The sequence below is a fragment of the Eucalyptus grandis genome, chromosome 2 (assembly GCF_016545825.1).
Source record: "Eucalyptus grandis isolate ANBG69807.140 chromosome 2, ASM1654582v1, whole genome shotgun sequence".
Classification (NCBI taxonomy): domain Eukaryota; kingdom Viridiplantae; phylum Streptophyta; class Magnoliopsida; order Myrtales; family Myrtaceae; genus Eucalyptus; species Eucalyptus grandis.
The window spans coordinates 51,282,356-51,351,272 of NC_052613.1; the positions used below are offsets into that span (position 1 = coordinate 51,282,356).

The following is a 68,917-nucleotide window of genomic DNA, read 5'->3' on the forward strand; positions in this document are numbered from 1 at the left end:
ATCCTCAATGATATGTACGAGCATTCTAATATAGTTTAAAAATTAGATAATCGATGCAGATCTTCACTTGTCACATCACTTTACCCAAGTAATAAAAAACAGCAGATGGGGAAAAAGAGGGGATTGGCACACCGTCTAAATCCAAAACGCGAAGGCACATTATTTAGAAGAGAAAAAGCGTCCCAAACGAAGAAATTTAGTGTTAGGGAGGTCCCATTGCTATGCCTATTGCCCAGGCATACACTTGAGTACCATATAATTTCAGGTAGATCATATTGGCAGTTAGCATGTGAATATTGGATGACTTTGCCGCAAATGAAACACGTATGGATTGTTCAAAAAATTAGCGCATAGCTTCTATATATTAAGTCAACAACTCTATTGACTCGCTTTTTATTCATTTCAAAACCACCCCTCATGCAGTAAGAAGAAAAAAAAGGAACAATTACATTCTATCCACACGAGCCAAACATCCACTTACTCCACTCAAACAAAAAATACCCTCCCTCACTCTTCTCCTCCATTCGGAAATAGCTAATATCTTCTTTTTCGAGACAATCTTCGATTCATTAATTTTTTACTTTCTACATCTACATTCAATATTTCACACGTGCATAGCGCGTGCTCGACTCTAATATGGATGCCGCGGTGCTTCTGTTGCCTTTTTCGCGTTTGTCAAATTTGGCATTCTCAAAAGCTGAAAGTAGAGAAAACTATCTAGTTGATTCTTAAATTATCAGCTTGAGTATAAAGTGGGATAATATGGCTAAATTAATCAATCAACCAACCAACCAACCAACCAACCAACGAAGAGCACCATAATCTAATATCCCTTTAATCTTAACAGCCTCACCTCGTTTATTGATTTATTTCACACGTTAGGATACCGAAATAATAATGCTTTATGAGTACCACGCCTACTTGGGATTCTCTCCACCTAAAGCAAGAATCGAATTTTGATTAAACTTCAAAGGCAAGAAAAAGGGAGTGGGAATAGATGAGCTTGAGAGAGATCTATTGGAGGAGGATATGTCCACCTAGAAAGATATGGATAGAGACAATAGAAAAACATAGCGGAATCTAAGCTCTTGGTTTCTTAATTATATGTTCCTAAAGTTACACAAGGTGGGGTCCAAACCTAGGCCAAATGTCGTGTAACAAAGCATTATTTATCGATAATGATGTTAGTTGAGGATAGTTTAATCCGAGAAAAACATGGTTTTAGGGCATAGAATATAGGGTTCGTCCGCTTTCGGAAGATTTGCAAGATCTCATGAAGACCTTTAGCAGCATATATGCTTGCATCATGCCCCAATACTTACTTTAATTTGTTCGTGAATTCATTTTTTAATCATTAAATTTGGGCATCCTAAGAGCAACTCCTAAAATGGTCAACACAGGAAAATTCTTTTGCGCCAATTTAAAAATGTTTTTCGACGGGAATCGCTGCCAAAAAAATCATATTTGAATTGAATACGAGAATTCGACCCAATTTCGTGATTTTCGTACCCATTAGCTAAAGTGGACCAGATGGAAATGTGCACCCACGTGCACCAAAACAAATTTTTTTTTTTTTTTAAATATATATTATTTTTCATAATTTTTTAATATAAGTTTAGGAAGAGGACAAACGAGACCACCGAGAGAATAACTCAAGCTAATCTTTTTTCTTGGGTTCGAATTTATTAGTCAATTAAACTGTTGGATGTCAATTTAGTCACTATTAGGTTTGTTGCAAAAGTTAGATCCTCTTTACTTTAGGGTGATTACGTTCCCATCTTCTTTGACTTTTATTCTGGACTATATAAATATTATAACATATGCCTTTTTTTTTGTCTTATCGCACATGGAATATTTGTTTCAAATGTCCAACTGCCAATTTGAGAAAATAAATAAATAAATAAATAATTCCAACTTTAAGTAATTAAAAATTACACATCACATATCGTTTAAGTGCATATGCAGCACCGCAAATTTTCTTCATTACGATCCACCAGCTAAGGGTACCGCCGATTTTTTAACATATTAGTAAATAGCCGACAACAACTGTTTATAATGTAAAATTGGTCTTCCTATAATCATTCTCCGGCAAAAACATTCTCAAATAGAAAATACTGCTTGTTGGATCTATTTTAAATTCACAGTCCATGATCCGAATCTATCATCATCGATTTAAATAGTTAATCAATTTTTGAAACTATAACTGCTCGCATCCATGGCGATTGATAAGAATTATGTAACAAATGGGTCACACAAATAACAATCCTTATTTGTTAACTCAAATTATGCGGTGGCCATTTAATTGGAATCTCAATCGATACTACTAGTGATCTCGATCCATTCGAAGTTTTCTTATTAGGAAATATAATTTAACTTTAAGTCCACATAACACCGGCTTTAGTATGGCATGCATTAGACTCATGTGAGTAGTTAACTTACGCACATTATGTGAAGGTTCGAACGTATTGGACTCACTCGAAGGGGGTTTATGCAAAAAAAAATTAGGGATAATATTCTAAAAGACCCCCCAAACCGATACATCTAGAATAAATTTACCTTAAATTAATTTTTTTATCATGAAAAATCCCAAACCGTATACACATGACAAGTTTACATCGACTGATCATAAAAAACCCTAAACTTGTATATTTGTGATAAATTTACTCCAAACTAATTTATTCAACCTCTACAAACCTTAAATCGGTACATTTGTGACAAATATACATTATGTTAAATTAAATTAATACCACAAAAAATAGAGAATAAAATCCTAAATTCGTACACCAGTCAAACTGTTACATATCATTCAACTTAGTAATTTGATAATAAAATTTAATGAAAATTAATATAAGGTAAAATTTGTCACAAGTATACCAATTTGGGGTAAATTTATCAAAAGTGCACAAGTTTGAGATTTTTGATGATAAAAAAAATAATTTATGATAAATTTGTTAAATGTATCAATTTGAAATTTTTAAAGCATTAACCCAAAAAATTACTCATTTCCATGTGAAAGGCCCTTCTTTGAAAAATCATTTCCTGTTGTCCCTTCCTACTTTTCATCTGCCTTGACCAAAGGGTACGGTTCCTGTATCCACGAATAAAATAGGGTGCTCGCAGGGAATGCACCACTCATTCCTCGAATTTGTTTATTCCTCCTAGTCTTAATTATTAAAAGGTTGGAAGTTGAGGGTTATGCTATAAAAAGGAAGTGATGAAGCTACAAACACACAGGCCGAAGCGCAAATTAAACCTACCTACACACTAGCCTCCTGCAAACCCGCTATTTTTTTCTGCTCCTTTCGATTTTCATCATGTCAAGCAAGTCATTCTCCAGTCTAATTCCTCCTACATGGGACATCGATATTGGACTCGACAGTGGCTCTATTCGCGATGACGATTCGTCTTCTTGCATTCAGAAGCAGCAGAAGAAGAAGGTCAAGCTGTTCGGGTTTGACCTAACGACGATCGCCGCCTGCGAGAACCGAGACGAAGAAGAGGGCACCCCGAAATCGGATCTTGTGGAGAGAGATGATCACGAGAGCGTGAACTCGTCCAACACAGACCCGTCTTCATCAAGAGACGACAAGTACAAGACACTTCTGGCCAACAGCAACATCAGAGAGGGATCATCGTCGGTCTTGACCTCCAACACGCACCGATCGAAGAAGCTCTTCGAGTGCCAGTACTGTGCCAAGACGTTTGCGAATTCACAGGCCTTGGGGGGTCACCAGAACGCCCACAAGAAGGAGAGGTTGAGGAAGAAGAAGTTGCAGCTCCAAGCCAGGAGAGCGAGCCTCCAGAGTTACCTCCAAGCGTATCGAAATTATTACTACCGTAGTTCTAATGGGGTTCTTGATTTCAGAGGGTCCAATGATGATCAGTGGTATATAGACCCTTCCTCGTGCTATCTCTCTGCACCTGGTGATCAGCTTGCGCTCTGCGATCAGGAGCCCCAGATTAGCTTCGCCGACGTCTCGGATCATCGAGAAGGTCTGCCTTTTGGCAGATCCACTCGAGTTCAAAATTGGCATGCTCCTGATGTACTACCGGCTAATACCGGATATTATCAGCATAAGAAATGAATGTCTGCTGTAAAATGTAACGACGTTGCGAGTTATTTATACAGAATATTTTGGTCTCTAACTTCAGCTGCAGTAGATAACTTTCAAACATTCACAGGTTAGAAAATTGTGTTTGAGTCTTAGACGTGTGAAACACGTGTTTCTACGCTAAATTGAATGGTTCAGATGCATCAGGATGCATGCAATAATTTCTTTTTGTATAAAAAAAACCCAGGTTTCACTCGGATCAGGGAAGAGACCGTGTCGAATTTTATCTAAGCAAGCAATGGGCACCTAAAAAGATTGGAGAAGTAATTTACTTATCACGACGAACCGGTTGGCGGATCCCTCAAATATGAAGTTAGCTGATTTTTGAGTTTGAATTTGGAAATAGACGTTTGTCTTCAATTGGGTCCCCTTTTCGCAGGTATAATTAAAGCACAAATACCTAGAAGATGACCACTTGATTAGGCATTTCTTTTTGGCATAATGGTCAATGCAGAAATATCCTGTTCGCTGAGCATCAACTCTCTAGTTGTGGTAGTGATAATTCTATTACGATTTACGTTTCAAATTCGAATTATTAATTGGTGCCAATAATGTTATAAAAAATATTTTGTTTTTGCTAAACATATATCTACCAAGAGATAAATTTATTTTTAATCCGTGTTAATTGTGCCATTTGAGTCCACTTGCAAATTACTTTTTTGTGTGGCTTTAACTATTAAAGGTACGTTCAGGACAGCTTTTGAAAAATATCATTAAATATTTGCAAATCACTTCCTATTAGAGTCCTTTGTTGAAAAGCAAAAAAGTGTTATTTGCTTTATGTTAAAGTCCTTTGTGTGATCCCTAGTTACCGCCGCAAATCATCAGAGGCAAGATTTGGCGGTGGGCTGCTGAGACAAAGCAGATCTCAAACATGCAAGCCTAGACCTTGGCGACTCTCGATCTCAACGGGCCTCACTGACCCTCGACTTGCTTGATCTCGCTCGAGTCATGACCCTTCAGATTTCGCCCAACGAACCCAGGACCGTCGACCACCCTCATCCAGCCTCAATAACCAGGCAAGCCTTGACGCGCGACACTTGCGCGACCGTCGACAAGTCTTGACTACCCTTGATTCTCCAGATCTCGCTTCAACCCTCCAGACCTGCAAGCGACGGTTGTCCCTCGACGACCAAAATCAATTCACGCAATGCCCTTGGTTCATGGTTCAGAGAGCGAGAGAGACGATGGACAATGGGAGAGAGATGAACTAGGGTAAAAGAGGAATACGAAAAATTGGTGAGGGCAAAATTGAAACAAAAAATTTATTAATAATGGGGCTCCAGGTTTCCGAAAATATTGGATACCCAATGCTGGTGAGTAGTGGTCTTATAGAGAAATGATTTTGAAAATGCAATGCATATTTCTAGTAAGTCTCCAAAATTTTTTACCAAGCACTTTAGCATTTGCACAAGGACCTTTAGGAACCAGAAAGGCCCAAATGACTTTACCAATGTGTTCTCAAACGCATCGGTTTGTAAAAAACCAATAACCCCTCTCTTACGGATTATATATGGCCTCCCATGTTTACAAAGGTTTTATGCGTAAAAAAGCAGAAAACAGAGGCACAAGGGCCTAGAAAACCTCATCTCCCACGAGAAGTAAGAGACAATGCCGAAAGAGATGCTTGTTATGTCAAATCAACTCAAGATCAAGACTTGGATTACTTTTTGTCTAGGCTTTGACGTTGTCGATTAGGTTTGGGGTTGTTACGTATGGATGCAATCAAGTTGAAGCGAATCAATATACTGATACTATTAAATTTGAACTCAACTCATTTTGAATACTTGAAACTTAAAACTCGACTTAAACTTGATTGAATACCTTTACCAATATGCATACCCAACTTGATATAGAACTTGGCATACTTGAGCTCAACTAGCCCGACTCAATTTAAGTATGTAGAACTCAACATACTCTGTTTTTTTTCTTGCTCAGACTCAAAATAGTGTCACTCGCCTTTTATGTTTGTGTTTAAAGACAAAGTAAAGGAGGGAGGGTAAGTACATTGTAAAAAGTAATATATATATATAATACTATAATACAATTGGTGACCAAAATAAAGGAAAAATGACTAATAAAAAAAATGAAATACTCGATTAAGTTTGAGATTTGATCGAGTAAAGTATCTTTAGACTCAAACTCAACTTGAAAAGCCACTTGAGCTTTAAACCAAAAAATAAAAAATAAAAACCAAGCCAATCTTGAGGAAGCAATGAGCCGAGCATAGGGTTGTCTAATGGACGGTTTGGGTCAAGTGGGGTTTGGATTGAGTTGAAAATTGTTTGACTCAAATTAACCTATTTAACTTGTTTTGGTCTATTTATATGCAATACAAATTTAACAACACATACTCAACCCATATTACTTAAATACTTCCATATTTAATCTAACTTATGAGAATCCATATCCATCTAGTTAATTCACTTTAAGCACTCCATGTGTATATGATAATTGGATTAAATTGCCATTTCAACTATAAAACGCTAAAGACTTGGCTTACAACATTACATAGAATTTTCAATTTTGTATTGACTTATAATGAAAAATAAGAAAAATTTAGTACTTGGTATTGAACTTATAAAATCATAGCTACAAATAACATGAAGGAATTGAAATTTTAATTAAATAGAATTAAGATATTAAATAAGATAATTTATGCAGACCATAGATTGTACTGACAAGAACTAAGATTATTAAAATTACGTAAAAATGACAATGTCAAATGCAACCAAGGAAAGACATACTACAATAATTAACCAATAACTAACACATGAACCTTATAGGATTAATAAAAATAAAAATAAAATGATGGAGGAAAAAAAAAGTCATCTTGATATTTTTAATAAGTGTGAAGTCGAGCTCATCTGATCAGCCATCAAGATTTGTTTGAACTTGAAACAATTCAAGGACTCCATCATTTTCTTACATAGGATTTGAATAAACTACGAACTATTTTTTTTTGTCAAAAAGAAATTTCCATTCATTACCGAATTTATACATGAAAGGAAATCACGAAAGTCACAATGACAAAATAAATTCATAGATCATCAAAATAAACAAAAAATAGAAATCAAGGCATTTCATTGGAGTATGGTTGGCAATGATTAGCTCATCCTTCAATATTTTAAGATTTTGTCATTTTAAACTCATTTAGTAAATTTAAGTAACTCATATAATGACTCAACCTATCATATATGAGTCAATAAATGGATGTATAATCCATTTTAATATATCAAGTCGAGCACAAGCGATGCTTTAACCGCTACCATTATATAATGATGCGCGTTGCCTATGTTCGATTTGACCTAGGTTCTATGGTACCATCTGCTTTTCGATTTGAAAATTACTTATTTCCATGTGAAGGGGCGTTTTCTTAAAAAACCATTTCCTATTCTCCCTTCCTACTTTCATCTGCCTTGACCGTAAGGTACGGTTCCTGTGTCCATGAATAAAATAGGGTGTCGCGTGGAATGAACAACTCGTTCATCGGTTTTGTTTATTCATCACGGTCTTATTTATTAATGGCTGGAAGTTGTGGATTATGCTATAAAAAAGGAAGCGATGAAGCTACGAACACACAAGCCGAAGCGCATTACCTACCTACATACTGATTTTCTTTGTTCTGTTCTAGGATCATCATGTCAGGCCCGTCGGTCTCTAATCTCATTCCTCCTAAATGGGACGTCGGTGTTGGACTAAACAGTGGCTCTTTTGGTACTGATGATTCATCTTCTTGCGTTCAGAAGCAGCAGAAGAAGAAGGTCAAGCTGTTCGGGTTTGACCTAACAACGATCGCCCCCCGCAACAACCGAGATGAAGAAGAGGACACCCCGAAATCAGATCTTATGGAGAGAGACGATCGCGAGAGCGTGAACTCGTCAAACACAGTCCCATCTTCGTCAATATTCGACAACAAGACACCTCTGGCCAACAGCAGCAACGACAACAAGAGATCATCGCCGGTTTTGACCTCTGACCCGCACCACGATGGTCAAGCAAAGAAGCTCTTCGAGTGCCGGTACTGTGCCAAGATGTTCGCGAACTCACAGGCCCTGGGGGGTCACCAGAACGCCCACAAGAAGGAGAGGATGAGGAAGAAGAAGTTGCAGCTCCAAGCCAGGAGGAGAGCGAGCCTCAACAGTTACCTTCAAGCGTATCACAGTCATTACTATTGCGATTCTACTGGGGTGGTTGATTTCCGAGGGTCCAGTGATGATCAGTGGTATTTGGACTCTTCATCTAGTTATGTGTACGATCTCGATGATCAGTTTGCGCTCTCGCATCAGGAGCCCCAGATTAGCTTCGGCAACATGACGGACCATCGAGAAGGCCTTTCTTGCGGTGGATCGACTCGAGTTCAAAACTGGCATGCTCCTGCTGTGCTTCCGGCTGATACCGGTTATTATCAGCGGGAGAAATGAAAGTTCATTGTAACATAAACATCTTTTAACACTTGTAAAAATAATTCAGTGGCTTCGAGATTCATTTATTAAAAATAACTTTGGTCTCTAACGTCAGCTGCAATAAATATCTTTGCACGCGTGTTCGAACATTCAAATCGCGTTGGCGTCCCAGGTGTATAAAGCAGGCGTATCTACACCAAATCGAATGTTTCGGGTGGATACGATTCTCTCGTTCTAGCGGGGAAGCTCCCGCTTCCGCTCGGACCAAAAGAAAAAACCCATGTGAACTGATATGTAAGCTAAGCAACAGCCCCCGAAAAGACAGAAGGGACAAAAACTTTTAAAACAGACCTTTGCCTTTAATTGCGTTTGTCCTTTACAGGTATAGTTAATTGCACGAATTTCTAAAAGATGACCGACCACTTTGATTGAGCATTTTCTTTTGGGATCATTGGTCAGTGTTTTCGGAGAGCATCGGGAACCCTCGCAATGTAGACTAGAGAGACATACGTAGCATATCCAACGTTCGCCAAGGACGGAATCTGACTGGGGCAAGCAATTTGCACGTTTGCGATTACTTTGTCAACCCCAAGTGATTAAACCCAGTCAATACGGTTCTTGAAAAAACACGAATTCCCTCTAGTGATGAAATCAAGATCTCCGAAACTCAACTTCCTCTCATGAATCTTACTCCGTTTTTGCCAAACCCAACTCGTCATTCTCACCTATCCACTCTATTCGCCAACTTATTCATCAAACCCCAAAGCAAGTAAAGGAGTACGTTTAGTTCTCTAAATTCGACTAGCACCCCATTCCTGCTACTAAAAATGAGTATTTTGTTACTCTTCAGATCCCTCCATAATCCCTCAAACAATGGGCTCAATAGGGCTACACTCATGTCCACTATGGCGCTGTTCGTCTTACTCTTACCTTTCATGAGCGTAAAGGTTTGCCAGTTGTGGTAAGAATTGTGTTGTTGGATACTAAGTTTTTACAATACCAACATGCTTGCATCGGTACTATTCAAACTACTTTGAATGTCGGAACAGTCTTTGTGACTTTGTATTCAAACTTCAACATCGCTCTTTCAAAACCCCAACTACTTTCTTTCTTAAAAGTTCAAGCACAGCTCACTGGAGCCCCTAAAACTGCGGACTTTGTAGCTGCAACCCTACATTACCAAATGATTTATCGAGTGCAAAATCATGCTCTTGATCTCAACTTCAACAATGGTAATGAAGATGCCTTGTTTATCTCCATGCAGAATGATCAGGCATCATGCATCCATGTTCCCAGACAAATCCCGAAGGATACGTTGGCCAAGCTCCTTCCAGAGACTTGGATCACCAACTATGAAAAGCTACACCAACACAACAAGCCTTTCCAGTCTACGGACTCTGAGTTCGTCAGGAAAAAAGATGGAACCGTTTCCATCAAATTTGGTAAGGAAAAGGAAGAAAGTCCTTCTATCTTCCAAACCCTCTTCATGATTGAACCATGTGTTCCTGAATCAATTTCCGAACCAGATCCAAAAAAGCTTGTTCGACACTTCAACAGTGATGGACATCCCGTCCATTACTACAAAGACAACTATAGTCATTATTTTTGGGATCCTTTTTGCCAATGTTCCTATTGTACAAATTCTCCTGACGAGGTTGATCCTTTTGCTAAGTCTCCACCTCAAGGAAAATGCCAAAAGATAAGGTATACCAAAGGTACTTAGACGGAGATTCCTCTGTTGATACTTTTGGTGAGTGTGGAAAATACCAGTTCATGGTTTCTTATGCATCTCCTCCACCACCAGAGTCCAGTACTACATCCCAAGCTTTACCAGAGCCACCAAAATCACCTCCACCATCTCCTCCTAAAAAAAAACAAGCTCTCTCTCCGTTTTATAAGCCAATCCTCAAATGGGCTAAGAAGAATTTTTACCCACTCGAAACTCCAGCAGAAACATCACCCACTTCCTCTATCGCCATGTTCCATGAAACTGACTTTCCCCCTCTTGCTAGAGAAAGTTCTAAACTCTCGTTTCCTGCTTCGGAAGAGTTTATTGATCCTCATGGCAGATACCGCCATGTTCCTAAGATTCCTACGCCCACTGATGTGGATGAACATGGGAGACAGAGAAAGACTCCTGCTGCTGAAGCTGTTCTAAATTGGCAATCAGAGACTCTATTAACACAAAACAATGCTTTCAAAGCAATTGATTTCAAGATTGGAAATGTGCAACAAGATCTCCGAAAGTATAATGAGACCACCGAGAAAATGATTTCTGAATTCCAGAAGAGGCTAAATGCCTTGGAATCAGGACAACATCTAGGGTATCATCATCTAGAGAGCCCAAAGCCAGAGATAGAGAAACTCAAGTGGCAAATTCAACTCCTTGAAGAAGGAAGGTTCAGACCTTTCGATCCCTTCGCAACTACTGTCAAAACTGGGTATTTGCCTCCACCACCCCAGACATCCATTTTTGCTACCATCCCAGAAGATTCCTTCAGAAAAGAACCAAATATGGCAGAATTACGAGATCGTATCAAAAAGTTGCAAAAAGACAAAGGAAAAGAAAAGATGCCTCCAGAATCAAGTTCGATTGTTATAAAAGAAATGCCATATCGGATGATGTTATCCAATCCATTAGAATCTTTTCTAAATGATTTGGGTACTCAGGAACCTGACCCTGTTATCCAACAGCCTAATCTTGCCATTCCAGAAAATCAGATTCTGTTCCCAGCTGAACAAACTTCTCCTAGCATCTTTGATACTGAATTAGATTCAGTATCCCTTTCGTCATCTTCATCCTTCTCGATTCCTACTATTGATTCCCTCCCTATTGAGCCAATCACTTCATCAATATTCATGGCTGATCCTCCAGATCATGAGATAGAATCAAACTATTCTGAGCCAGAAAATGTTCAGACAGACAATCCCGGACGGCATGTGTCCATGGCATCAAAACAGTTTTTCACCATTGATGATATTCCTTATCACAAATGGCCAGAAAGACTTGAAGAATTTCATACTTGGTTGAACACCCAGTCCATCACCAACCATGATATGAATGATGTCCTTTACAACTTTGTTACGAGGTTCTCAGGAAGCCTCAAGCTTTGGTGGAAATCAGTTTCAGAACAAGACTAAATTCATTTTATGATGTCACCTGATTTCAGCCATGCCATCACTATCTTATATCATGTCTTTGTGGGAAAACCCACTGACCTCATAGAAATGAAAATGAGAGAATTTTTTGAAAGGAAATGTTGCTCTCTCTAGAAGAAATATCTTGATAAGCATTATCGAATAATGCTTCAGCTTTTCTATCATATTGGAGTTGATCCAAATCTGAAACATGTTCTCCTGACTTCCATCCCTAAAGAATTATTCCAGATGATTAAAAGATCTTTCTTTGGAAGACAAAGGAGAATACAAGATATTCCCTTGGGAGAAATACAACAAGAAATCCATCTATGCCTCGAAGAACTATGCTTGAAGCACTAGATGGTTCGTACCTACATCACAGATGACAAAGGTCTCGAGACAGCCTACTCTCGCTAGAAGTTAAAGATCAAATGTTCAAAACCAGACTGTGATGGTACTTCCGGTAAGTTTTCTCAGAAAAAGAAACACTTCAAGAAGTTCTGGATGAAGAAATCCAAACATGGCCCCAAGAACTTCCGTAAAAAGAAGAAATGGCGATACCTACGCAAAAGAAAGGATCACACAGGCCATAAGAAATCAAACCGTTGCTTCATCTGCAATCAGAAGGCACATTTTGCCAAAAATTGTCCACAAGCGAGAAAATGTCAGAATTGTCTAATTCATCACATTAGGAATGAAACAGGTATTTCTCTTGAAAATGATGATATTGAATCATTATTCTCTGCTGATGAAGAGCCATCTGAACAAACTCTTTGTGTCATTCCCTCTTACTAAACTTCCAGTGAGATTGAGTCAAACTCAGAGTCTAAAGACATCTTTCACATATCTCTCACATCTTCAGAACCAAGCCTTGACATATTTTCAAGTCAAACTCACTGTCCCCATTTCCCTGTAAAAATCCTCACCTCGAAGTTTGCCAAACCTATCACTATTATTGCTCTCATAGAAACAGGAGCAAGTTGTTCAATTCTGGACACTAAAGTTATTCTTGAAGAATATTGGACTCCTTATGTCCGATATTTCAATTCTGCTTCGGGAGACATTTTCTTCACAAATGTCAGGACCACTCTCGTAATTGTCCAGTTCTTTCCTCAGTGTTCCATAACCACAAAGATTTTTGGATCAAGTCTCCCCAATAAAGATCTGATAATTGGGTGGGACATCATGACTCAAATCTCTCAGCTTCGTATCATTCTTGGAAAAGGTCTTAGGTATAAAGACCAATTCTCTGAATTTGTCAATATTCAAAGACTCTTTTCCATTCAGATGAGTCTATTAGATCCAATCATGCAAAGGTTGCTAGAATCTTGTTCGGAATCCCATTCGGAATTTGCTCAAAAGTGTTTCCATCCTTTATGGGAAAATCCAGAGTTCTTTATTCGCCTTCATTTCAAGAAAAATGAAAATATAAATCCAACCAAGGCGAGTCATATGGGAATGAAGCCAGAACATCTGGCTTTAGCTCAAAGGGAATGCTTAGAACTATTGCAACAAGGCTTTATTGAAATCTCTAATTCTCTTGCGAAACCTTTTATGTCAATAAGTGTGCCGAGCAAAACAGGGGAAAAATGAGACTGGTAATTAACTATCAACCTCTCAATATTTTTCTCCAAAACGATAAATTCCCTTTACCATCTAGAGACTCTCTCTTTACTGGTCTAACCAAAGCCCATATCTATTACAAATTCAACCTCAAAGCCGGATTTTGGCAATTGAGCATCCATCCTAAAGATAGATCCAAAATAGGATTCTATATCCCGAACCAGCACTTCCAGTGGAAAGTTCTTCCTTTTGGTCTAAAGGTAGCATCATCCATTTTCTAAAATGCCATGTGTCGTATTTTCCAACCAATCTTGTCAAGTGCAGCCGTATACATTGACGACACTCTGCTCTACAGTCCTGACGAGCAATCACACTGTCAACTCCTTGAGCAATTTGCATAAATCGTGAAAAAACATGGCATTATGCTTTCACAAAGGAAAATGAATATTGCCTAGACAGAAATTGAATTTCTGGGTATGCACCTTAAGAAATGTACATATTATCTAGAGCCACATATTGCTCAAGAATTATTGAAGTTTCCTGAAGATAACTTCACGACGAAACAGGTTCAGCAATTTCTTGGGATAATCAATTATCTTAGGGATTTTGTCCCAAACATTGCAAAGCTCCTAATTCTTTTGCAATCTATGCTAAAGAAGAATCCCCTACCTTAGGAAAAAATTCAAACTAAAGCAGTCGCTGAGCTTAAGGAGATTATGCAAAATCTCCCACCATTGTAAATACCATCAACGGGTAAAAGAATCCTTCAAACTAACGCCGGTGATGAATACTGGGCAGCCATCCTGTTTGAAGAAATCGATGGTAAAAGACACTTTTGTGCTCACAAAAGTGGAAAGTTTTCTCAAGCTGAAATGCACTACCATTCCACTTTTAAAGAAATCTTGGCAATAAAAAACGGAATAAAAAAGTTTGAATTTCATCTCATCAGCCATCATTTCTTGGTAGAATTAGACATGGCATATTTCCCCCATATGACCAAGTTTAAACAAAAGTAGATTCCTAACTCTCAACTGCTTCGATGGGCTGAATGGTTTTCAAAATACTCTTTTGAAACCAAACATATTCTTGGAAAGAAGAATGTGCTTGTTGACTTCCTGTCAAGGCCAAAAGCACTTGCTGAAATCAACATGTACATCAAGAGGCCTGCATTTCATATGCTCAATCATGGCGTAAAATACAAGATTGAGAAAATCAAAGATTTGCCAAGTTGGAAATATCCCCAGGAGATTATTCAACAAATCTAGAATGACAGTCTCGCTGAAACCTAGAGAACTTTATGTGGCAATGCCACACAGATCTGTTCAGATTTAATGGAGGTTCGATTCTTTATCCTTTTGGATTAAATTCAGATTATCCATTCATTCATCCTCTTATTTGGAATGAAGAAGATTTCCCTGACCAACTCAAGACATTATCATGGTCTTAACCAATAAGTACTTGATAGCTATTGAAATTCCAACCAGAAGATTCATTGCCAACCTTACCAAGATTTTCTTACTTGGGAGAAATGTCAAGAAAGAAAGTGATCGAAATCTTTTAGACTTTCTCAACTGATTCTATCATCCTACTCACTAGAAACATCTCTTGGAGAAAGAACTAAGAACCATGACACCAAATTCTGAAGTCCATACCATCTTGTTTTTCCAACGTCCATGGCATTTTTTCCAGAAATAATGGAAGCATCATTAATGCCCCTCAGGAAATAGGAACCACATCCTATAAACCTCACTTGGACAACAGAGAAGCTTGGATTCACAAATCTTATCCAAAATCTGTTAGATCTTGTGAACACCAGTACCGAGAACTCCAGAGAATCTTGTGCCAGGAAAATAAAACAATTCCCAAAGATATATGGAATAATGTATTCACTACATGGGATCATTATGACCTAGCACCAGAAGCTAATGAAGCACTCAGACAATACAGACAGAGAAGCTCGGATTCACAAATCTTATCCAAAATCTGTTAGATCTTATGAACACCAGTACCGAGAACTCTAGAGAATCTTGTGCCAGGAAAATAAAACCATTCCCAAAGATATATGGAATAATGTACCAATTACGTGGGATCATTATGACCTAGCACCAGAAGCTAATGAAGCACTCAGGCAATACAGACAAGCTATATCATCTCAAGATTATGAAATGACAAGAGTAGATGACATTGTCCAATCCACTCAGGACCCCTATGCATGCTTTAGAGGTCCTCTGTCCCAGGATCCCTACGAACAAGGATCTTCATCCTTATCCCAAAGCATTGACACATCATTTTATGCACAGCCATCCAATTGACCTCAACCAAGCATTCCTATCGACACTGAAGAAAATGATAACACAAACTTGGCAGAAGAAGAAGCATCCCATTGGGCTTACGAAGCCTCCGCATCTACATCTCGCCAGCTCAACCAGATTCTTTCACCAGAAGACCTTGAAGCACTTGAACAAAAATATGATGAACATTGCTTAGCAACAGTACACAGCTCAGATGACTCCGACTATGACTACAATGCTCGTGATGGATGAGACCGCTGAGTCCATACAATTTCACTGTAGTAAGTTACTGTTCACTTTTACTATAGCACTAGGCTAAGGAAGGTATTGTTCACAATACGATCACTGTTCATAGTATGCAAATAATTCCCTCCCGGAAGTTTTCGGTGCCTCTGTTTGTATCCAGACCCGTGAGCTTGGTCCTTGTGCATGTCTTTGTGACCTCTTATCATCTATAAAAAAAAAATGAGGAGGGTGTAATGTGTTGGGCAGAGTTCCTTGAAGTAAAGTGCGTGCTTTGTGAAAAACCTCTCCATGGCTTTCTAAATTCCTCTTCTCCTCCAGCCTGGTAAGATCCTCCAAGAAATGCAGCCTGGGTAGATTAGAAACGTTTCCATCCTGGTATCTTTGGATGTCTCTAGGCTCTTAACTAAAGGGCTGAGTGGTTTTCTGCTAAAAGGCTATCTTTGAAAGGCTTGAATGGGAGTTGTTTGCCCACTGTGGGATGCATGCCTACAGGAAATTTACTCACCTTCCCCGATTCTAAGTCTAGGTCCATTCATAGATTTATAGATTAAATAATTAATTTATTGTTGATCCATGCTAATTTGTGCCATTTTCGAATCACTAGTGTTGATCTCATCCCTCACATGAAGAGGGGTACATTGAATATCAAATTATCTCAAGATGAACACATGACTACTCTGTATCTAAACTTTATACATGTAGATGGGTCTGGAGTTGTGACATGCTATGCAATCAAGTTGAGTTGAATCGAATGGATACTATATGAAGATCAAGCTTGATTCAACTTGGGAACTCACTCAAAACTTATTTTCAACTTGATCGAGAGTTCTTTCTTTTTATGATAAAACTTGATTGGATACAAAACTTAACATACTTGAGCTCGACTAGGTCGACCGATTTTAAGCATATAGAATTCAATATACTCTATCTTTTTCTTGCTAAGCTCAAAATACTCGCATTCATCCTTTTTGTTTATGTTTTAAAATAACAAAGGAGAAATTGGATATGCACTATAAAAAGGTAATACTGCAAATATCCAATATCATATGCAATCAAAAAAAGGAAAAAAAAAGAAACTGAATAAAAATAAAATACTCAATCGGCTTTATCAAGTAAAGTATCTTTAGACTCGAAATTGAGCAGAGCTTGAGTAGGCAATTGGTCGAGCACTAATAACTCATTGAGTAGCTTGACTCGCTTGTACTCTTATGAGTACATAACGATCCACAATGCCTACACTTAATGTTCCTATGTTCTAATAAACAACCTTGGTATCATCTGCTATTCTACCAAACGGGCGGAAAAAGCACTGATGGGCTGCTCACTAGGAGGGGCTTAATCCAAGCCCAAGTTAAATTGGGCTCTAAGTCTAGATTCCGTTTTGTCTCACTTTCTGTTAATATTGAAATTATTATTGCACCAAAAGGTAAGACTATCAATCACTCTCTCTTACCGACCAAAAAAAAAATCACTCTCTCATTCGTCGACTCAATTACATAATTATTCAATTTTTTAAAAAAGAAAAGCAATTTCTTTCTCTTTATTCGTAACGTTCAACATTAGTAAAATTATAGTTGGATTCAATCGAGGAATTAATATTGTGCCTTGCTTGGAATTAAATTCTCTAAAGCCTAGGACGATTAGGAGATTCAATTAGCGTGCGCTAAATCCCTAAAAAAAAGCACTTGGCCGATGGCTTTTCGGGGGTCTTAGCTGTCATTAGCACGCGACAGCCTCGCCCCTAAGTTAGACTGGTCATAAATCACCGAAAATATTATTATTCTTATAAGACACGTTATGTTATTTCATTATTCATATTGCTTATGTCCTGTTGGTAGATTTAATTATTCGAAATAGTGAAGGAAGACAAAAACCACCGTTAGTCAGGTTAGAGGCGGGCTTTATTTGGAATGTATCCGGACTTCCTTCGAATTCTCAGACTTTTCTCGAATTAAAAAAATATTCAGGATTAATGTTCAAATTTGAAATAGGAGCTTTTAATGTCCATACTAAAAATTGTAATGTTAGGTATACCAAAATTAATTTACTAAGTCAACATTTAAAAAAGTCAACTCTAATCGACATCCAAGGACAACCTAAAAACCACTTAGTGTATAATAATCTCCGCGCATCATGCTATTGTTTTTATTTTGTGTTAAATTATAATAATCTTGATGCTTTGTATGCCCCCGTGCAAAATGACAACTCGTTAGTTGTGACACCACTTGTTACTTTTGATAATGGACTGTGTGAGCTGAAATCACTCTTTCTTTTCTTTTCCAGTTTAAAAGCTTGCATAAGAAAATTGTTTGTCATTTTCCTGACGTCAATTATTGGATTAGACCTAGTAAAGATAGACCATACACCATTCATGGCAAGCGTGTAAAGGAAATTCTACGCACGCCCCATCCATTATCGATTTGAAGATTATAACTAATGTTTCGTAGAGAATTTATTGATGAAAATTCTTGCAAACTGTGGATTGATATGGAAATTGAAGCAGGATGGGAAGGGATGCTTTGTCGATACTTAAACAGGAAACATGATTTGATGGAAGCATTAAAAGTATCGAGATAGGAGGCAATCGCTTATAGGCATGTAAAAGGCACACCTTATGGTGACTCCTAAAATTCAATAACGTGCAATTACAATCAGTTACCAAACAAACCCACTACTTTTGACATTGTGCACATCACCAACAGCTACTTCAGCAGAGACCCATATTTCTTAGCCGCTATAGCTTGTCGCTTTTGAGATCAACAGCTCCATGATGTGATGATTGTGTTGGTACCATATCGATCTTCACAGCTAATCTTGAGATTGTCGGCTTCACAACTTGGATAGCTGCTTTGTTTCTATTCTATTGCAAATTACTTCAATCTCAACTCTCTCGTCGACTAAATTGAGCCTCATTCATCGGTGCATGTGCCTCATAATTTTACTAACTTTCTTTCGCCGTTGTTGTTGGCAATTACTTAAATGTCCTATCCACTATCTATATATATACAGATTAATACCTTCCAGCCCTTAATTTTACTCATGCTATGTAATGCTCGGCCTCCCCTAGTCCTAGTCGTCGGTTGGTAACTTGGGCATTTTTTTTGGTATCAACAACTACCACCATCTTAAATCAATGGTGTGCAAAGCCGTTCTTGCAAGTTCTTTTACATTGAAGGAGCACACTATGATTAGACTTAAATTTAAGTAGTCCTTTTGACGTGGGTTTAGCTTAAAGTCTCCAGCACCTTGGGTAGATTGGACATCTATTGTCGGATGAAGTTGAGCAGATTCCATGATTGCATCAGCTTCAACGCTCCCATAAGTCCTACTTTTTTGTTATTAAATTATGCATTCTAATTAAGGGTGACCATCGAAATGCGTGTAAAGTTGATGTTTCATAAAAACAAAAAAAAAAAAAAAAAGCTCTTGGAAACACCGTTCTTTGTTTTCCTAGGTGGAGGGGGAAATTTTAAAATTAATAAATCTAAATATCCGATGGTTAAGTGCTTAATTTAAATGCGTCTAATCCTATATTTGATAATGATGACATCCACTTCGGACACATGCAAGCACTTTATGAATGAAGTCTTATTCAATATACGTGTGAATATTATATATACACACACACAAATACATAGATTTGTCAAATCAAATAACACGAATTTTTGTGTCAACAAAAAAAAAGTGATACTTAAACTCTATTTATTTTGCTAAAGAAATTGTTTGAAAAACTATTTTCTTAAAAATGATCGTTTGTATCAATCAAAATAATTAGTCAATAAACAATATTTTTATCATCAATAACGGTTTGTTTTTAAATAATTTATAGGTCAATACAAATATTTTTCATTTATTCTTTTTTTGTAAATGATATGAATGGTCATTTTTTAGAAAACGTTTTTCAAATTGTTTGGTTTTCGCAAAATAAAGGGAGTCTTAATATTGTCATGAATGATGTGATTGATCAATCACAACGATAAGAGGCAATTACAATATAATCATCACACCGAGATCATCTTTTTTTAAGTATGTTTTGTAGAGTATCTTGCCACGTAATTATTATAAGAAAATATGATAAAGTTAGTACATATATACGTGTATTAGCATCTAGATGCTTTTAAACTTAAAACGCGCTAGGAGGTTCTTGGAAATAGTAAATGCGGATAATTAATGCATGAGACGTGTAATTACTTGTTTAGCAGGAGTCAAGGCATTAGGTAGGTATGTTTAGGGGCGGTTGTAAATTCAAGCAACAATCAAACTCAAATGAGGCGGTATAAATAAAAAAATTGGGTCGTTGCAATTCACTTCGAGCTTCATCCTTATTAATGCACCTTGTTTTTTTATACCTAATTCTGATGTGGTATGTAGTTTAGTCCCTAGTTTATGTAATTTGACCAATACATTCATTGGCAATGCCATTCTATATTGTTCTATGGAGTGGAGATAAAAATAAATAAATAAATAAATATTTTTGAAAAACTTACACAGATCACGGTATCTACTCTATTACGCCTTTAAATGAAATTCCGAAACTATAATAAATCAAGCAAGTCGTGTCATGCGATCAGATCAATGCCATCTTGGCCCTTAACCTCGATTCTATGTTTAGTTCTTTTTTCTGTCATGTACTTCGAATGATGAATGCATGTCATATGTTTGTTATATAAGCGTCTCTTTCTATTAATTAGTCTAAGCTTTTCGGTTTAAATTTTTTAACATGACGTCGAAGTCAATTTTGCGACAATATTTTACATGCAAAATTTCTCGTGTCGATTTTAATTTGACTAGCAAGCCGACAACGGAAACATCTCATGGAAAAAGAGAAGGACTCGATCAAAATTCATTATCTTCTCGATTCGGCTCAACCCAACCCAACAAGATCTTGGGTAAGAGGATGAAACGTCCCATTCATGGGAGCTCAATCCACGAAGCTTTTGTGTCACCCCGCCACTAAATTAACATGAGTTGGGTAAGCGCATGCGAAAGGAAACGTCACAAAAGCAATTTCAATTCGCCCCAATAAAAATTATTGCGTCATCATTGATCGACATATATATATATATATATATATGTATGTATACATAGAGAGAGGGAGAGAGAGAAAGGGAAGGGGGGGGATGAGGTAATGATGGTTTGATGATAACCAGGGTCGAGATCAAATGGCGTTGCGTTGTTACGGGTGAGGGATCTTCGTCAGTCCACCGCATTGATTGCGATTTCGCCTTTGGAGCCTTTTGATTGTAAGATCCACGTCCAATCCCGACCCAATCAACCTCTCTGACGTCTTGTTATTGCGATTTCCCGATTTTACCCCTCGCCCCCTCCCCCGGGGGCCAGGGCCCGGGGGGAATTTGAACTGCTGTATTTACCTCGGTTGGGCCCCGCCGCGCCGCGCCGCGCCCCTGGTGCCTTAGGCTGTCCGTGCGTGCGCACTGCGCACCTCCGCGATGAGGCTGGCGGGAGCGCCGCACAATAGGAAATGAAACTTCGAAAGAAAAAATAAAAAAAAGTACCGCCTAAAAAGCCGAGACTAAATTCGCTCGGACAGATCTAACCGAGTGTTTTTTGATGATGTAAAAAATATCAAAATATGTATGTTGTAATATATTCATCTTAAATTTGTTATATTATGATGTCAAAAATTACATATTTGTATTTGTGCGACACATTTACTTTTATCTAAATTAAAATAATTTTTTAACAAAGTTTGCTTAAATCATGTAAGCGTTATGTCAACGTTATTTGTAATGAAATTTTTAACGGTAAATATGTCTTATAAAGGTAAATATGTTTGAGATTTTTTTTTATGTCATAAGAATTATTAAAGTAAATATGTTGCAATTGACATAATTTGAGGATTTTTTGTGACTTTTTCCTTTATTTTTTTTGTAAAGAAGATGTTGTTTGATTATGTTCTCATAATTTTTTTTTTTTGGTTTTTGAAGCTTGAGAACAAATTTTCACATGAAGCTACTATATTGCATATAAAATTTGTTGTTCTGAAAAAAAAAACTTGACATAGTTTATTATCCGTAAAGCAATTTCTTTTTTGTTGTAATAAAAAAAATGACTCAGTTTATCTTTGATTTTAGTCCAATGAAGGGAAATTTTGATATCAAAAGGGCAATAATGTTTTCAATTTGAGAATAACCTGCATTTTCTCGTTCTTTGTAACAAAATCGTTTAGGGAGAAAAAAAAATTATCTCAAAGGTGGTGCCCTTGAGAAAAGGCAATATCGAAAGTGCCTATTTTAAGCTCATCTTGTAAGTGATAGATTTAACTAAAAGTTAACCAGAGTAAAGGATTTCATCTAATTTTGATATGTATTGCTGAGCATCACAGCATAATAATACTGTATTGAAATTTCTCCTTTTAATCTTGTCCTTTAGCTATATGCTAAAATGAAAAATGTGTTGTATATTGTAGCACCTTTTCATATTTAACTATTTATATTATTGTTTAAGTGTTGATGATTATTTTGCAGATTATAATCCACATCTACAACAATTTAATTTGCGTTCACTATATTGCCAATTAAGGAAGATAACGGAAATATCATAGTTTACTAGTGCAAAAAATCGAGGCACCAAAAAAAGAAAAGTATAAGGACAAACATGTTTAATAAGATGGTGTTAAAATAAATGTTTATTATTAATATAAATAAACATTGTTTTTATCTACATATGGTTAAATACGCAAGAAACAAGTTAAATGATTTTATCATTTCATAGGAGTAAAAAAAATAAACGTAGCAAAATGGCTTCCGAATAAACAAAAAATGTTTAGAATGTTTTGTTTCTAAAGACGTTAACTATTTCAAATTATAATTTACAATTCTCAAAACCCCTCATTTATTTTCCATGGAACATTAAAAACCTTCCCAAATTGATAATTAAGGTCATGGGTATTCTCATAGTATTTTTAATTTAGAGATAAAATGCAATAAAAAATTTTATCCATAAAAAGAAAAACACAGACGAGATGTGAATTGATATTCTTACTAATACTAAGATTATTTCAAGATATGTATCATGATAGAAAAAGGTAATTGATGATTAAAATGTCTTTTTTAGGCTGCCATTCACGTTCAAAATTCGAGTGGAAAAATTGCATTCCGTGTAACTAAAAAAATATAATCTCACATTAATTATATGAAAAAGATTTTATTTCATAGGGGATTTTGCCGTCAAAGTTTCTTTATCACGCAAAAGATCGCGCCACGTGCGAGGCGCATGGTGGTGCAGTGCGCACCGGGCGTAACGTAAACGTCCCCCAACCACCACGCACGCCCCTCTCCGCTCCAGGAGAATTTGAAAGATAAAATTGACAAAACCAAAAAAAAAAAAAAAACAAACAAACAAACAGACAATTTTCACACCTAATTTCCCCTCCAAATTCTCGCTCCCCTCTGTCTCTTTCTCTCTCTCTCCTGCGAGCTCTTGCTGGGAGAGATCTTCTCGCTGTTCCGCTCTCTTTCTCTCTCTATCTCTACCTCCGTCCCCTCCGCCGCCGCGGTTTCCCCCGTTCCGTCCGCCGTCCCGCCCGGAGCGGCGGCGCGCTCCTTCGCGACCGGGGAGGAGGGGGGGGGGGGAGACTGGGAATGGGGGCGACCGGCGGATGCCGCGCCGATTCTGGACCCGCCGGAGCGATTTCTAGGGTTTACCGGAGGCCGCCCCGCTAGAAATGCCTGCTCACAAGTCGAAGTCGGAGAAGCGCGATGCGGCGCGGCAGATCCGGCGGGACCCGTACGAGGTCCTCGGCGTCGCCAGGAACTCCACGGATCAGGAAATCAAGAGCGCGTACCGCAGGATGGCTCTCAAGTGCGTTCAACGCCCTTCTCCGTCGCGTTTTCCCCTCTTTTCCCTTTCTTGTTCTTTAGATGCGTGTCGCTCCGGGGGGGTTTGTGCGTTTGGAGAGTTGAATTCTCGTGGTTGTGGTTAGATTTGCCTTCCTTTGTGACGACTGAATGCGTCACTGTTCGAGGCTTGGCGATTGACAGCTATGCCTGCTTGTAGATGCCGACGCGCCGTTAGCGGGCCTTTCGTTGTTTTCTGGAGCCAGTTCTGCTAACACCCGAGACTATCAAATGCTAGAACTGGTCTAATTTGTAGTGACCATGAGGTTTTTTCATTTGAGTTGTGTGTAAGCCAGTGCAGAAGAGTAACCTTATTCCCCCGCGTACATACCATGCGCGGTAAATTCTAAGGGGGCAGATCTTGTCTAGTTCTATAGTAGGATGAGTTTGCATCGAAAAGCCGAGTTTGATTTATTTTGGAAAGAGGTGAGCTTCAGGAAGATATAGTGAAACTGGTGTGGAACATCTATCAGAGAGCATTCCTGGCTTTATTGGCTATGGGTCAGCAGTTGTGCTTCACTCAGCAGTTGTGCTTCACTCGTACAGTTTTTGTATTAGCTTAGCTTGTTTTCTGTTTGTCCTGCAAATAGAAGAATGTCAAGGGGTGCTGTTCAGGTAGTTTGTTTGATGTTGAAGAGGAAGTACCATGAGATGAAGTTTGCTACGGTCTGTATCAGGATGAAGAATTTGACCAAAACTTAGTGCAGCTCTGTATCTTGTTTTTCTGGGTTTATACCTGATCAGAGCAACTTCACGATGATTGTCTGCTAAGGACTTGATGCTTTCATTGATGCATCAGACAGATGATATTCCTCGAGTCTAATAGCCTAATAGCCTGACGCTTTATCACTTGATTTTTCCATCCACTTGCCGTAAACTGGGTTCTATTTAGAGTTCTGAGTCGTTTCACTTGGCTACTTTATATCTGGAGATATTTTAGTCTACTACAGGGATTGATTTGGTGAATTGAGTCCTTGATTGAGCTACTTTGAAAGTGTTCTATTTTTTTTTTCGATGACAAGGAAATTCACCTGGGTTGGTAGACCCTGTGCTCATGAGATGCCTGTTAATATCAGCAATTACGTAAGTCATGAGCCAAAGTTCAGACGTTTGCATTTGGTGGTGTGGAGAATGAAACCTGTATTTCGTGCTTAATTGCACACAAGTACATCACTGTACCAATAAGCCCATCCCAGAGGGTTATACTATTTGTTCATTACGAGAAGAAAAGAAAAGATGGGTATCGTATTTAGGAGATGTCCATTTGGATCAGTGGACTCAAGCTTGTATGATCTCTGAAGCTTAATCAATCATCTTGAGCAGAATGTTCACTATGTTATAAAGGTGGAAGTAAGTTATGATCATTTGGTCTCACGAAATAAATGAAGACATGAGAATGGGATGTGATGGACGTAAAATAATCTCAGAATCTACATCTTGACGGTATAAGAAATTTGGTTGATATTGGTTGCTAGTGGCCGGAGTATTTTGTGTTGGGATATTGGCTGCTTCTTGAATTAAATATCTTTGAAATCCCATACTTTCTTATGTTGCTTGTTTCATTATGAAATGGTTTTGACTAGCTCTGTTGTAGTGTGAAAGCTCCTACTATGCGATGGAGCTGCTTTGAACATTTTTGTGAGAAATATATTTCTGATGGGAAGAGCATGCTGAAGAAGTTTCTGTTCCCTTTTCCATTTTGTCTTGAGATGATTCTTCAATATTTTCTCGATGTTGGTGACAGTGCTTAATATGAATAGATGATTGAAAATTTAGGTATCATCCTGACAAGAATGCAAATGATCCTGAAGCTGCTGATATGTTTAAAGAGGTTACATTTTCGTATAACATCCTGTCTGATCCTGACAAAAGGCGCCAATATGACACTGCTGGTTTTGAGGTGAGATAAGCTCTCCAGAATTGCTCCTGATCTTTTGTGTTATTGGTGCCACTTGAGATATAGCTGTCTTGTTTGTAGGCTGTTGAATCAGAAAGTCAAGAGCTAGAATTAGATCTTTCGAGCTTGGGAGCTGTGAATACCATGTTTGCTGCCTTGTTCAGGTAATGTTTTACCAAGTATATCACTTGATCCTCATCATTTATGAGCTATATGATGTATAAATAAGTAATATTGCTGATTATTATCTACGTTTGGGCTTTTAGTAAACTTGGTGTACCAATTAAGACAACTGTATCTGCAACTGTTCTGGAGGAAGCTCTCAATGGCCTGGTCCCCATTCGTCCACTAATACTTGGGACGCCTATTTCTAAGAAAGTGAGTTGCTTTTTTCAATGTTTTGTGTATTTGCTGGTGTTTTGTTTCTCATGTGTATGTTTTGTGAACAAACAGGTTGAGAAGCAATGTGCTCACTTCTATTCTGTCACAATAACAGAGGAGGAAGCTCGATCTGGATTTGTATGCCGAGTGCAATCATCCGACAAAAGCAAATTCAAGGTCCATTCATATCACACTATCCAAGTATTTAAGTATTTTTTGTAGAGTTGCATATACCGTGTGATCTTTAAAGTAGGTGATGAAAAGCTCAATAATACCATAAAGAAGGCAATAGCTTGGATGTTGTTTTGGTCTTATTGCCAGAGTTCTGTTTGTATGGTCTCTGAATACCCTTGAAATCTTTTCTGATGAGTGTATGTTTTTACCAAGGGAAGTAAATGTCAGACATTAACAACCCATAACGAGCTTAAAATTTTGGATAGCTGTGTAGCTGTATGCTGAAGTTTTACTCATCAAATATAATAATCTAAGCGGGAATTATGCTTGTCTTGTACAAGTGAGTTAAGTATCAACATTTTCTTTGATCTGTCAAAATGTTAAAATGAATTGTTGGACCAATTAAGTTACTGAACTTTTAAGCTTCTGATAGCTTATCTTCTTTTGTTTATGTGTCCTATCAGTTGACATGTTAATGAACATAGAGTTGTCTTCATTGTCCATGCATTTTCAAATATTTCCTCGACACTATCAGCATTTGGTGAACATGAAAGAGTCTGTATATTGACTATTTTAGTGTCTAAAGTGTCTTAGTTAATTTGGGTGACTTATCTATTATCATTTGGTGGAAATATTTCTCCCCTGCTGAATCTTTATAACTGCTTTTTTTCATCCACTACCTTCACTCTGACTCTATATTAGGAGAATACTTCTCAATCACCTGGAGTTTTGGCACGTCTTGCCTCTTTTCTTTTCTTTTTTTTCTTTAATCTGTATGATTTTCAGTTTTGGGTAGTCATTTCTCTTTAATTTTGGTGGACATTGTCCTTCAGTTGATTTTGATATAGAAAATTCAATGGATTGTGTAGCTATTAACGAACTACCATCTTATCTTATCTGGCTGGTTTGTTGCAGTTGTTGTACTTTGATCGGGTAGATAATGGTGGATTGAGCCTCGCTCTACAGGTATCACCCTATTCTTTTTTTCTCATCAACTCTTTTGGTGCTATAGCTCCACTAGCCGCTACTTTTTTCTTTTTTTGTGTGTAGAATTTTGTATAGGTGATCAAGTACTTTAAACTTTGTCATTCTTTGTGCAGGAGGATGGTGCAAAAACCGGGAAAACTACATCTGCTGGAATGTTTTTTCTTGGCTTTCCTGTTTATCGGTTGGATCAGACAGTCAATTCGGTGAGCTAATGATTTAAATAAATAGAGTCCTAGTCAATCCCAATTTTAAATCTGCTTCACTGCTTAGGATTTACATTTCGGATCACTGTAGATGACTGCTGGCAAGGATCCAGATGTTGCCTTCTTCAAAAAGTTGGATGGATTTCAGCAATGTGAAATAACTGAACTGAAGGCTGGCGAGCATGTGTTTGCTGTTTATGGTTGGTTCTTATAACACTTTCTTTGGGCTTATTCTCCATTGAGTTTGTAGTAGGAAGGATTTCAGTGGCATTTGTAAGTTTTAGTTGATCTTCTTTTCCATGGCATTAGGTGACAACTTTTTCAAATGTGCAAGCTACACCATTGAAGCTCTTTGTGCAGCACCTTTTGTAGAAGAGAAGGAACATCTTAGAGCTGTGGAAGCTCAAATTTTGACAAAAAGGGCCGAGTTGTCAAAGTTTGAAACTGAATACAGAGAGGTTTTCATGTCAATTTAAGCAAGCATCATCTTCTTCGGGATAACGTTGTTTCATGATTCTCATGAGGGCTATTGACAGGTGCTGGCACAATTTACAGAGATGACCAGTAGATATGCACAAGAAATGCAAGCGGTGAGTGTCGATACCAGAAGCAGAGCTTCTAATCGTTGTCTTTTTTCTTTCACTTATATGCTCAATGACGTGCTTCAATTTTCTCTACTAATTTTCTGTGTTATTTTTGCAGATTGATGAGCTTCTACAGCAGAGAAATGAAATTCATGCCTCTTACACAACTTGTCCACCCTTGAAGCGAAGTAAAAGCAAGAGTAGAGGATCTTCTAAGGAGGCTAGAGAAGAAAGCCATGTGAGAGAGAAGAAGTCCACAGCAAGGGAGAGGCCAAGGAAGAAGAAATGGTTCAATATTCATCTAAAGGTTGAAAAGAGGAAGGCTTGTTAGAGGGTAAGAGTTATTAGTTGATGACTTTATTTACAATAGTATTGGCATTCCATAACCGCAGGAGATAATGAGCTCCGGGGAGCAATATTTGCAATAATGGACGGGCAACTTAAGTCTATATATATTTGTTTCAACGATTTGCTTCCTGTTGGTTCTTTCACGCAGGCTAAAGGAAATTTGCTTGTTGGCTGAGATGTCAATGATGCCGTGGAAGTTATGGTTCTGCAAAAAACTTTAGTCTACTACTTAAAAAGGCAACAACAGCTTATTGTTATTGTAAAGTTCCTTCCCTTTTCCTTCATTCATTCCCTTGATCTCTTGTTATCAGTATTTGAGCTGATAACACCTGTAAATCGCGTAACTTATTCATGAAGCTTCTTCACTTTGGACAAGTGGATTCTCTTTGCGGATTCTTGGTGTCCCGGTGACATGTTTGCACGCATTTATGATTTATCATCCTGTCCTCTCATTAATATTCGGGAAGTTCCTCTTGCAATCTTGTCTCGTGTTCTGAATCTGGATCACTGTTTTGTCTAAATCTCCTGGCGGCTATAGGTCAAACTGAATTTCAATTGCTGGAGGCTCAGAAACAGGCTCAGCTATAGTAGCAAGGAGCAGCTTGACTTGCTTTTAAATGACGGGTGCTTTTAAATTCCCCAGTAATGATTGCTCAAAGGATCGGTAGCCGTCGGATAACAAAATAATTCATTTGACTTCATTGAAAACTTTTCAAGTATTTGTACGTTGCCACAGAGTACATTCATACCACGTGTTTGGAATCAAAAGCTTTTGTTTGAGGGATCGTAGAAGGGATTATAGAATGATTTGGCCTCTTGTCTCCTGCCCAAATAAAACAATTCCAGTTATAGTTCTTTGGTTTTTGATGGTCTTACCATTTTGAGCTTTGCAAAGGTGGAAGATAAGGGTGTGTTTGGTAACCATCTTATTCTTGAAAATAATTTCTAAATAGAAATGATTCTTTTTTATTTTGATCATGAGAATAATTTTTAAGTATTTTAAGTCATTTTGTAATTGTCTAAAATTTTTATTCCTGAAATAGAATTACATTTGGTACCGTTTTAAAAATTTATAATCCAAATTATTTTATTATTATTATTATTATTATTGTTGTTGTTATTATTATTAATTTTCTTTCTTTTTTCTTCTTCAAGGTTTGCTGGTCATTGCTCATCACTAGTCGCCGGTCTTGGGATGACTAACGATCGGTTAGATGAGGATCGGCGACCTCGCCAAAGTGTCGTTGGCCAAGCCTCGTTGGCAACTAGGTAAGGCTCGATTGAGCTCGCCTAACCGCCGGTGGGGCTCGACCTCGTTGGGCCACGGCAAGGTCAGCCTTACCTTGGCCGTGTGACTTTGACCTCGTGATGGCCCAATAAGGTCGAGCCCTGTTGGTAGCTAGGCGAGGCTCGCTAGACCTCGTCCAATTGGTCGTTGGCGGCGGTTGAAGAAGAAGAGAGGGAAGAAAAACAAGAAAAAAGAAAAGAAAAAAAAAGTTTGCTTGATTTGAAATTGTTCTCGGGAACAAAAAATTATTATTATTATTATTTTTACTTCTCGATTCTATTCTAAATTTATTTCTGGAATAAAAAAATAGAAATTTCTTTTTGAAAACAAAAATTTTAACAAATGGATTTATGTTCTAAATCTATTCCCGGAATAAAAAATAAAAAATTTTCACTGTTTAGCTAGTTGTCAAATACGCCCTAACAGTCCAAGAGCTATTTTTTTTTTTTTTTTTTTGGTAAATGTAAGAATATATTGAGGAAAAGCCAACTATACAAGAAATTGGCGCCAAAAACTTTCACTCATAGTGCAAACAAGTAGAATGAGTGAAAGGGAACAACTGCAAACAAACAACCAGCTGAAAGCCTGAAACAACTGGCAACCAAGGCAAAAACACCACAGCAACGCCAAAAACGGATTTACGCGGAGCAGCCACAGCAACGCCCAAGAGCTACTCTTGCATTCTTCTAATAAATTTTTGAGTCTAATAAATTTTTGGCACTGTTGTGCCCAATTATCAACAACCAGACCCAAGTAATTACACGATTTAATTTCTTCTTTACATAGTTTCCAAAAAAAACTAATTGTTTCGAAAGAAAAAGGGGCAGACCAGCGGCTATTGTTGAGAATTATTTGAATCTCTTTGTATTTTTAGTGAAATGGGTTAATTTGATTAAGTTTTATTTATTTTGAGAAAAATGAATGATTTTGAAAAATATTTTTCTTAAAATTTTAGTTTGTATCTCTTTAAAAAATGAATGAAAAAATATATTTTTATTGTTCATGAAAATATGTTGATATAAATGAATGTAGATAATGAAAATATTTTTTGATTACTGATTAATTATTTTTGGGAAAATATTTTTCAAATTTTTTTATTTTTTGCGAAATAATTGGTGCCTCAATTATAATTAAATCAATCTCTATGATGAATTTGAAAACATATTATTTCAAAAGATTTCCTGAAACATTTTTTTTTTGTTTGGAAAACAAATGATTTAAATATAGCCAAGTGCATTTTTTTCAATTTTTTCTACTTGCGCCATTTTTATTTTATTTTTTATTTTTGTTTCATTGCCAAAGTGCCTATATAAAGGTAATATATTGCATGAATAATTCATCCACGTTCGAAAATAAAAACGGTTAGCATCATTAAATGTTTTATATTATAAATAAAGAAATACTTGAGAATTCAATTACAGGGGTATGCGTCTGCCTTGGGTATTGCGGCATCGACACAAATTAAAATAAAAAAGATCTTTCCACGATGATATTCTATAGTTGATATTTAACTTTAAAGTTTTCCTAATTTTAATTTTGCCACAGTACAAGGAACCATGATTACGTTTACGTTAACATCAAAAGACAAAAAAAAAAGGGAGCAGTTTGTGCATCAATTCATACGCTACATTTATGATCGGAGAGAATGGCCCTTCAACTACTCTCTTTCCAAATAGTGGTCTAAGTTGGTATCAACGGACCCTCCATCAGTCACTGTTTTTCTGTAAGACTGATGCTGCCATGGCGAAAATAGCAAAATCACTATAAAGCGCTATTCAATCAAAGGGGAAATGGAGTAAAAAGGAGAGGCCATCGAAAGCAATCCGCAATCGGCCTGCATCATCTGCGAGGAAGGATACCATCGCCTGTGTAAATAGTAAAACAATTGCCATTCATCTCATCGACATTGGTGTTTTCGCTTTGCTTTTCATGTCCTCATTAATCAACACGTTACTAAAATTACTTCGTGGATCCGTCAATCGAACCCTTTTTCAAGTCTGGAGGGAGTTGAAGGCGTCGCACCTGTGCCTCACCTCTCCCTTCCTCCCCGTCTTCACCTGATACACGCTCACCTTCTCGATGGCTCGGGCGAACGCCTGGAAGAAGGCCGTCTGGTTCCCCGCATACAGGTCCACGTACGGCTTCGTCCTCCCGTCCACCGCCATCGCCTGGTCTGAGGCCAGCAGCCCCAGTCCTTTCTGGAGGTTCTTGTAGTACATGTTGTCGAACTTGTTCGGCGTCATCACGTCGTTGAACGCCGACATCGTGGGGTCCTTGGTGTAGTTCTCGCAGAGCTTCCTCAGCCCTTCCGCGTACTTGGGGTAGAGCGTTGGGTCGTAGTCCGATTTCTTGCTGAAATTGTACAGCCTGTGGCTGAACTCCTTGCAGTGCGTGAAGCCGATCGTGTGCGCCCCGGTCAGAGCCACCATCTCTTGCACGCTGAGCCCTCGCGTCTCGAAGATTTTGATGATCTGACTCAGGGGCATGGTCGGCTTCGGCATGGCAGCCTCGGCTTCGGATGCTTTCGAGACGAAGCCGTCCTTTCGGCCCAAGCGGACGTCGTAGTAGGGGCCACCGACCATGGTCACGAGGTCGCGGGCAGCGAGGGCGAGGATATCCGCACACGACACAATGTCGGGGCATTCGAGCTCGAGAGCGGTTTTGGCACGGGTGACGACTTCGAAACCATCGCCGGGGAGGGAGAGGTTGATGTCGGCATCGCGTTCAGCAGTGTTGAACGCGTTGGAGGAGATGAGGATGGAGCCGTCGCAACCATTTACCTGTTGGGATATTCAGTTTCATCAAAGTTCAATACCAATCGAATATAAACACCGTTAGGGCTAACTCCAAATCAAAATACTTCTCATCGATACATCAATAACTTGCAGATCGAGTCTCGTATTCTACAGAAAGACATCCTAATATTTTTCAAGATCCCTTATTTTGTATTTAGTACAAATTTCCCGCGACGTATTGATAGTTGCATTTTGTGCATAATGCTGTCGAGATCCTTTTCTCCATGCATCGTTACGTTGGCAAAGCATCAATCTAGTCCCTCAATCAAGATGAATCTAAATTGGACGGGAAGGCTTGGAAAACCTTAACACGTAGCCCGACATGATACTACCGCAGTCGAACCGATATACACTCGTCAACACGGATTTCGCAAATTAGAATTTGTGTACCTAAAACATAATGGGACATTCATTCACTCCAATTACCATGCAATCATGGAAGAAGAGGCGGAGGGTGGCGGCCGCGGTGGTGGAGGAGGCGATCTGCTTGTCGGTGATGACTTGTCGGATGGTTTGTTGGAGGCCGGGGCATGTCTTCTTGTAGTAGTCGAGGGTGAGCTTCGATTCCGAGGAGGTTGCGATGTTGAAGAAGACAAGGAAGAGGAGGAGGAGGTGAAAGGGCGTCATTTCTTCCTGCTCTGTTCACACGGAGAGAATGTTATATTGGAGGTGGCGAACGGAAAAAGGAAACCTCTTTTTTCTTTTCTTTTTTTTTTTCTTTTGTGGTTCGAAGAAATTTTCTTTTTGAAAGAAAAGGAAAACTTGCATGGTGTAGATTGTACAGGTCGCATGCATTGTGGAAGAGAGTGATTGAAGGAGGGACTTCTATTCTCAAAGAGAGAGGTGGGTCGTTTGTCTGTTAGAATTACTAAAAAAACATGAGAGAGAGAGAGAGAGAGAGAGAGAGAGAGTGGAAGGATCCTCTCCATTCTTAGAAAATCTAAATTGAACCTAGAAATGTTTTCCACTTTATTTTTCTTTCTTTTTAAACCCTTTTCTCCCTTCTTCCCCGTGAAGCACCATCGTGCAGCCACCTCCGACGCCAGGCCGTTGCCGCCCTTCGTTTTGCCATTTCCCTTCACCGGCCCTCCAACTCACCACCGGAGGAGGGCTCTTCCGTTCATCTCTCTCTCTCAACGTTTTTGACCTTAAACGCGATCGGGTTATCTGTGTCTTCAATCCCCATCATGGCCTAATCGAGGCTAATCGAGGTCACTGAGGCCCATGACCTCGAATTTAAGGTCGGGGGCCTCTACTCGCGAAGAGTTTTCATCGGAGCATTGACTGAAAAGGGAAGGAGAATTAGGGTGTTGGGAACGTTGCGATTATTTTCACTAGACATAGTACTATTTTCGTTAATTTGAAATTACTGGGTTTTGAAATAGTCTTAGCTCTGTAACTACAGAGGAATCTAAGAGGAAGCATCAATGTTAGGTGAATGAGACTCATCTAAAACAAAGGCGAGTTAGGTTCCTCATTCTATTCTCCCTCAATTACAGAACTGTATGATCTCAAGGCTCTGTTTGGAAATTTGGGAAGGGGGCAATTGATAGAGGTGGATTGAAAAATGGGTAGAAATTTTAAGATTTTCATTCCATCTCCTTTCCACAAAAAGAAAAAAAAATGTAACAATTGCATTGGAAGGACAAATGGCATTTCTTTACAACACCTCAAGCAACCTTCTTCAACTTTCTAGTTTCTAGCGCATTCATCTTCTTTTTGTCCTGGTTCTAATGGGGAATGAACGAGAGAACTATTTTTCCATTTCCAAAGGCATAAACAGAAAAAAGGTATGTTTGAAAGTTGACCCGGTAGAAATGTGTGTGGAACATTTTATCACATGTTGTTCGGCCCCTAGAACAAAAACTTGGGGTATCACCTGTCTAAAATCAATCCAATCTTGTGTGAGATTTGACTGGTACTATGATCTAGACATTACCGGCGATCACACGTTTTGTTGAGACTTGAGATTCATAATAGTTGGCTCATTAATACGAACGGAAAAAGTCTAAGCCTTCAGGTTAAGGGCATTCGTGAAATTCACTATATCATATCAAAGGGTTGTGACTGAAGATTATGTCGGCCCATTCAACGTTGTACAGGATTGACTAAAATCAAATGCTAGAGTCGTTATATAGAACTGTCAAAATTAATGAACGATATGATGTAATAAAATTTTAAATAAAAGTGAGTAATGTTTCAAGAGGCTAATTAATTGCATTGAAATTATAATAAAAGATCTAATTAAACTTTTCAATTATACTAATTTAATCATAGATTTCATGATGATTTGCCAAATTAGTCAAAAACATTTCAATTGTACAAATTTAGTTATAAATCTTTTAACCAATTGCTAATTTAGTCTTTTCAACTACTTAAGGTTGAAAATTGCTAACGTGGCGGTCTAGCCTACATTGGTGATTTTACGTGACATGGTCAACATTGACATCAATAATTTCTTTAATTTTTGAATTCTTTATTATTTTTTCTCTTTTTCCCTTCTCCAGCCATTGTTGGACCCTACCAATGCTGGCGACCTTAGGTGAGGTGGAGCTAGGGTATCCCTTGCCAGTGCGGGTGCAGATGACCCTCACCTGAGACTAGCGAGGGCCACACTCACTTGCCCCTAGCGAGGGCTGTCCTCATCGGATCCAACGATGGATCTAGCAATGGTTGCCCTCGCCAGATTCAAGGAGGGGACCCTTTTGCGCAGGGAAGGGTTGCCCTTGCTTGAGGTTAGTGAAGGGAAAGGGGAAAACAGAAAAAGAAAAAACAAAAGGAAAAAATCAGAAAATTACAAAAAATCGAACAATTATTTACATTAGCGCGGAACGTATTATGTGAAACTCCCAATGCATGACTAAATTGCAAATTGCCAAAAAGTTAATAACTAAATTTGCATAATTGAAAAATTTAAGACTAAATTGAAAAATCATCAAAAAGTTTGGAACTAAAATAGCATGATCAAAATATTTATGGTTAAATTTTATGAATTTTTAAATAATTTTTTCAATCTTAATTTCTACTGGGACCCGCCAACATTCAGGATGCATTCATCTTATTGGATAAGTTTGGCGCTAAAAGGACGCTGCGGTGGCCACACAACGACAACGCGTTTGTTGCATTTCTGTGGCTGAGCCCAGCCCCCTTCAACGGCAGTCTAGTAGTAGCCTGTAATAATGTCGACAAAGATATGGTACATCTTTCATGAAACACCGTCCAAAGTCCTTTGGACACTTCATTTTAGCCCTTCTCAGTCTTCGTTAACTCGTGTCGAAGTTCCTTCGAAACCTTGGATGCTTACCGACGCGACATTTCGCGTGTGGCGAATTCTTCGATTCGAAGCCCAGTCAAATTACGGGTCATATCTGACCAAGGTTGGTGAATATCGACAAACCTAAATTCGCAATGAAGTTTTGAGAGCGACCGAGGCCGAGCACATTGAATCGTGATGGCTCCATATGCAACCGAAAGAGAAGAGCATCGCCATTCCCTAGTAATAACTGAGAGGGGGCAAAATGAAAAAAGAAAAGAAAAAAAGAACCAAAGTTTGCAAACATGTCCACATCAAAGACTTTTCAATTTGTACTCGTAGGGACCTAATAGCAAGGGTCGTATTTCTTTTGGTTAAGTCCCCAAAAAAATTGTGGTACTCTATAGTTGAGAACATCATATTCACGTGCATATATATTATATGTGGTGCCCCTAAAGTTTTTGGAACTAACTTTAGAATAATGCTTTGAGTTGGTACATCAGCTATATAAATAGTAGTTAGGTATCGTTGTTTCATTCTCGTCCATTCATTAAATCGCACGAATGCGGTGCGTAAAGATGTGACCGGTTGTTGGAGAGATGAGGTTTTGATTCCCTCGACAATGCTTGTTTTGTCAGCATCCATCCATATTATTACTCTAATTTTAAAAAAAATTATAGCGATTGATTAGTGAATTTTATGTGTAATATTTCTATATATTGGAAGAATCTCGAGTGTTTAAGATTGAGAAGGGTCAAACGCGCGTGCGTTGCGAGGATTGCAGAAGGTTAAAATATCAAAAGGAAAGCTTGCTCCAAACAACCTATAAGCTTTCATGGATCATTATGATGGTTTGTTGAGCATAAAATAACATAGATATTTCCACATTGCATTGCTTTTTTTTTTTTTTTTTTTTTTTTAAATATTATAAACTAGAGGCACAATTGTAGAGACCCGATTATCTAGAAGTACAAGCAACACTTAAAAAACTGTTTGACGTCGTAGTTCATTGCGTCAGCCCTCTAGGCACGCCGAGGACGGACCATGCCTCTTTCCACTTGACGAATCGAGGAGCAAAAGATGATGAGCGATGAAATTTGCCCAAGGCAAGATGCTAAAATGGATAGCGTTTGAGCTAAGTCATCTGGCAACTTTCAAAAGCACCTACACATCTCACCATCCTCGCTCTCGATTCTCAAAAAAATGCATTAATGAGTCATGCTTTAAGCATCATATTTTCCTGATAATCTTCTGACTTCGGAATTCAGACTTATTTTCGTACGCGTGCGTATGCGTGCGTACAGGGTTACGATTCCTGTACATACTTTTTCCTGTTATATGAAGCTAGGAAACAAGATATTTTGTGCTCAGGACAACATTCGACTGAGGCACGTGCGGAAATTACCGCACGGCTCGAGATCGAGAGAAGCAAAAGTCGCGCCCGCATGATCCGACAGTCATTTCTATCTCCACCAACTTTGCCATGAAGAAGAAGAAGAAACAACCACGTAGAAAGTTCGACGACAAGCAGGAAAACCACGGCATTTGGACATTTCCAACACGTGGTCCACGCGATAAACGTGCAATTGGGCAAAACACGTGACTATGTACGTACTGGAGCTCGTGCTTTTTTCCTCGCGAGAGCGTAGCAGCACCCCGAAATGGCAAAAGCTCCTTAGCTAAAGTTGGGGTCTATGGAGCCCACGGATTCGTCCATTTCGACGGATGCAGTTCGTATGGAGCTCGGTCCAACCCAGAATTGGCGTCCGCCGATCCGAAAATTTGATTTCGGTTTCTAGAAAGGGAAAGGGAAAGGGGAAATCGAATGCAAATTGTACATCTTTTACGAGAAGAAATAGATGGAAGATTTCGAGACCCTTTCCGTTTTCTTACTTAAGGACAAAGAATTAATATTTGGCGACGAAAGTGGGGAGAACCCACTTATGGGAAAAACAACACTGTTAAATCAATTTGCATGCTAAAAAGGGGGTCATTCACGCGGGTCGCGCGAATTATGATATTATTTAAGCAAAACGTGGCCACACGCGAGATTAATAAGAAAAAAAAGAGCATTGACCCCGTTTTTTTTGGTGCTCGGGGGTGGCTTTACCACGTCATTGGTAGCAGGTTTTTGCGTAACACATGACATGACGCGACGCGCTTCGTTGGGTGCTGCATTTTTGTCAAATGTTGCATTATTATAAATAAGCAAAGGACGGCGTTGATGAAGGACGGACGAAAGCGAGAAGCAAACCCCTCTTCCCCACCTCCTCGCGACTTCCTCGCCATTCCAGCTCATGGAGACTCCCCAGCTCCTCGCCTTCTTCGCGCTCCTCCTCTCCTTTCTCTACTGCCCTCGCTCGGGCCTTCACGCCTCGGCTCACGAGCAGCAGCTCTTCCTGTCGCTCAACTCTTCTTGTTCTTCTTGTTCTTGCTCTTCTTCTGAGTTTTCGTTGAGGGAATATGTAGCGAGGAGGGCCAAGGACGCGAGCCTGGCGGGCTGGATGAAGAAGATAAGGAGGGAGATCCACGAGAACCCGGAGCTCGCTTACGAGGAGTTCGAGACCAGCGCTCTCGTCCGGCGCGAGCTCGACCGCCTGGGCGTCGCTTACCGGTGGCCCACCGCCGGGACTGGGGTCGTGGCCACGGTCGGGTCGGGGTCTCCGCCGTTCGTCGCCCTCAGGGCCGACATGGACGCCTTGCCCATTCAGGTACGTCGATTTGGTCGTGTGATCAACGTCTGCCGTTGAGCACTTTTCCCCGTGTCTTGTTTTGATGAGCGATGCCTGTGGATCAACTGAGACAGTAATAAAAAAAAAAATAAAAAAAATGGAGGGTCAACGCGGAAGTCCCGGCCGGACATGTAGAGTTGAAGAAAGGGAATTGATGATGAACTTTGCGGAATTCAGACGTCGATGAATGGATGAGAAGGAAGAAAGAATGTCTCATCATTTATCGCCAGAACTTTTCGCAAGAAAACTAATCAAGCCGCCGACAACTGGATCAAACCCATGACCTAACACTTTGCAACAACACGACAGGCTCCGTTTCTTTTCTCGGAGCAAAAGTGAGCCACAGACTTTCTGTTTCTGTGCACCGTTAGGTAGGACTCAAAGCAAAGATCAGTAGTGACAGTTCACGCAGATGGGCAGTGTCTTTCCGATTTACTGTTCCTCGTGTCGGCACTAGAAATTGATTGGTGAACGGCTCATTGGTTGGAGAGAGCTAGATGTAGTTGGTGACAATTAGAACAAGCTCTGAATTTTCCATCTACTTTCGCTCAAAAGGCATGATGAAATTGTTTATGTTCCTCAGGAGATGGTGGAGTGGGAGCACAAGAGCAAGGTGGATGGGAAAATGCATGCTTGTGGCCATGATGCTCATGTCGCCATGCTACTCGGAGCTGCCAAGGTATTGCAGGAAGTCCGAGACCATCTGCAGGTAATTTAAGGATTGTAATCGTCAACAAGATAACATCGATTACTCAGATCGACCGTATGATTGTAACTAAATTGCTTTACTAAGTGATATGGCTAAGGTTTATTTTGTGTCTAATACGGGCCACTTGTTCGGAAACCTAATGCCCACTATTAAGTAAAATCAATCTCAGACTGGCCTAAATGTATCAAGCAGTGATCATGTATAATCTCTCGTGCTCATGTGATGCCTACGTAATTCACAGGGAACAGTGGTCCTTATATTCCAGCCGGCCGAAGAGAGTGGCCGAGGCGCGAAGGATATGATCCAAGGCGGTGCCCTCGAGAATGTGGAAGCGATCTTTGGCTTGCATTTGGTCCACAGGTACCCAATTGGGGTTGTCGCGTCGCGGCCTGGGGAATTCCTAGCTGGGTGTGGCAGCTTCAACGCTAGGATCAAGGGGAAAGGGGGTCACGCAGCGATCCCGCATCTCTCGATTGACCCGATTTTGGCGGCTTCGACTGCGGTGATCAGCTTGCAGAATATTGTTTCCAGAGAGGTAGACCCTTTGGACTCTCAGGTACTTGACTTCTTCCCAATCTCTTCACGTCTTATTTACCAGCTTCATGTCAGTGGGATTGAAGATTGAACCAACAGAGCTAAATTCTAATGAAATTTAAGCACAATGCATGCATTTGAATTACACAATTCATTTTGTCACAGGGTAATTTATTATGCAGGTAGTTTCGGTAGCGATGATACAAGGCGGGACTGCGTTCAATGTAATCCCCAACACGGCCACGATCGGCGGGACTTTCCGAGCTTTTAGCAAGAAGAGCTTCTATGGTCTAGGGGAAAGAATAGAAGAGGTAATTATATGAACTTCTCGTGCTATATAGACTGGTATACGAACTTCTTAGAGCATATAGACAGTTGCCAAGTCTTGAGAAACTTTGGGGATCATATGAATTTTACATATGTTTCGCTGAAAATGAACAACAAAAATGTTATATGAGTCCAGTTTTCTATGGAATAAACAGAGAACCTAACGCAAACAGATCCAGTTTTTCTTCGATTGTACGGTGAGAAAATTAGCCATTCATATGCTGCTGCTTTCTCTTCACAATGCCAGGTGATAAAAGCACAGGCGGTGGTGCACCGCTGCTCCGCGGAGGTTGACCTAGAGGGGAACGGACACCCCTCGATCCCACCAACCGTGAATGATGAGAGGATCTACAAGCATGTCCACCGTGTATCGACCGAGATCGTCGGGGAAGAGAACACGGTGCTGTCGCCTAGTTTCACGGGAAGCGAGGATTTTGCCTTCTATTTGGACAAGGTCCCGGGGTCCTTCCTCCTCCTAGGCATTAGGAACGAGAAGGTTGGGTCCGTCTACCCTCCGCATAGCCCTTATTACTCTATCGATGAGGATGTGCTCTCGATTGGGGCCGCTATACACGCCGCGTTTGCTCTTTCATATATTTCCGATTCTACAAGAACAGTGAATTTAGTCTGCTAGAATAGCGTTGTTAATACATGAACTTATATCTGTTCATTCATACGTTTAACTATGTGATTGTTCCTAGCAAGTCTGATGTAAATTTCTCGAACATGTTTCCGAGAGAATGAGATCTCAGTTTCAATGGAGGATTTGCCTTCTTTAGCGAATCCGAACGCACAAACCATACCAAAGAGGAATGATTCCATTGTTCCCTTTCCAAAAATTTCAGTTGGTTGTCTCGAAAATACTGAACATACAACTTTGAATTTCATTTCAGTAAATGTTGTTCAATAAACAGACATATATGCTCACATCGCTTGTTAACATCAGCATTTCCATTCGCTCTCTGTAAGCAAAAGCGAGAAGAGGATTTCAGTTTTGCTTGTCAAACGAGTCTCGCCCAGGTTGAAATGTAGATCTGATCAAGTCGAGAAAAAAAAAGAACCAAATTCACAGACGACGGCTCGCGATCATCGTGGACACGCACAACATACCAATGCAGTAAAGAGATAAAAGGCAACAAACAAACAATACGATCCAAACCAGCATCGGAAATCCCTTTCCCTTAAATCCTCTTCCCGTGTACCAAAAGACAGACGACAACGGCCAGCAACGCGGCTGCCATGGACGGGAAGGCGGAGGCGCTTGCGCTGTCGTCATGGTGGTGGTCTGATTGGCCAGGAGCCATGACCATGCCTGGGGTCATATCGTGCGGACCATCGTGAGCATTGGCAACCGCCAACGCCGACGCCAGCAAGCAGATGGCCAAGGTCGCTGCCATCTTCGCCACCGCCAACGTAACCATTGATCTCACTTTTCCTTCCCCCGGCTCTTCTATTGATGTTGAACGAACGGAAGCTGCTATATATACTGCTGGGAACCTCAAGCCGTCCGTGCTGGAAGATTACGATGAAGTCAAGGCAGATCGTACGTACGAACGCTGTGGAGAAAGTACAAAGAGATGTGCATCGAGGCTGGCATGAAGGGGGCCTTGAGCTGAATCGTTCCTAGATGTAGCAAGGCGATCAGGGGAAATTTGACTTTCTAATTATAAAATTGCTTTATTATATGGTGAGACTTGAGAGAATAATGAAATACTTTGATGACTAGCCATATGCGTAATCAATAATGGCATGGAGACATGTCGTATAAGTTGACATTTCGCAATAAACGCACTTATCGAGGCTTGGGTTGACTTATCGAGTTCTCGCTCTCCCTTTTGGGGTATCTCCATACTTGCAGTCCCTAAATTCTAATAATAACTTGAAAGTACATTAAGTTTGCAGATTGTCGTACGGTCGTACCTATTGAAAATTAACTTGGTTGGGTGAGTGAGAAGCGCTAGTAAATTGTTAAGAAACAAAGTTGGTTAATCTTGCAAAGTCATACATTTTAAGATAATTAGGAGATTTTCCATATTTCTTATGATTATGTATATATTTTTATCTTAATTATGCATATCCTCAATTACTCTTACTTAATTGTAATTTATATCATTATATCTTGTTACTTTAAATAGTGATCTTGTCACTTTAAATAGTGATCTTGTTGAGCCCATAATTACCCTTCTTCACTACGAAATACATAGAAATTTGTACAATTCTCTTATGCATATTCTTATCCCTGGAATTTCAAAATATGAAATTCCTCAGTCTACTTTAACCGAGAAATACAAGTTCATCAAGAGTTGATTATGCACTTAGAGAAAGGAGTTGAACTTCCTCAGTCTACCTACAAAAGTTTAAGATGGCGTCGAAAAGGAATATCGGGCCAGATGATCTCATCAGTCTTCCTTTCCAATTGGGCCCTGGCAATCAGGTTCCCACCCACGGAACGGCCCAGATCAGATATTGGGCCGTCGAGCGAAGCCCACCCAAACAGGCCTACAAAAAGGAGCAAACCTGGTTTGACCGGAATTGACCCGCGACCCGGTTTCCTCGGGTCCGGACCCAACAACGCCTCACCGACTCTGAGAGAAGAGAGAGAGAGCGAGAAAGAGAGAGAACACTGCCGAGCCTGCTGCTCCTCTATCTCCTTTCTCTCTCTGCGCGGCGCCTCGCCATTTCCAGCAGCCGGAACATCGACGAGAGCGTCTTCATCTTCTTCATCTGCTTCTTCTTCATCTGCTTCTTCGATGCACATGTGAATCGGGCTACACGTCCATGGCCTCCTCTTCCTCCATCTCTCTCCACTCCCTTCCTAAGGTAATCCTCCCTCTCTCTCTTTCGTAATCGTGTTTTCGCTTCTCGCCTACCGGATTCATCGTTCGGCGCGGCATCTGCAGTTGACGCTGCGGGCGAGCGGTCGGGGCCGTGGACCGGAGCTCGGGTTCTTCGGCGTGCCGTGCTCCGGCTACTATGCGCGCGGCGCGTTGCGCGCGCGGACGGGGCCGCCGTCGCGGAGTGAGCCGAGGTTTTTCAGGTACGGAGGCTTGGTGATCGTGGCTGCTTCGGCTTCCAGGTCGGGCCGGAGCCGGAGAGCTTATCGGGAGGCTGAGGGGGAGAGTTCTTCGCTGGCCGTTGCGGCTCCTGTGAAGCAGGTCGCGTCTTTTGCCGTTCCAGCTGGAGTATTTGTCGTCGTGACCTTCGGTATGAAAGTTATAATGTTACTGTTGATTTGCTGTGACAAAGAGAGTAGGAGTGATTATTGTCTATGATGAGAAGCTTTTCCTATTTGGAACCGATTAGAACATGGTTGTTTAAGGTTTGGCGTTGCAACTTCTATTGTTGAGAGAACTTGTAAGTCGTCGGCGGCAAGTTTAAGATTAGCTGCAGCTACGAGTGTAGAGTTCTGTGAGTAAAGGAACTGCGTATGACGGGCGTGGTGAGCACGAATTCTTTTGTACGTTATAAACCTTGATGAATAAGGACTATGTATTTTTCAACCTTGCTTTCCTGTAAGGAAAGCAATTGAAAATATTGGCTTAGGTATGTATCTTTTGGGAAATTTTAATGGGGCAAAACCTATTTTTGGGTTCAAAATATTGGAGCATAACTCTAAAACCTTCAGTGTCTCCAAAAATTAGAGAAGTGAGTTGGGGCAAGAGCCCCCACATCCATTATGCAGATCCATCCTTGCTGAATGGGGAGAAAATGTGCTTATATGTGTGGCATGCGGACTGAGAATATGGTTTGATTTGTGTTGCTTGGGAGAGAAGGGCGCTGGGGAAATTTGTTTCATGTAGGGAATGCATTGGGAAGTGGAAGGTAGGAAATAGAGTTATCTAGTCTTGAAAGCAATTTAGGGATAGCTAGCCCCAAGGAATGCAGACAAATGAAGCTTTGGTATGATGCACCTACAACAACTGAATTCTGTGATTTAGTACTTCTAACAAAGTGACAAAAGCAGGAAAAATTCTGCACACTTCAATAAGTTCGATCAACTTTGTAATTTTGAAGTCTATTTGGATTTATTAGATGGTTTTCATGATTGTATGCTTTATTAGCATTCACCTTGTAAAATAACATCTACATGTGTTTAAGTTTTGGTTAGAGAAGCATTGCACGATTCATGTACGTAGCTAAAACCATGCATTGCCCTGTTTTAATCTTTTGCATGCATTGTTGTGTATCTCTGTTGTACTAATTAATGTCTTCAGCTGACAGTTTTATGGAAGCTGGTGGAAAAACTTATGATGCCAAAGCGGGGGGTGTCTTCAAAAATTGAAAATAAATCTCCTACCCAGGGAATGAAATGGTCCTTTGCTGCAGGCACAAATCTCTTATCTAACCTCAGTGCAAAGATTGAAAGACAGTCAAAGATGAAGATCAATGAGTTTGCTAAGGAACTTAGGTCATTCAGTAGCGTTGACATGTCAGGTATGCCATTGGGGTCATTGTGAAGAAGGAAATAGGTTGCCGATAACGTACTGCGTGATAATTTTTAAATTTTAATGTAATCCTGTCAAAGATCATTATATTAACTAAAAACTTGAGTGCTTTCAATCACTCAATTAAAGTGCTATTTCTGGATATTGACTTTACTGCAAGCTTCGTAGATTTCTCATAATCTGTTAGATTTCCCCCTTTTTCCTATTGTTCATGCATATTTTGATTTTTTAAGAACTGGCTCCACGTCATCTGCCTGTGGCTTTTATCATATTTTGAACGTGCAATAACCATTTTTTGTGATTAAACTTGCTTGGTCAGGTCGTAACTTTGGAGATGAAGGATTATTTTTTCTGGCAGAGAGTTTGGGTTACAATCAGGTAATTTGAGTAAGCCACTACTATATATTCCAGATGTTCTGATGAGAGTTATCGACTTTGGTGTGTTAATGTTGAACCATGCCTGTATGTGCACCTTAATTTATGATTCCATAAGGGATAAATTGGCATCTGCACCTAATATGCCTTCTTAGAGACAAACATCTCTTTGGAGGAGTCTAGTGGATCAATATTGAGAGTACCTTTTTTTTTTTCTCCCGACGGAAACATAGACAAACTTACCCCAATTTTAAAATTTAAAGTTGCTTGGTAGTAATTCACCTGATACGGGTGCATAGGATCCTTCAGAAAGTAATATCATGACCTCGAATGGAGTTAATTGAGATGTATCTTCTATGTTGAGAGGGTCCTGAGACTTATTTTTAATTGACTCTTGCATAAGGAGTTGAATGTGCATATAATATGCTCTGGAACATAATATAACCCTGTATTTATCAGACTGCAGAGGAAGTAAGTTTTGCTGCCAATGGAATTACAGCCGCTGGAATAAAGGCCTTCGATGGTGTTCTTCAATCAAATATTGTTTTAAAGACTCTTGATCTATCTGGAAATCCAATTGGAGACGAAGGAGTGAAGGTCAGTCCTGGTTTCGTGTTTCTCCCTAAAATGTCAGAATCAACCCTAGTTATATATTTTCCTAGCTTCCAAAGCTGTTCCCTGGAAATATTTTTGAACTCCTTGTGGTTTATACACATTATATTGTTAAAATTCTTCTTTCTTGATTTGGCAATGCTTGTATCAGTTGCTGATCAATCCTGTCAGGATAAATTTTCTGGTTCATGTTAGAGTTGGGGCTAGACCCGTCAAAATGTGTCATAAACCCATTTCTTAATCCATATGGCTGTGTTTTTAGTCGTCTGGACTTTTTTGCTAGATAGGATAGTGTTGGATAGGGAAGGATTTTAAATATCCCATCCAATGTCCAGATATAATATGGATTCAAATAAATATATGATCTGCAGAATTAAATTTAAAATTAAACCATGGAAATAAAACAACCCCTCTTCCTCGTGTGAAGCAGAGGAGGAGGCTGTAAGCAGAGGAGGCTGTTGTCGCTCAACTCAACTTCCACAGAGAAAACAATACTGTAAGAATTGGTAGAAAAATTGCTAGGAAGTGAGGCGAACCAAGAATCTTTTTGCTGGAGGTAGACAATCGTGTGGATCTTCGATAAATAACTGAACTCAAGAAAAAAACCAGCTTTGCACTTTACCAGAGATGTCAAGTTACCGGGTTGATCATTTAAGGACGATATTGTCAAATCTGGGTCTTTAGGGTGTGTTGAACAAAGAGGAGAGAGCACGGGATGGGCTTTGGAGAAACGAATAGGAGGAGGAGAGTTTTGCCTGCTCCTTTCTATCCTTCCCTGCTTTTCTCAATTTCTATATCTACGCGAGCAACTACGAAGAGGTGGCTTGGCCATGAATGGCCAACGACTGCGAGCTGCCGTGATTATGATGGTGGCTCAGTCATGGAGCGTGGCTCTAGATCTTGCCTTGTCGATCATGGACTAGTGGTGTCACCAGCCAAAATTAGTCGGCTTTGTCTTCCTGAGGTCGCCACGACTCCAACAAGATCTGAACTGTGGCGATGAAGAGAGAGCTGTAGCAACAAAGAGAGACAGGAAGGAAGAGAGATTTTATTTTCCAAATTTGACATATCCTATCTGGGTCTATCCTACCCCTTAGGTGGGATTTTTTTTATCCGGACTATATTTGCTCTATATTCGGTGATATTCGGATTTCACGTTACTCCAAACTTTTACTAGATAGGATAAAAGTTATTATCGACCCACCAAATGCAATCTATGGGAGTTAAGTGGGTTATAAATAGGTTAGTTATATTGAGTAAATGAGTCATAAATGAATTTAAACACGATATGATGGTTGATCATAAGTGGGTTTAAACACAATATGAGTATTAAATAGGTCATAAATGGATTATAAATGGGTCATTAATAGGTTTACAACTTACTTATATCCAACCCATTTCTAAGACTCTTTTTCAATCTCTCTCGCCTTATTGATCTTGTGTTCACTTTGTACTCTTACCTCAGTTTCGCTATGAGTTTTCGTAAATTGGGTTAGAGATGAAAGTATTTTAGCAATATAGGCCGGGTTGGGTATGGGTCATTAGATTTGTATTATATGGAAATGGTCAAAACGGATTAAATGGGTTTATTTGGACTGAACCATTTATGACAAGACCCAAACCCCACTCATTCATTTGACAGGTCTAGTTGGGGCACATAATTTCTCTAATTTGCCAATAAGTTTATGGTGCTTGGAGAGTTCCTATCCTTTTCCATACCTCACTTTGAAGAGACTTTTTGGAAGAGTTCCTGATGGATCAATTTTAGTGTTTCCATTATTTGATTATGGCTTATTTTTGCTAATAACAACACAGTTGTTCACGTTCATGTGTTTCTTTGCCCCTTTTATTTGAACTTTCGTGTTTTCGAAGCAGCTCTTTAGTGACACGTCCTTGTTGACAGAGTCTGTGCGATGTATTGGTGAATAATACGGGTATCCAGAAGGTCCTATTGAACAGTACTGATTTGGGGGATGAGGTATTCTTTGTCTTGACTGCAACATGTTCACCAAGCACTGAATTCTGTATGTAGGTTAAACTTTCCAAATAGTGACAGGCGGGATATGTCATCATACTTTCTTGTGCAGGGAGCTAAGGCTATTGCTGAGTTGTTGAAGAAAAACTCAACCTTGCGAATTCTTGAACTCAACAACAATATGATTGATTATTCTGTATGTATTTACTTTATCATCTAAGATTTTTAGCCAGTTGTTATTTGTTAGCGACCAACAGTTTGCCAGACTTTTCTGTTTATCAAGTTTTCATCATTTATTTGCTGGTGTCAGGGATTTACAAGTCTTGCTGGAGCATTGCTCGAGAATAATACCATACGAAATTTACATCTAAAGTAAGTTAACTTTCCAATGATGGTCCCCAAAAAATTGTACCTTACTATTTTGAAACTTCTTGTTGTCTTATCTGCATCAGTTTATCTGCTAATCTTAGTGTTTACTACAAAGATGCACCTGAGTTTGGTTTGCATGTGTGAATTTGCATTTCCATGGTTGGCACATCTTTGATATGCTTCTAGTGGTGTGCTTTTGTTTTACTTCACTGAAGATTTTGAGGGATGATGTTTTTCAGCAACAACTATGGTGGTGCACTGGGGGCCAATGCTTTGGCTAAAGGGCTGGAGGGAAACAAGTCGTTGAGGGTAAACTACTCATTTCTTCCTTTTGCTTTTTTAAGGATAAACAACTTGAATATTAGATGCGAATTCTGTCATGAGAATGTAGTGCATGCTTCTGTCAAAAAGTGCTATATCTTTGTATTCGTATGATTTGTTTGACTTGCTATTCTTCTCCTCAGTTGTAATCCAATGAATTGCCTTAGGGTCTTAAGAGGAGAAATTGGAAGAGCTGATTTACTCAGATTGTCTTTGGTGCTGTCCCTTTTATGAATGTCTTGTCAATACGGTGTAAGATGGTAGAACTGACTTACCTATATATATTGCGCTAAGCATGTGGGCTCTTTTTTTGAGCCAATGGAATTGGACTTGGTTGGCCATCTGTACTTTCTTTCCTCCATCCTCAACTCCCAATCAGTGAAGAAGTAAAAGAAAAACCAACCAGTAGAACATATAAAGATGGACAATGTTTGAACTCTTAAGGAGGAAATTTTTTTTCGACTCTTGTGATATTGTGTGAAGCTTCAATAATGTTGAAAACCACTAAGTGTATTCCTATTCCTATATGTACATTTATTCGATTTCTTGTTTTACTTACATTAGTTGATAAAAAATTTACTTACTGGTGCTGCTAGTCCATTTAGATGCTTTAGTTGTACTTGTCTTTAGTTGATCATCTATTTTTTCGGAGGTGGATGTTATTTTTATCTTCTACTTTTAATACAACCATCACATTCCTAAGATGGCCCTCCCAGCTCTATGCTGTGAGATAATGACTTTGTCAAGTTGAAATACTCAGGAACTTCATCTGCATGGTAATTCCATTGGAGACGAAGGAGCACGTGCTCTAATGTCTGGTTTATCGTCACACAAAGGTTTGCACCTTTGTTGTATTGGCTGGTGTTCTGAGCTTTGCATTTTGTTTTAGCTTCAAAACCAGCGGTTTCAATTGTCACAGATGTCTGTCTACAGGCAAACTCGCTCTTTTAGATATTGGCAACAACTCAATTAGCTCAAAAGGTGCCTTTCATGCTGCTGAATATGTCAAGAAAAGCAAGAGCTTGTTATGGTTGAATCTCTACATGAATGATATAGGTGATGAGGTAACGACAAATTCTTTCTCTAAGTTGGTATCGTGCACTTGGCGATCTTTTTGTCATATGGTCTTTTGCACCTGATGATCTAGTTTAGCATGCTGCTCCCTCAAAAAATTTCACTATGTTCATTTCTAGTGTTTTGCTTCCTAGTCAGCATTCAAGTGTATATCTTTGCTTGGAAGTTCCCATTGCTGCATCATTTAATACTGCTGTAAGACTTCCTTCTGTTTTAATTAGCAGAGAAACTTGAAGATCTATTTCCCGTGCCATTGTAGAGAACTATTTTATATACATGAATTTGAGCGTTACTTTTACAAATTCACTTAGAGTAAGTTGTATTATTTTGGTGGTGTTAATACATGTTCTGTTGTGGTCTGAAGACTCCGAATTTCCCTTTTTTCACCCCTTGTCAATTCATTCTGATTAACATCAAGCCTGCCAGGGAGCAGAGAAGATTGCTGATGCTTTGAAGGAAAACCGAACACTAACAACAATAGACCTGGTAATGAATGAGTGCTATCTTCTTAACTAAATGTTCACCAAATCTACCTTCTTAAATACTTGTTCACCACATATGGCCTAAGGTTGATAGCTGTAGCATGTTGACTCAAAATATTGCAGGGGGGAAATAACATCCGCGCAAAAGGAGCTGCAGCCATATCTCGAGTGTTGAAAGACAACAGTGTTATTACAACTGTAATCCCAAAAGCGTCTAATATTTTGAAATCTTATCGCTGATTTTTGTGGTTGGAAATTTTTTTATCTTACTATGTTCAGCTTCTCTCTTCCTCATTTCCACAGTTGGAAATTGGTTATAATCCCATTGGTCCAGATGGAGCACAGGCTTTGGCTGAAGTTCTAAAGTTTCATGGAAATATAAAAACCCTGAAGCTTGGTTGGTGTCAGGTAATTCAGAAGTTCCTAACTTTGCCTTACTAATCTATCCCCAAGGGATCTAAGTAAGTTGCCTTGCAGATTGGAGCCAAGGGTGCTGAGTCTATTGCAGATATGTTGAGATACAATACTACCATATCTATTCTGGACTTGCGGGCTAATGGATTAAGAGATGAGGTTAGTTGCCAATGATGATGCGATGTTAATTGCTGATGTTCAGTGCACTTCCTAATTATGCAGTGCACTCGATTTGCAGGGTGCAGTTTGCCTCGCTCGAAGCTTAAAAGTGGTTAATGAAGCTTTGACTTCACTTGATTTAGGATTTAATGAAATAAGGGTATTGTGAATGTGTCCTTTGTGGAGATTTTATCAAGGATGACATGAATACTTGCGAATGATGTTTGCCTTTCTCATATAGGATGATGGTGCTTTTGCCATTGCCCAAGCACTTAAGACCAATGAAGATGTGGCAGTATCTGCCTTAAATCTCGCCAGCAACTTGTTTACTAAATTTGGGCAGGTAATTTTTTCAGACACTGTTTCTTTCCGTGCTTAAATTGCTTGTCATCGCATCATCATTGATTGCCCTTTGACTGTGATGACTGATTTCTTGCAGAGTGCTCTCACAGATGCGAGGGACCATGTTTTTGAGATGAGCGAAAAGGAAATCAACATCTTCTTCTAGACAGGAGCTAGTCTATTCACTATGATTTATCTGTTCTGGCAGTATAGTAGGAATTCCCATTCTTTCACTCATTCTTCTTTCAGCAGTTCTCGTTAAGAAGAAGACCCAAAGCTCTTCTCGGTTGTAGTGGTTGGGGTCTTTGGACTGACCGAGGGGAGTTAGAGTTGGAAAAATTTTTGAGTTTTGAGAGATCATAGTTAGCTTCGGGAAATGTAATTTTTAGTTCAAAGGATATGACAATTGTGTTTTGCAGATAATAACGTCCAAGGATATAATAAAATCTTGTTTTCCACCTACTTCTTTCTCACCGGATCATTCTACTAGGTCACTCAGTACGCCTGCTGCTACTGATTCACGTTTGGTATGATCTATTTAACGCTGTTTTCAATGTTAAACCTCCAGCTCGGTTGTAGTCCGAGATCGCCGCCCTGGATGAAATCCAAGCCAGCTGTGCATGAGCAGGATGGACGCGGTTGCTGTCATCATCGCGCTCTTCAGTTCATTCGATCTGGTCATAAGAGGACAGCCCCCCTCGTATCAAAGGTCAGATCAGGGGAAGGTGCAAAGTTATGAGGGAGTCAAACCGGTCGTCACCTCATGGTTAAAGGATTCCTGCCCCATTTACTAAAGCGCCACCAGACCGTGGGCCGTGGCGTGGTTGGGAAAGATGGACGAAGGGACCTGGGACCTATCGATAATATTATTTTCTGAAAGTGGAGGCATGAGCTGTGAACGTCCTCTCCACGCTTCCCCATGCCTCTGGTGTTTTTTTTATGCTCAACCCCTTCCAGCTGGAACAGAGCTGTCCTCTAAATAGACGGTGATGTCCATCCGTATTCCTCCTGATCGTGTCCCGGGTTCAGCCATCGAGCCCCACCTGTGGGGTTCAGAGGTCCGGACCGAGGACACTCAGCAGAAATTAGATAAGGACGGTACACGACACTCGTCCTTTGCTTGCATTGCAAGCGTCCGTGCCTAGTGTCTGTTAATCCGGATTTTGCTCGGCAGATGGTATGGAACGGTGTCATCATCGAGGGATGATACCCATCGCATCGTTTATGAAGAAGTGATTAGATGTTTGATTATTAGGATAACTACGGTCAAGTACGATTTTGTTGCTTGATGTGATATGAGTAGTTACAAGTCAAATTGAAAATATGAATGTGGTCAAGATGGTTAAAAAGCATTCTGCAAAGACTCCCTCTCTACATGGAGCAACGGAAGGGCTAAAGAAACCTTCAGACAGTCAGAAAATCAAGAGCTCAAACGCATTCTAAGCCGGAATTGCGAATCAAATGAAAAAAAAAAACTTGCAGACGTAAGACCCGGTGGTCAAAAGGCCGTGAGGTGTGAACACCGAAACCCAGAATAAATTCAAGTACCCCACTGACCCATCTTATAATAATACTCATCTATGTACGGCCGTCACTACATATTTGTTTCTTTTTTTCCTTTGTCGTACGAGACCAGGGACAGAAACATTAGTGTTCTCTCGTGCGCGCACTGATCCTACCTTACCGTCGCGGGTGCTCGTCACTTGGTTTTGTTTCAACTTGCAAGAGTCGCGGTTTTATGACACCACGTGATTCGGCAGTGATTCTTTTTTTTATTTTAATAACTACATTGCTATGATCCGTACACGAGTTTCAAGGGGAAAAAGGGAGAGTAAAAAAAAAAAATGACGGCAACGTGCTAATACTTCCTTCACACAGTGGCAGCAAGTGACGATCACCATAGCCAAAAGAAAAAGAAAGAAGAAAGAAGCGACCATTCGAAAATGCCAATGACATTGTGTCATACATAATGCACAATAATGTTGTGAGCAGAAAGGTACAAATAGCCAAGAATACAAATGGAGGTTGATGAGGGCGTGCGGACCTGGATTGTTTTTCTTCTTTTTTTGGTAGAAATGCGGACCTGGGTTCGAATTGCAGAAAAGCACAAAGAAATACGGTACAAGTGAAATTAATTGGGATGGGTATCGTCAATACATAAAGAGAGCAAAGAGAGGAAATTGTCTGCCCCACCAGGCTGACAATGCCCGTGTTTTGCAACATTTTGTTATGTTAGGTTCCCTTTCTTTTATTTATTTATTATTGGAGGACAGAGATTCCGTTCTTCCGGGTCATCCTGTAAATAAGAGCGAGTGGATTGTCTAATCCTGTAAACTTGCATGCACCGAGGCAAGTACTTAAACCCTGGCCTTCACTCTCCAAACCTCACTTGAAAAAAATCCCAGTTTGGAAGCGTTGGAAGTGTGGAGATACCTTAAGTCATGGCACTACGCTTGCTTCTCCTTGTCGCATTCCTGCTCGTCTGCACAATACAAGTAAAAACAGAAGAAAGCCGTTCTCATCTTTGTAATTCATTTGGGTCGTTTTCCTTCTTTTAGCTCGACAGCTTTATTTTTCTTGAACAAAATCTTGCAGGTGTCATCAGATATCGACCTAGAGAACTCGCACACCCAGGTTCTTTTTCTCTCTCTTTTAGACCGAACCTTCTTTTAACCTCCACTTTATAGCTCAACCATAAGTTCCAATCTTTGAAGTTGTAAGTGGTGCTGTGACTGAGGTTGTAAGTGTTTTGTTCTTTTTTTTTTTCCAGATTGTGAAGGGAGCTAACAGGAGGCTCTTGCAGACCTTGGGTACGTACTCATCTTCGCTCGTTTGTAACCTCAAGCGCTCAATTATTTACTTTTCATTCCACGTTTGAGGTTTTGCTTATCACCCTGTTTAAATGAATGAGCATCTTCACTCATGCAAGCGATTCTTTTTCCCTCTCGGATGCTTACTTAGCATGAGAAGTCAGCACCTCACCACGTTTGAGGTCTTGTCCCGAAAAGGAAAATCAAATCTTTCAGTCCGGAAAAATTTATCTTGTCAAAACATTATATGCATTTACTTTAAACGAAATCCGGCATGAATTCGATTATTTCTCGATATGGGATTGTCTTGATCAGCTAAATTAATCTAGATTATAATAGTCACCTGGTCCCTTCCTTCGAGACTTGAATCCCGCTAATATAAAGCAGGTGTAGTCGTTCTTGGCTACTAGCGGACCCGTAGAGCAAGAACACGAACCGCGCCGACCCAACATCGTCGCCATCAGCACATTAAAAAAAAAAACCGGGATCGTTAGGGGAAAAAGAAACAGGATCCCATCATTAATAAGCTTCTTCGGTAACCAAATGTCAAGGGATGACGCGCGGCTTTTTCACTAACAAGCTTCCACCACTCCAATGTGCAGACTGCGGAGCGTTGTGCAAGGAGAGGTGCAGCCTGCACTCAAGGCCCAACGTGTGCGCGAGAGCCTGCGGAACTTGCTGCTACAGGTGCAAATGCGTTCCTCCTGGGACTTCAGGAAACAGAGAGGTGTGCGGCAAGTGCTACACCGATATGACCACCCACGGCAATCGGACCAAGTGCCCTTAGCTGTCGCCTCTGTGGATCGTCTCTATCCTATTATAATGTTGTGATAGTGGCATTAGTATATATTGTGTGTTCTATGCTAAATGAGCACTGCTCAAGACCAACTTTGTAATGTCACCTTATTTCAATAGAAATGGTGGGTGAATGATGTCTACACTACTATTTGCAAATGCATCCCAAGTTAATTTTCTCTAACGTGACATGGAACTTATGATGGTAACATGCGTAAACTACGCTAAGGATCCAGCTCTGAGAACTGCTCGTAATCCATCTATTTAAGGATTTTGAAGAATGCAACAAGAGGATTGCAGAAGAGCCTCCATTCCACAACAAGAAGTAGACCGCATTTGGCCCCTACGTTTCAGCTGGAAATGCTTTGCTAATGAATTGGCTCATACAGAGTTGTGACCGATATGTCCAATGTGCCAACGGACTTCCACAGACGGAAAGGTTGGAGAGCAAACCTTGATTCTGTTGCAAATCCATTCCCGGATTTTTTCTTTCTTTTCAGGAACAAAAGAGTTATCAAATGAATTTTTATTCTTTTTTTATTCTAGTAATAAATTAATAAAATTAGATATTGTTTGACACATTATCAAATAGGCCGTACATGTCTCATAATTTTTGTACAGTATTCACTTGAGTGCTATTATTTTTTTTCGCCGACTTGATTCACATTTTATAAAAATCGTATACTTGAGTGCCATTAGGAATTTGCCTTGATGTGGCATTAATTTATTATATAACGTCTCACGTGGCTTGCGGCAAGATGAAATCCGCAAATGAGAAGCTAAACAACATCTATGCCAATTCAATTTAAGAAAATTAGGGAAAATTCGGTCAAAGTTGACAAAACAGGTGAAGAGCCCTAAATGCTTCCAACCCGAAATAAGGGCTCTTAGAGGAAGCAAGGGGGAGGGAGAGGGACGGGCATTCGTTAGTGAAGAACCCTAATTCAAGAAGAGATTTTCTTTGTAGAAGTCACTATGTCATTCTCATTTTTAAGGTGATCATGGTTCTAGAGTAGAACTTGGAACTTGATAACTGGATTGGTGAGAACCTGTAAATTTTAAGTTCTAAGATATGTATGATATGTTTTAGGTTCTAAAAAATGAGGAATCTGTTTCGACAAGTAGATTCTATATTTTAGTTGAAGGTATTTGGAATCTATAACCTATAACCTATAACCTAAAATTTGGAATAAGTTTTAATATTTTTCTCGGTTCATGTCTTCATGCAGTTCTCAAATATTATAATTTAGAAACACTAGTCTTAACTTCTATTTAATGATTGAGATTTTTATTATATTAATGTTCATATTTTTCATGTGTCTAAATATAAGTTATAGTCAATAAATTGTAACAACAAGCGTTAGTTATTAAGTGTTTAAATTTACTGCAATCGTTTAAATAATAATATAGGTGAAACCTAAATAGACTCTAGAACTAATCTTGAAACCTGTGACATGAAAAGTTTTAGATATGCAAAATAAGTTTCAAGTTTAAAAAAAAAAAAAAGAATTTGTTCTAACGAATAGATTTCGGGTTTCAAATAGAACTTGTACGGAACATTGAACTACTCACCCTTATTCATTTCTTTAATTTTGTCCACCAGTGGATTTCAGGCTTGGAATTGCAAGGATAGAGAAGAGAGAGCGATAATAGACGATGGAGGCTGAGTGGCGTCGAAATCACCAGACTATGCTTCCAAGCCGAAGCAAATGAAAATAGAGCGAGAGTGAGCAACAAAGGGAGAGACAGAGGAAAGTTTCATAAATTTTTTCTCTGGAGTATTGATTTCAGAGAAGCAAAAGCGTGTGTGTGTGAGAGGGAGGGAGGTTAGTCTTCCTAAAAAAACGTCATCACATTAGGGCGAAACCTTTTTTAACGTGGAACTTCAATTTTATAAAAAGTCAAGTCGGGTTCAAAAATATGATTTAAAAACGAATTGCACCGATAAATGATTTTACACCGATATGATAATTGCAAGGAACTCAAAAGGAATCTAACTTGCAGCTCTGCAACTCGTAGCAGACGCTGCGAGATGTCCTTCTACGTTCTCTCAGACTTCTTAATCTTCGGGTCATTAAGCAGATTTCACAAAAGGACGGTCCAAGCCATCTCATTCACCCGATATGGCCAGTGTCGTGGCAGAGTGGAGCAATCGAGAACCGCAGATATAATACCAATACAGAGAGATGTCGACAGACTTGAAACAGAGACAAAACTGCAATTTATAACCAATCAAACAGAGGAAATTTTAAAAATTCAGGGGGCTTTTACATGCTTTTGATTATATAATCACTGAAAAGCTATGTTACAAGTAGGTCATATTTTTGAAGCGACAATAGCAATCTACACTCTTGCACCTGATGTAATCTCCCACCAAAATTTCTCACGCATGTGACATTTCAGCCCCGGATGCTCCTGACTTTGATAGACCTGCCAATCAAAAGCATATGTAAAATCTGTACCAAAAATCCACTGGGAGAGTAATGAACAATACAAAACATCAGTTATTGGAATTCAAAGGCCCAAATTACAAGTTTGAATTGTAACAGCCCAGTGGCAGATGCCATTGCACGGAACCGCGGGACTGCACCTCATACTGTACAGTGGTTTTATGAGGATGGGGTTGAAAATAGAGGTGCACAGAAATTCAAGATGTTTACCTCGCTTCTTCTTGAGCTTATTTCTAAAGCTTCTTTTCCTGCTGAAAGCCATTTCCTGTGTCCAAGACAAAATTTAGCCGTGATGCAAAGAGCAGGTACCCAAGTGATCCATATAGAGAGTTGAAAATGAAAAAAAATTTACCAGTGGCTGACCCAGCTTCCCTGCTTGACGAACTGCATCAACAAGATCCCGATTTGATCGAGTATAGAGACTTGTGATCACTCCAAAATGACCAGCTCGAGCAGTACGCCCGACCCTATGCAAAAAATCTACTGCAGAAGTAGCAAAATCTGCCTGAAAAAAAGGGAAATTCCACATCAACATTAACAGGACTTAACAATTTGTCCAAACTTCCTGAGCTATGACTGCATCAGTATGTATTACAAATAAGACACAAAGTAAGTTCATTAGAAATTAGAACGATTATACAGGTAAAACAGTCATCTCAGAATCTCCAAAAATATTGCTTATGAAGATGTTAGTAAGAGTTCAATTAGAAAAGATGCCAGTTGAAAGAACACCGTACTAAACTATTAGTAGACTATCAGCAGGTGGTGCCATGGTGGAAAAAACAAACTCATCGGATTTAGGGAGACTAGTAGATGATACTTCTTTCCTGTTTTTTAAGCCTGCCCAATCATGAATAATTGATCAAAGGACAGAGGGAAAAAGGTGGTTTCGCAAAAGCACCTGAATAACATGCGATACATTTGGAACATCAAGGCCTCGTGCAGCAGCATCGGTGCACACAAGAATTCCACCTCTCTCCCGGAAATAAACTATGGTCTCTGCACGCTGCTCGAGAGAACTATCCTTGTGGTACCTGTAACAGTCTATGCCAGCTCCTTCCATTATATTTGCTACTGCTTCAACAGACTCAACAGTGTTTGCAAATACCATGGTTCGGCTTACACCAGAGCAATCAGTTGAAGTCTTTGAACCTTTCTTTACAGCTTCTATTAGTGCATCAACCTGTGTATCAACATCAACCTCGATCCACTGGTGTTCCAATCTGGAAAAAAAGAGAGAAAATTAGCATCAATATATACTCCAAAGACAAGGCATGCAACTAACCAAAACGTTGCAAACAAAGCTACAGTCTCAGAGATTACACACGCGCCTTATAAAAGGGAATAACATTAAGTACAGTCCAATGTCAACAGAATACAGATTGGAAAAGCATCCTGCTTAAGATGAACAAAATTTTGGCACTAGATTATATGCCTTAACTCAAAACATTTCATGAAAATCTTCTTGTTATAAATCATTCACCCACTTCTAAAACAGCCCCTGTATACACATAATAATTTAAAGCTTGAATTTGTTAAAGATAACATGCTGTTTTCGAGCAAATAGAGTAAAAAGGGATGACAAGAACAGATAGCATAAAAGGCACCTGGGGTTGTGATAGTGAAGGTAGTTTCCACTAACCCAGCTAGCATCTGGAAACATCTTCTTCAACACTGCTCCTGCGGTTTTCTTGCCATTTGTGGGAAGTGTAGCTGCAACAAAGATGTACTGCTTACTCCTTGCATAGGTTTTTCTCACTCTCCTCCAGTCTCTTCTCTTAAGATGTCCCTCTTTATTTTCATCTCTAAATTCTGCAGGATCAACATCCTCAGAATCTTCCTCTTCATCTGAACTGCTCATGTAAGCAACCGATTCTATTTGTTCATCTTCTTCCAAAACAGAGGGAGGCGCAGAATCAGGACTCATTGCTAGGGGTTGATGGGGGGGATCAACATCCTCAGAATCTTCCTCTTCATCTAAACTGCTCATGTAAGCAACCGATTCTATTTCTTCATCGTCTTCCAAAACAGAGGGAAGCGCAGAATCAGAACTCGTTGCTATGGGTTGATGGGGGACAGAATTTTTCTTCCGAGACAGTAATTTCTCATCGAACCGCAGCATATTAATGAGACGAATGACTTGGTTCTGGAAACTCCCACAGAGAAGCATGTCAGCTTCATCAAACACCTGCCAATGTAAACACATAGATTAACTAAAAATTTCCAAACTTCTCCATACTTCTTGCCAGTATATTTTTGGAAGTAAATAAAGGAAAACAGCTGGATGAAAACATACCACGTACTTAACTCCTCGCAAAAAATCTGGACAATGAGCTTTATGGTCAATATTGTTCAACAGCGCGGCCGGTGTTGACACAATGATATCTTGCTTGTTAACTGGCCATCCCTGCAATAAATTTTTCTGTTTTATGAGAACCACATTGAAACAATGTCTCAATATAAACAAGAAATGCCATGCATTTGCACTCTAAGCGAGTCAAGAGCCTTCGACTGACAGTAAACTCCACGAGCTTGCTACGCAGATATTGGTAACAGATCATGCTTACATTTCTCCCACATACAGCAGCGACTCTGAGAAGCGATTTGCCATCTTCCCCACGAAGATTACTGGCCATGCGTACCACTTGTTCGCACAGCATCACATTTGGGCAAAGGACGAGAAGAATTTTGGAATGCGAATTCGACTCCTTGCCCGCGCCGACATCATGCGCATCGCAGAGTCTATCTATCAAAGGGACTAGATAGCTATGCGTTTTACCGCTGCCGGTTTCCGCAGCAATTATCACGTCCTTCCCTGAAAGTATGGACGGTACGCTCGAGGCCTGAATTGAGAACAAGAACATTCCAAATCAGCATAGGTTCAACCCAAGCAGACAATGACCGCAAAAAAAAAAAAAAAAAAAAAAAAAAAAAAGGCTAAGAGAAAAAAACGAAAATGAAATTCTATGGAGGCCAGAATTGAACAATCAAGGAGGACCTGAACAAGAGATGGCCTCTCGATGCCGGCGTCCGAGAGAGCTCGCGACAGCCTGTCGGACACGCCGACGGACTTCCACGAGACGCCTTCTTCGGCGTAAAACGTCTCGCCGCCATTCCCAGCGGTGGCGACGGCGGCCGCCGCGGCGGAGCTCCTGGCTCGGACGTGAAGACGTCCGATCGGCCAAAGCGACGGTGACCGGCGAGGAGACGAGGGAGGAGGAGAGGAGGCGGAGGAGGAAGGAGGAGAGAACGAAAGGAAGAGAGAAGAGGAGCGAAAGCGGTCGAGCTGCGCGAGAAGCTGGCGAGGCGGCGGCGGCGAGAGCTTGCGGAAATGGAGGATCGAGGCGGATCGATGGAGAAGCATTTGAGGTTTGCTGCGTTCGGCGAGATTGGAAGATGAAACGCTTCCGGAGTTCTGCAAATCTCTCGATTCGGGGGATTGAATTTGGGAGGGAGGATTGGATTTTCTAGGGTTTAAGCTTAAACCCCGTCCGCTAGCTCCACCGTCGATCGAGGCATTTCGGGGGTCCGGCCTCGGCCGTCGATCCAGTGGTTGGGCTGCGATTGGTTTATTATCGCGGGTCGGGTGGATCCTCTTTTCCCGGGGCGGACGCGGGTTTACGGTTCAGGTTCACCAGCTAGCGCTGTGTTGAACTTGAGATCAAGCCTTGCTCCATACCATAAAAAAGAAATTAAGAAAATATAAAAATGTTATAGTGAGATTGCAGGGAAGCATAAAAAAAAATAAAAATCTCGATTAGGTTTGATGCATGTAAGTTTAATTTATGTGTATGTTTAGATGAGGTGGGCTTCACGTGAGACTCACATAATTTAATGATAATGAAAATTTAAGATCATATAATTTGAATACAGCTAATCGATACTTAAAGTAAATATTTCTATTGGACCATATAATAGATATTCATTTCATAACAAGGAGTTGTTTTTATAGAAAAGAGCCTTAATTGTATTTTCAATTGGACCATATAATAGATGCATAATATACTTATTACTTCCTTCCAATGAAACAATTAGACGAAACTTTAGAAACTCATCAAAATCTCAATGGATAGGGAGTACTTTATAAGTTGATCGATATTGCTATTCAGATTGTACTATATGATTTGACTCATTTGTGTATTTAATTTTAGCTTTCAATATCATCTATTGATTTAAGTAAATATGTTCTTTTCACAACTAAAAAGTACATACCAATATCCATCGTTCATAGAAGAGTCACACTCTACTCACTTTGAACTATAGGTATTGGACACTATCTAATATCAAGGTATAAATACATGAGTTATCCGCATAAATCAACTTGCTTATTAATCGTTCGTAAGACACTCTAGATTCACACAAAATAAGAAGGCTCAAATGTATAGGTACACTAGAGATTGATATAACTAGAATCTCGAGAAACACAAATAGAACAAGTGATCAATGAGGCAAATCAAGATTTGAAATTCCTTTTAAGTCTTTTAACAATTAACTAACATGTTTATACAAATGCGTTAACTAGAGGATTATTAGATTCATTTTTACTAATATGTCCACCCGAAAACGATGTCTTACTCATCTAGAATCGGACTACCCGCATCGCAAATGATCTCTTTGAATCCCATTCCAATAAATTAAAGCAAAATCACAACGCGAGCTTCGGTGTATGTAAGATTGGTCTCGAGGTTGATAAACATGTCTCCATCATCTTTTCCAAGCACCAGCAAGGAGAGTAGCACCGACGGAAGATGAGGCGGGACACGTGTTCTCATGGGGGCGAAGTCTCTCCTTTCCTTCCACAGCCAGACGACGAATTTTCAGCCCTGTCCATGTCCTTCTGTCTCGCTGTAAATTCCCTTCTACAGTATCAGTCTCTCCCTCAACAGCAGACTCCGACCTTAATGACAAGAAATGTCAGCGCTCCAGAAGATCTCTCGCCTCGTGCACCAGGTGGACGAGCTCGCGACTGGCTACACCAAGACCTCCAACGAGATCGATGGCGCTGAAGGAGGCCGAGCGGCACATCAAGAACGAGCTGAAGTCTGTGCGCGACAAGCTCGACGGCTTGAAGTTGCTCGACAGGAGAACGGCCATCCAGAAGCTCGAGCGCCAGCTGTTCAGGACACGGCGCGGCCTGGAGGATCTGGAGGGAGAGAAGGGGCGGACGTTCACGAAGTGCGAGGAGACAGAAGAGGAAGGTGGTGGAGATGGTCGCCAGTGACGAGAGGAGGAGGCCTGGGGAGGCAGGATTGGTGGTCCGCGGGGTCGAGGACATGGTGGCGGTTGCAAAGGTGATGCAGCCCGCATTAAAGACCAGCTCTCTCAACCAAAAATATCGGCCCGCATTCAAGCTCGACGAAACCGAGAAGCTGTATCGACATCTTGAGTCCATCCCGGAAGCTTGAAAGGCACCTTGGAAGCTCGCGTGACGCTTTTACTGGTTTATAGTTTCCATGCCCTTTACTACATCTCCTAGTTTCAATGCTCCTTTATTTCTCCTAGTTTCAATACTCTATCTTTATTTCTTTGATGATATACGCCCAATTTCTTGTAAAAGACAGACGACTTTTGATGAATGAAAAAAACTTTGCTTTGAAGCAAGTTTTGTGATCCCTTTGAAAACCTAGAAGAGTTCACTCCGTCCTTGAAGAGTCGGAGCTTTTGAAATCTGCATCATTGAAGAGTTGCAGTCATTGATCTAGAAGAATCGGTGCCCCCTCAACTTCCTTGGAAGCCTAGAAGAGCAACCAACGGAGTTTCTATATTTTCCTGTTCTGTTCATTACTTCCAACCCAATTTCGACTATTCTACAGTGTTTATTTCAGAAAACCCGAAACAGAGAAATTGTAGATCCAGAAGTCTTTGTTCATTTGGCTTTGGAATCAGGTCGATCCGATCTGTATCGACAAAGATACGACTGTTCTCCTAAGTTTGCGCAGTGCTGAAGTTTCTGTTCGTCTTAATTCCCGTGCGTGAGTCACTCTCCCGATCCTATTGTTTGAGAAAGCCTACTTAGGCTTGCATCAAAAGGTGATGGAGTGGGTGAGGATGGACCCCGGGAGCGAGGTGGAGGGTGGAGTCGTGAGCACAAGGAGTTGGAGGAGATCAGGGAAGCTGCAAGTCGGTTTAATGTGAAGAGGAGCTGGGAGAGAATGGAGAGAGAGCGCAGAATTAACTTAGGAATTTGCTAGGGTTGATGTGATGTTTTATATCTGAAGTGTAGGGACTCCATTGAAATTTCAAGTCTCCCTGGGTTTGTAAATCAGATCGATTGGTCTTTCAGAAATCTACCTAGGTTTGTTCAGCAGCAATAGTCAATGCATTCCTACACAGCGTGTGGATACTCAAGTTGCCATGATTCCGGGTGCAAGTAAATTCTAGTCACGTACTCGACTTCCACCAGATAAATTACTCCAACTTATTCTATTCTTTTCAAGCAATTTGTTCAAGTCGAGGACGAGGCATGGAGAACCAAGCTCAACCAAGGAGCTTGCTTGGAAATCAATCTCGATTGAGTTTGAACCAAGTGTAGATCATTGATATTGAATTATCAACTTATGTTAACATTCTTCTAAAATGTTATTATTGTTTCTTTAGTGAGCCTCGAAGTTAAAAGAAATGTCTTGCGTTAACGCAGAGATTATTTCACTTAGCTAAAGCAAAATCATTGTGCCAGTAATTATTTTTCATAAGGAGGCACTCGATTAGCCACAGTGCATAACAAGGAAAGCTGAAATTTAAACCAAAAAAAGAAGAGAAAAAACAAAGAATCTGTGATCCAGTGGGCTTATACAGAACAAGCAGATCTGACCCATTTCAACTTAAACCGGCTCAAAAAGGCCCAGCCACGAGACTGGCGCTCTTACCTTTCATCGGCGCGTCCGCCGATGGCGGTGGCTCTTCAAGCTTCCTCTTCTCTGACCATCTCCTCCTCCACTCTCTCCTTCCACATGCAGCCACGAGATAAGCTCACATGGCGTTCACATGGCGTCTTCGCATTTTCACGTCAAGCCCATCTTCGTAAGAAAACCCAGAAGCTCTCCGAGCCGGGCGAGGGCAACATCTCCTCAGAAGCACGTGTGCCCCTGTCCAATCCCCGAATTCGCAGCATCTGTATGTACTATCATCGTCAACCTCTCCCAGTCGTGGTCGAGTCGTGCGTCTGAATTTCGCATTTCTTTTTTCGTTTTCTGACCTGATGACGAGTCGTGTGCGTGGTCTGTGAACGTGGTGCGTTCACCGAGGAGACGCGCATGTCGAGGTTGAGCTCAGGGAGAAGCTGTCCAAGGACATTGACACGTTTGGGGAGGATGTTGATTCAGTCGTACAAGTGTGCACCCAGGTAAAACAATGTTTCTCGTTCTTGTTCTTATGTCTTTGGTTGAGTAAAATCATCGTTATTCTCACTTTTGCTGTGATTGGTTTTATATTCTCGCTGACACAAGAAGCACCCGAACATTCTCTTTGCTTTTCTTTTGGAAAACTTGCGCCTAGAACGACTGTACCTTTGTAAGCCGGCTCTGGTGAGGATATGCGATGAGCATCACTTGCTCGGGAGGATGCATGATTGAAGTCTGAAGGTACAACACTTCGGGCGAAAAGTTCTCATGGATCGGCATTTGTTACCCTGTCCAGGGAATTCATTGGATACTATAGACTCATGGTTAATGTGGCTGACAAAAGATTCATGCCCTAGTTGGCATAGCGCATACTTTTGTAGGGTCGGTTGAGGGCTAAGGGTGCGTTTGGTTCGGCTTTGAAAAAAAGCCATTGGAAAAATGTAAGAACTTTAGGTTTTTATAAAATGCATATAGTATTTGGTAAATGTAATTTAAAACATATTGGAAAATTTTTTTGACTTAAATGTCATTTGGAAAAAGCTGTACTTTGTAAATGATTTTGACTATTTTTTTTCTTTTTTTCTTTGCTTTAAAAAAAATAATCTCAAACATTTCTAGTGATAGTTGGGCCCACGGCAAGTGCCGGTGAATTAGATTTGGCTTAGGCCAACTGTTGGTGATTCAGATGTGGCTGTCAATAGATGTGCTTGAGGTCTCGCAGTCGCCTAGGTTGCATGACCCTTGGGTAGTAATTGTCTCGATCGCGCAACCCCAAGTAGCAATTGCTGACCTCCATCCAGCTATTCTGTGCAAATCACGGGGAAGATGGACATTGCAAGAGTAGAATAAAAACATTTATTAAATTTAAGACTTGTATTTTAAAAATGCAGTATTCCAAAAAAATCTTTGAACCTGTCTTGAGTTAAAGGCTTTTAGAGATGCAAATTGCATAATTTTGCCAAACGCCATTTACATTTGATCAAGGCTAATCCCGATGTACCTTTTTAGTTAATCAATGTTAATGTCTTTTCAATTTTAATAATCTATACCTTTTTGTATCTTTAAATTTCTTCTTCTTCTTCATCGTCCCAAAGTGCTTCGACAAAGCCAAACTGAATGCATTCTAAGCGCTCTTGAAAGATGATTGGCTTGATCTGTTATTGTTTATATGAATCTTGAGCAATATTTACCCATCAAACTCACTCTAGGAGGATGGAATGAACACCTAGAGCATGACAAATGAGTGACGTGATCCCAGTAGATCTTCGTGTTCTTATTTCTCCATGTGGAATTTGTGTGATTTCATTTGTACGTAGTAATCTTGCATATATATATGTATGTGCGCGTTAGGAGAAACACGAGGTCCCACGATCACGGGATAGTGGCTATGTTGGAGAAACGCACTCAGATTTTTACTCCTGCTGCCTTTTGTTTTTTTTTCCCTTTTTTAAACGAGGCAAATGTGATTTGTTTTTCTCTGTGTGTTACTATGTCGATCTTTTTACAAGACAAGGGCGAGGGCCCGTTGATTCTTTTTCATTCGGGTTATCCTGCTGAAAATTCTCATGGAATGCATTGCACAATCACGCAGCGGATGCGATTAGGAGTAAAAATCGATAATTTACTCTAGAACCGAGTTTTCATTTCCAGCGGGGCTCTTTGGAGCTTCACCGATCGAGCTAGTTGAGGCCATCTTGTTCATCTCAAGGCAACTTGATTGGAAGAACGATGACGATGCTCTACCTCTTAAAATCCATGAAACATGTCATTTGTCATGTGAAGGTCGTCGTGTTCGAATTGGAAAGTGCTCGATAATTGAGGCCTGAAAAAGGAAATATGACCCGACATCGAGTTTACCACTATTCCGCAGACATACCCATCAAATTGTCGTTGCTTTTGTTAACATGCCAGGGCCAGCGCTTGCGAACTTTTTCGTATTTCCATCCGTTGCTTTATGCAGAAGATTCTAATTTTCATAAGAACTTTGAACTTCAGATTCACAGGATTGTTGACTTCAATTGCAGTGTCTTCGAGCTCAGATATTCAGCGAATTTCTTCATGAAGATTATGGAGGACCCGGGACATTACGAGTGGATGCTTTTACAGATATGCTAGTCGCCCTTAAGGCAAACGATCTGCCTGGAGCTGCTCTCGCTGCGCGAGCATCGCTACTGTGGTCAGGACTGGGAAATTTGGAACGCGAGACGATCGAGCTGAATTGTCTAATTTTATGCTGTCTCAAATGTTGTAAATGCACTATGAATGTGAATAATGATTGAAGTATAGAGTATTCAAGAATTTCATCGAACCATATTTGATTGGTAGTGCTTATCACTGTACAGAGGGCTGGTAACAACTAATAAGGCGAAGTTTCGAAATGGCAGCTCCAGGTTCGACAGTAATTAGTAATTCTTGGCAAACCCCTTAAGACAAACTTTGGCACATGATATTTATCTTCACAATAACTTGGCGCATGTAAACTTCAGCAGCGGTCAGCTCCCCGCCTCGGAAATGCTCTGAAGAGACGGGCGCCATAGTTTCGACTTCGCCAAGGCGGAGTTTGCCAGCCTGTTATTCTGGTGTTTTTGGCTCTGATGTTTCCGCAACCGACCATCCTGCAAGTCAAAAGGAAGATTCAGATTGCAGCGTCCACAGCGAATCAAATTTGTCACATGTACTTAAGGTTTTCGTTCTCTAATTTCAATCTACAGTAAGCACTTGTGACGAAAGATCATGAATTACACATGACTTGGCCGGCGATCGTGAAGAGTACGAGACTTGGACAAGTCTGATATATTTCCTCCATAGCTGCTTGTAAGGATTCAAGTTAAAATGATTCTCTTACTTAGAAGGAAAAGGTTGCGATGGACCACAAAGTGATGCAATACAGGCTGTTAAAACATTGGAAAGATGCTGACATATCTTGGAAAAGTTGAGGACTCAATAATGGAACGAGAAGCCTTAGTTTCTCAGTGACAGATACCTGGTTGGTCTTTTGTGGGTCAGAGCTCCCTGCTCCTCCTCCTCCTCCTGTCTGACAACTTGTGTCCCTAGGTGCTGATACCCCCACCTCGGATTCTGATTCCTCAACTTTCTCCGGCTGTTGTTGCTGCTTCTTCATCTTTGCGTACTTCTTGGATCTCAGGACTTTGATCACCTCTAAAACCAAGAAGAATTCATGAAAATTTAGCAGCTGTTCTTGCATTGAGCTTTTCGTGAAGTTACCGGAAGCAGATGAGGAGAACAAAATGGACACATCGTTCCGATGTCCTCGGACGGTGAGCTTGTGTTTTCATAAAAGCTTTTAAGCAACGGGAGTAAGAGAGATGTTGATGATACCTTGCGAAGTAATAAGCCGATAGGCATGACCGAGAGCGAGAGTTTCGCTTGGCCGGAGAAGCTTCACGCGGGTGAATCGCACGGCCTTCGGGTCGCCTTTATCTTCCTCAAACGTCGGTGACGGGAGCGGGATTATCAGGGAGACGTAGTGGCCGGGGTTGTTCCTCATGACCTCGCTCGCCATCACGGGCCAATACAGCCTCTCTATCCTCCCATCAGGATGCTGTATCACTAGAGCTGCAGCATCTATAGCCTGGCAATTCCCCATTCTCTCTCTCTCTCAAGAAGAAGAAGAGCGAGAAAGTGAAGATGGATAAGAAGGAAGAAGAGGGGAAGGAGGGTTAAGAAAGCAACAAGAGTCTCTTATCTCTATGCACTTGCACAACCCACCATTTGTCATTCCACCATCCCTTATTTCCAAAAATGCTGTAAAAAAATAAAAATAAAATGGAAATTTTGAGGTTTTCTTTTTTCTTTTTTACATAAGGAAGGCCGTCCTCCCACAATTCCCAACTGACAACTTTGGCCTGCGAGGGTCAAGTTTTAATCAAGCTGACAATAAAGCGGCACGTCATATAAAAACTTTATACTATATACAACGGGCGTCAAGATTAACGTTAGAGCTTATCACAATAAGATAATATATTTGTACAACAATTAAATAAAAAAATTTGGGGAAGAAAACTATATTATAAAAATGGTTAGCGGCACCGGCCTTGGAAGCCGGTGAGAGCGCCATATGGCGTGATGTCAGGATATGCAAAGTTGGACGGGTGTGCCTGGAGGTGTCGACAGGGTCAAGATTTGCATTTTAGGGCATGATTAGCTCTTGATTTAAATTTCAAGTTCGATTAAAGAAATATAAATATAAAAAGATATATAAGAGTTACGCTAAATAACAAAAGAGAAAAAAAAAACCATGCGTGGGAATGAGCATCAGATTCCTTTGGAAGGACAACAACAGGCTAACATCCTATCTATCTAGGTCAATTTTCTTTTCAAAAAGAAACAAAAGGCTTTATTTGGTTTTTTGTTTAGATGGGTTTACGGTAGTTATGAGGATAATCCAGTCTTAAGGTTAGAAACCAAAAAAGAAGAAGAAGCAGATATGTGCTTATAATTAGTTAATTCTCGACATACTTGTTCTTTGGATGTTGTCTATGGATTTTGTATAATTTGCTGAAGAATTATGATCTGACTTGAAATTTTTATATTTCTAGGCACATCTTGATCGGCATATGTATAGCGACCACGAATCGGTATTAGGTGCGATGATGTAAACAAAAGTAAAGAAGTTCGAGGTCAACTATAATTGATCCGGTGGGATGCAACATGCTCCGCAAATTATACACAAATAATTTGTGGACGACATCATTATGTTCGGCTGATATTTATTACAATCCACGAGTCCCTTTCCTTCTTATCTTTTTTAGCATTGTGTCTTTTGATCTAATCAAATCAAGTGATTTAAACAATGAGCGATCCGTCTCTCTGAATGAGCTGAACCTAGCTAGTTTGGTTAACTCTCAACCTTTTGTCTGCGTGCGTCTTCTGATTGATGAGACTTCTTTGAGCCAAAAAAAATGCCCCACTTATTTCAGCGAAAATGCGTCCACTAATTCCTTCTCCTAACTTAATGGTCAGGCAGTTTCTGGGTCAACTTTCGCATATCTCATGAATTTAACGATAAAAACAAAGCGATGTGTCTACACGTCCTTGTTCAGAGTATGATGTGTGAAGAATAGCCATATGGCTATCATGGATGAAAATTATGAAATAGAGGCTCCC

General features: G+C 40.0%; 9 protein-coding genes across 10 annotated transcripts; 6 read left to right on the plus strand and 3 right to left on the minus strand.

Annotated features, from left to right (window-relative positions):
- The first annotated feature begins 3,160 nt into the window (after window positions 1-3,160).
- LOC108957798 (zinc finger protein GIS) lies at window positions 3,161-4,146 on the plus strand. Its single transcript, XM_018869111.2, has one exon. The coding sequence runs from the start codon at window positions 3,315-3,317 to the stop codon at window positions 4,083-4,085; it is 771 nt and encodes a 256-aa protein (XP_018724656.2). The 5' UTR covers window positions 3,161-3,314; the 3' UTR covers window positions 4,086-4,146.
- Window positions 4,147-7,753: 3,607 nt separating this feature from the next.
- LOC120290777 (zinc finger protein 5-like) lies at window positions 7,754-8,536 on the plus strand. The gene has a single exon (XM_039307191.1). It carries the CDS (start codon window positions 7,754-7,756, stop codon window positions 8,534-8,536), a length of 783 nt encoding a protein of 260 aa, XP_039163125.1.
- A 14,584-nt stretch (window positions 8,537-23,120) lies between these two features.
- LOC104433565 (chaperone protein dnaJ 16) lies at window positions 23,121-28,649 on the plus strand. The gene is made up of 12 exons (XM_010046361.3): window positions 23,121-23,580; window positions 25,392-25,515; window positions 25,594-25,676; window positions 25,779-25,890; window positions 25,966-26,070; window positions 26,983-27,033; window positions 27,168-27,257; window positions 27,349-27,457; window positions 27,567-27,715; window positions 27,794-27,847; window positions 27,960-28,175; window positions 28,338-28,649. The coding sequence occupies exons 1-11, from the start codon at window positions 23,444-23,446 to the stop codon at window positions 28,170-28,172; spliced, it is 1,227 nt and encodes a 408-aa protein (XP_010044663.1). The 5' UTR covers window positions 23,121-23,443; the 3' UTR covers window positions 28,173-28,175; window positions 28,338-28,649.
- A 2,569-nt stretch (window positions 28,650-31,218) lies between these two features.
- Window positions 31,219-32,899, minus strand: LOC104435642 (peroxidase 31). The gene is made up of 2 exons (XM_010048350.3): window positions 32,699-32,899; window positions 31,219-32,257 (listed from the first exon to the last, which is right to left on the minus strand). The coding sequence occupies exons 1-2, from the start codon at window positions 32,897-32,899 to the stop codon at window positions 31,469-31,471; spliced, it is 990 nt and encodes a 329-aa protein (XP_010046652.2). The 3' UTR covers window positions 31,219-31,468.
- A 4,847-nt stretch (window positions 32,900-37,746) lies between these two features.
- On the plus strand, window positions 37,747-40,589 carry LOC104433564 (IAA-amino acid hydrolase ILR1-like 1). The gene is made up of 5 exons (XM_010046360.3): window positions 37,747-38,236; window positions 38,841-38,966; window positions 39,208-39,522; window positions 39,683-39,811; window positions 40,075-40,589. Exons 1-5 carry the CDS (start codon window positions 37,823-37,825, stop codon window positions 40,459-40,461), a joined length of 1,371 nt encoding a protein of 456 aa, XP_010044662.1. The 5' UTR covers window positions 37,747-37,822; the 3' UTR covers window positions 40,462-40,589.
- Window positions 40,590-42,426: 1,837 nt separating this feature from the next.
- Window positions 42,427-50,857, plus strand: LOC104433563 (NLR family CARD domain-containing protein 3). 2 transcript variants are annotated; one of them, XM_010046356.3, is made up of 18 exons: window positions 42,427-42,647; window positions 42,728-43,031; window positions 44,049-44,261; window positions 44,592-44,650; window positions 45,107-45,244; window positions 47,163-47,237; window positions 47,347-47,430; window positions 47,545-47,606; window positions 47,843-47,912; window positions 48,685-48,760; window positions 48,858-48,988; window positions 49,425-49,484; window positions 49,604-49,678; window positions 49,784-49,888; window positions 49,958-50,053; window positions 50,133-50,213; window positions 50,295-50,396; window positions 50,493-50,857. In XM_010046356.3, the coding sequence occupies exons 1-18, from the start codon at window positions 42,606-42,608 to the stop codon at window positions 50,559-50,561; spliced, it is 1,842 nt and encodes a 613-aa protein (XP_010044658.1). In that variant the 5' UTR covers window positions 42,427-42,605; the 3' UTR covers window positions 50,562-50,857. The 2 variants fall into 2 exon arrangements, with proteins under 2 accessions (XP_010044658.1, XP_010044661.1); XM_010046359.2 differs by lacking the exon at window positions 42,427-42,647 and having other exon boundaries at window positions 42,895-43,031; window positions 44,042-44,261.
- Window positions 50,858-52,732: 1,875 nt separating this feature from the next.
- On the plus strand, window positions 52,733-54,159 carry LOC104433562 (gibberellin-regulated protein 1). Its single transcript, XM_010046355.3, has 4 exons — window positions 52,733-52,890; window positions 52,991-53,029; window positions 53,166-53,205; window positions 53,808-54,159. The coding sequence occupies exons 1-4, from the start codon at window positions 52,837-52,839 to the stop codon at window positions 53,990-53,992; spliced, it is 318 nt and encodes a 105-aa protein (XP_010044657.1). The 5' UTR covers window positions 52,733-52,836; the 3' UTR covers window positions 53,993-54,159.
- A 2,046-nt stretch (window positions 54,160-56,205) lies between these two features.
- On the minus strand, window positions 56,206-59,990 carry LOC104433561 (DEAD-box ATP-dependent RNA helicase 22). Its single transcript, XM_010046354.3, has 8 exons — window positions 59,449-59,990; window positions 59,018-59,293; window positions 58,747-58,857; window positions 58,058-58,638; window positions 57,352-57,673; window positions 56,803-56,955; window positions 56,661-56,715; window positions 56,206-56,430 (listed from the first exon to the last, which is right to left on the minus strand). The coding sequence occupies exons 1-8, from the start codon at window positions 59,812-59,814 to the stop codon at window positions 56,384-56,386; spliced, it is 1,911 nt and encodes a 636-aa protein (XP_010044656.2). The 5' UTR covers window positions 59,815-59,990; the 3' UTR covers window positions 56,206-56,383.
- Window positions 59,991-66,078: 6,088 nt separating this feature from the next.
- LOC104433559 lies at window positions 66,079-67,511 on the minus strand. The gene is made up of 3 exons (XM_010046353.3): window positions 67,130-67,511; window positions 66,774-66,949; window positions 66,079-66,405 (listed from the first exon to the last, which is right to left on the minus strand). Exons 1-3 carry the CDS (start codon window positions 67,395-67,397, stop codon window positions 66,283-66,285), a joined length of 567 nt encoding a protein of 188 aa, XP_010044655.2. The 5' UTR covers window positions 67,398-67,511; the 3' UTR covers window positions 66,079-66,282.
- Window positions 67,512-68,917: the final 1,406 nt, after the last annotated feature.

Bases quoted from the DNA above. Each gene is read 5' to 3' on its own strand.
- LOC104433563 (XM_010046356.3), top strand. From the start codon at position 42,606: ATGGCCTCCTCTTCCTCCATCTCTCTCCACTCCCTTCCTAAG. The intron at 48,989-49,424 runs GTAACGACAAAT...CAAGCCTGCCAG, and splicing joins TGAATGATATAGGTGATGAG to GGAGCAGAGAAGATTGCTGA. The intron at 50,214-50,294 runs GTATTGTGAATG...TTTCTCATATAG, and splicing joins TAGGATTTAATGAAATAAGG to GATGATGGTGCTTTTGCCAT.
- LOC104435642 (XM_010048350.3), bottom strand. From the start codon at position 32,899: ATGACGCCCTTTCACCTCCTCCTCCTCTTCCTTGTCTTCTTCAACATC. The intron at 32,258-32,698 runs GTAATTGGAGTG...ATATCCCAACAG, and splicing joins TCTTCTTCCATGATTGCATG to GTAAATGGTTGCGACGGCTC.
- LOC104433562 (XM_010046355.3), top strand. From the start codon at position 52,837: ATGGCACTACGCTTGCTTCTCCTTGTCGCATTCCTGCTCGTCTGCACA. The intron at 52,891-52,990 runs GTAAAAACAGAA...AAAATCTTGCAG, and splicing joins TGCTCGTCTGCACAATACAA to GTGTCATCAGATATCGACCT. The intron at 53,030-53,165 runs GTTCTTTTTCTC...TTTTTTTTCCAG, and splicing joins TAGAGAACTCGCACACCCAG to ATTGTGAAGGGAGCTAACAG.
- LOC108957798 (XM_018869111.2), top strand. From the start codon at position 3,315: ATGTCAAGCAAGTCATTCTCCAGTCTAATTCCTCCTACATGGGACATC.
- LOC104433559 (XM_010046353.3), bottom strand. From the start codon at position 67,397: ATGGGGAATTGCCAGGCTATAGATGCTGCAGCTCTAGTGATACAGCAT. The intron at 66,950-67,129 runs GTATCATCAACA...TCTTGGTTTTAG, and splicing joins TCGGCTTATTACTTCGCAAG to AGGTGATCAAAGTCCTGAGA. The intron at 66,406-66,773 runs GTATCTGTCACT...TTTGACTTGCAG, and splicing joins ACCCACAAAAGACCAACCAG to GATGGTCGGTTGCGGAAACA.
- LOC104433565 (XM_010046361.3), top strand. From the start codon at position 23,444: ATGCCTGCTCACAAGTCGAAGTCGGAGAAGCGCGATGCGGCGCGGCAG. The intron at 25,516-25,593 runs GTGAGATAAGCT...TCTTGTTTGTAG, and splicing joins ATGACACTGCTGGTTTTGAG to GCTGTTGAATCAGAAAGTCA. The intron at 27,458-27,566 runs GTTGGTTCTTAT...CCATGGCATTAG, and splicing joins GCATGTGTTTGCTGTTTATG to GTGACAACTTTTTCAAATGT.
- LOC104433564 (XM_010046360.3), top strand. From the start codon at position 37,823: ATGGAGACTCCCCAGCTCCTCGCCTTCTTCGCGCTCCTCCTCTCCTTT. The intron at 39,523-39,682 runs GTACTTGACTTC...TTTATTATGCAG, and splicing joins TAGACCCTTTGGACTCTCAG to GTAGTTTCGGTAGCGATGAT. The intron at 39,812-40,074 runs GTAATTATATGA...TCACAATGCCAG, and splicing joins TAGGGGAAAGAATAGAAGAG to GTGATAAAAGCACAGGCGGT.
- LOC120290777 (XM_039307191.1), top strand. From the start codon at position 7,754: ATGTCAGGCCCGTCGGTCTCTAATCTCATTCCTCCTAAATGGGACGTC.
- LOC104433561 (XM_010046354.3), bottom strand. From the start codon at position 59,814: ATGCTTCTCCATCGATCCGCCTCGATCCTCCATTTCCGCAAGCTCTCG. The intron at 56,716-56,802 runs GTAAATTTTTTT...TCTTGGACACAG, and splicing joins GGAAGCTGGGTCAGCCACTG to GAAATGGCTTTCAGCAGGAA. The intron at 56,431-56,660 runs GTAAACATCTTG...TTTGATTGGCAG, and splicing joins TAAGCTCAAGAAGAAGCGAG to GTCTATCAAAGTCAGGAGCA.